Consider the following 72,089-nt stretch of genomic DNA (forward strand, 5'->3'; position numbering starts at 1 on the left):
CAGTTATCCAGTTATGGATCAGGATCCTATGGTGGTGGCACTGTACATACACAAGAGATCCTCCCTACCCCAAACAATTTACAATTTCAGAAAGATTATAATGAGAATAAGCTAGTAATAAAGTTTAAAGAAGCCAGACTCTACAGCGGTTACCTTGAGTCAAAGTAATAATAAAAATAATAATGGTGGAAAAATACAATACTACACAGAGCTTGGAAAACCTGGGGGTGGAGGGGAAGAATCCACTCAACAAGCAAGCTCTGCTGCTTTTACAGCCTTCGAGGCCATTACAGAAAAGCTCAAATTATTATTCTTCATTTACAATAATATTCCTGATGCAATTTCAATGCCACAAAAACAATTTTTCATAGAAAGATCCTAAAATTATTTCTCCTCTTTTGTCCATTCCCATCCCACATACAAAGACTCAGGTAACAGATTAGTTTGAAAATAGAATGCCTGAATTTGCTCTCTCAAACTGCTGTAAATCTGGAACAGCAACTGAAGTCACTGGAGAACAGGTTTTACACTACTTTAAGTGAGATCAGATACAGTCCCATGTATTCTAATGCTCTCTTTTTCTCCTCCCTTTCCTGCAATTCTAATTTAGGGACAAGGGCATAATGCAAAACCTGGCAGTTGAGCTCCATTCCTTTCCCCTCATCCATCCAAAATAAGGCATTAAAGCAGTTCTATATGAAATGTTAAGTGTTACTTGTTATTAACCTGCTTCTTTATTCAGTTACATAAGCCTAACTCTGTAGCACCAACCTGCTCGAATCAAAGAGCACAATGAACTCATGAAATATTTGAAAAATCAGCCCATTTTGTTGATCTTGTAATATATACCCACATTACATTCAGAGGGAAAGTAGGATTTCTAATTAAACAACATTATACAGATACAGTTAATCCACTTAAAAATCAAACCCAGGAAAGCTTGTTTCTCTATGGTAAGGAAAGCCTCTCTTTGAATTGGCAGAGCAAAGAGCAAAATGAAGCCAACTATGCTCCATAGTGCATAATACTCACCACACAAAGTGAACAGACCATGGAAGTTATGCGCAGGTCAAAGGCACCCTAGGCATAAAGTTACATTAAGCTTTTACACTATAAAGTAGAAACCATGGGCCAGCTCTAGCAGTGCAAAGGGGATAGAGCAGGCCTGTTCCAGGGAACACTCACCTCTAATGCACCTCCTCCTGACTGCTCTGGGAATTAGCTCCTTCCAGGTCCAATGCTCCCTTCTGTCACTCATTCACACACCCAGCAGCCTCTCTCTACAACTCAGGATACTTCTCTTCATGGCTTGTCCCTCCAGCCAGGTCACTTTGTGTTTTCACTGCTTCCAGGCTATCAAAGTCCCACAGAACAATTCATCCCAGGCAGTCTTCAAATCCATTGCCCGAGTGGCAAGTAGTGAAACCCAGGACCACTCTTAGCTTAGGGACTCTCTAATCCATGGTCAAGATGTGCAATGTGCCACCTTGCTGCCATTTTCTACGTTGCCTCTCTCAGACTTCTGCTCCTCCGCTCTTCTGGGTAAATGTTCCTCAGGGCCTGGATCCCCAGGATTTCTACTCTCCCCTCAGCTTTCCCTCTCTAATCCCCTAGGAGCAATTGCAAGCTTCCCCCAGTGCTGCTAACTTCCTGGCTTTATAGTAGCTCTGCCTGTTCCTTCTCAGCTAGGCTCATTAATCAGGGGGTTACTTAGGCCACTTAATTCCCTTCAGCTGTGGGCTGCTTAATTGCCCTGTCTCATCCTCATTAACTCTTTCCAGGCTAGTGTGTGGTGAGCACCCCACCACAATGCCCTAGTTCTAATAGGGAATCAGAGAATTTCCTTTGCAAAGGCTAATATCTGAGTAGCATGAAGCCAATACAGCTGGCTCTACTCCATACATTTCTGGCCACTGGCTGGCTTACTCTGTGTTCAGGAGTGGTATGGGTGCAAGAAGACTTGTGGTTGAAACACGCTTTCCAGTGACACTGGACAAGCATCCAGCTGGTGTAAGTTGGACCAGCCCTGACTCCCCTGAGGCTGCCTCAGAAGAGTGGCAAAGGGAAAGCTACCTAGGGTTCCTCCCTCTCAGGTGTGCCCACCTGAAGTTCTGGCTCACTGTCTTTAACAGGGTGTACTTGGAGAATCACATTATCTTTTCATACTAAGTAATATAGTTGACATGGAGAATAGTCAGGAAAAAATAAGATAAACATTGTGTGTGTATTTTCATTTTCCTTCGGCTACAGTCATTTCAAATAGTACCTGACCAAAATACAGACCTTGCATTTCTTCTTTTTCACCTAGAACCACCCATCCTTCTCTCCAAAACTTAAACATGCAGTTTTGGTTTTGATGATTGACCCCTAAGAAGCAATTTAAAGAGTTGTGTCATGTGTTTCTGTGGATCATTTCCAATCCCATGACAGCAGTCAGAATCAACTGGTTTTTTTTTCACCTAACATGGTGAAAAATGCAGTATGAAATGCAGTATAAAGAAATGCAGTATGCAATATGGCTTCAGTGATTAAGGAAGTCTTTAGTTACAACTAAATTCCACTAATTTTTGTGGACATTTTGCAAATCTACATAATTTTTATCTTTAGAGAAAGCTTGTAAATAAGATTCTTGTGCAACATAGTGTCTACCAGGAGTGTATGTATTCAAATACCACTTCAAAAGACAACACAAACAGTTGTTTCTGTTCATAACGCAATACTTCATCCTCCTTCCACTTAAAAACTTCCCTCTTTGCACAACAAACAACACACCCCTAGGTAGCCACCTCTTTAGCATGATTCTTTGCTCTAGTGTAAAAGACTGGGAAAGTACCAGGGCAGCAGAGTGGGTGTGAAGTGGGTGCAAAATGCTACCATTCTAAATTGCCATGTTATACCCAGTTTGTGCTGGGTACATAAGTGACCACATAAGGTGTAGGCCAATGATGAATTATGTCTCTAGTCTTCGAGACTCTCTCACACCCCCATCTTTTGAGAGTTTCTTTGCTATATCTTTGCTAATTTTTTTTTCAGATTTAAAAATTTTATTAAAGCTAATGTTAAAAAATATATATAATACATAGGTTGGGAAAAGAGTGTCTGTACATCTGGGTATAGTGCTTAGATTATCCACAAGTTTGGTTTTAAAGTCATAAGATACATGTAGTGCATAATCAGCAATAACCCAAATTTAGGTGAATGAATTTAAGAATACAGTTTAGAAATTTCAGAGTAGCAGCCGTGTTAGTCTGTATTCGCAAACAGAAAAGGAGTGCTTGTGGCACCTTAGAGACTAACCAATTTATTTGAGCATAAGCTTTCGTGAGCTACAGCTCACTTCATCAGATGCATAAAGTGGAAAATACAGAGAGGAGATTTATATACACACAGACCAATTTAGAAATTTAGCATCCATGCATTCGGGTACATTACTCATGAAAAAAGTTATACAAGGAGTTGGTGCTGGAAAGCAAAATATATCAACGAGTGAAGACTGTCCCTCAATAATTGAGAATTTAGGATAGGTTGTCCATTTAGAAAATACAATCCATGAGGAAAGTATTTCAGTTACTTTCCTGACTGAGCATCTCATTGGCACTCCAGCTCATCCCTCCTGGTATTGCCAATGTCTGGGGATGTGTTCTATGTAGATGTACCTTGACCACCTGATGGTCTCCAACACCATGAGTTGATGCATCAGCTCCTATATCATGGACTTCCCCAATCAGTTACAGTGCACACACATAAAATGGGAAATGACTGCCTAGGAAGGAGGACTGCAGAAAGGGATCTGGGGTTCCTAATGGATCACAAGTTAAATATGAATGAACAGTGTAACACTGTTACAAAAAAAAAGCAAACATGATTCTGGAATGTATTAGCAGGAGAGTTGTAAGCAACACACAAGAAGTAATTTTTCTGCTCTACTCTGTGCTGATTAGGCCTCTACTGGAGTATTGAGTCCAGTTGTGGGCACCACATTTCAGGAAAGATGTGGATAAATTGGAGAAACTACAGAGAAAAAGCAACAAGAATGATTAAAGGTCTAGAAAACATGACCTAGGAGGGAAGATTTTAAAAAACTCGGTTTAAGTCTGGAGAAAAGAAGACTGAGAGGGGACACAATAACAGTTTTCAAGTACATAAAAGGTTGTTACAAGGAGGAGGGAGGAAAATTGTTCTCCTTAGCCTCTGAAGATAGAATGAGAAGTAGTGGTCTTAAATTGTAGCAAGGGTGGTTTAGGTTGGATACTGGGAAAAACTTCCTTACTGTCAGGGTGGTTAAGCACTGAACTGAATTGCCTTGGGATGTTGCGGAATCTCAGTCATTAGAGATTAAGAACAGGTTGGACAAACACCTGTCAGGGACGGTCTAGATCAGTAGTTCTCAAACTTTTGTACTGGTGACCCCTTTCACATAGCAAGCCTCTGAGTGTGACCCCCACCCCTTATAAATTAAAAACACTTTTTAATATATTTAACGCCATTGTAAATGCTGGAGGCAAATCGGGGTTTGGGTGGAGGTTGACAGCTCCCTCCTCACTCCCCTGCCCCCGAAGAGCACCAGGACCCCCCCCCCCCCAGCATGTAATACCCTCACAACCCCATGAGGGGTCCCGACCCCCAATTTGAGAACCCCTAGTCAAGATAATACTTAGTCCAGCCGTGAGTAAAAGGGAACTGGACTGGATGACTTCTCCAGATCTTTTCCAGTCCTATAATTCTATGACTCTCAGTGGGTTGGGCTCCTCTCCACAGCCTTGGCAACTGCCTCACCTACTTCCACTGGTGCAGGTTCCTTGCACTGCTTTTCCTTGAGTACTGATTTTCCCCATGGGCGGCGGCGAGGGACACCTGGGCCGTGGTGGCCCCTTCCCTTCCCCGAGGTCTCCCCGCCCCCTGCCTGCTGCAGCTGCCGCCTGCCCTCCACCCGCCCCCAGGTCCCCGCTGCTCACCACGTCGCTTCTCTTCGGGGGCAGGGGAGTGAGTTCAGCGGGAAGCGCGGGGGTCTAGCGGGGAAGCGAGGCGGCTCAGCTGGGCACTGGGGTCGCCAGCTTGGCCGCGGGGGGCGGGGAGTCGCCGGCTTGTGCCCGGCACTTGGGCGGGGGCGCAGCAGCTCGGCCCGGCACTTGGACAGGGAGTAGCTTGGCCCGGCGCTGGGGCCGGCGCGGCGGCTCGACTCAGCCTGGCGCTGGGGCTGGCCCGGCCCAGCACTCCGGAGGGGGGAGGGGGCAGGAGCAACTCGGCTCGGCCCGCACTGGGGCCGGCACGGCCTGGCACAGCACTCTGCCCAGCCCTGGGGCTAGTGGGGCTGGCCCAGGGAGGCTGGGTTGGGGGTGGCGGGGCTCCTCTGGTCACAGGGGGGCCGCTCAGGCTCCTTCTGTTATGGGGGGCAGGGCCACAGGCAGAAGGGGCGGGGTCAGCAGGCTAGCCTCCCAAAGTGGGAATTCACCCACCCAATTTCCCCTTCTAGTGAGAATTCAGAAAAATCACCAAACTCATGAGGATGGATTTGCACCCTCCAGGAAGATGATTCTTCCTTTTTTCCTTCTCTCTGGGCTGCAAGCTTCCATCCTAATCCTTGTTACTGCCCCAGTTCTGCAAACCCATAAAACACAAAAATAAATAAAGAGAAATGCCAACATTTCTTTCTCATAGTGCCAACCTTCCTGTATAAGGCACCCATCGCTCCTTTACATATTAGAGTACTAAGTTTCCTTTATATTCCACACATTGTACACCTGGCCTTGACCTGATCAGTTTCCACATTTTGAGAAACTTTTTCTAATGACATACCTGCGGCTTTCAGACTTTACTTACGTATGAAGGTTTACATAATAAATAATTTTTTTAAAGTATTATTATTATTATCCTCTATAGGAAGCCAGTATAGGAGCTTAAATAACTTTTGTTACTTCCAAAGGTAATTAATGAGGTGATTTTAATATCAACAGCTCAGCACCAACATTTTCAAACGCTGTTTATGTTACAAAGCGACAAAAGCCATTTGTAACTTCTGCAGCTGACAGCTCCAAGATGGGCTCCATCCAGGAGAGATGTTTCCTCCAGTTAGGCCATTGTTTATCTTTTCCATGACGAAAGTAGGCCCTTTTGCACAGAGCTGTATGCTGTATATTTCCAACATGGAGTGTTTTATGTCTACTGGTTCCAGAGAACCTAGAAAATAAACACAAGAATACTTTCCTATGGAGTTAAGATGCATTTCTGCGGAATTAACTTCTGTACTTATAAAATGAGCTTCTACATGAAACATCTTTCCTGTAAATGCCCAGCACATTGTAGCATTCTCTTTCTAAACATGGAGAGATACTAAATGGCATAGCTGCTGTATAAACAGACTGTATATCAATGCAAGGAGAAGTTGATTACATTTAAATATGCTTTTGACAGCTACTATCCTAACAATTACACCATGTTGCACAGAGTTCAGGTCCTCTTCACAGTTTTGTTCCTCTAATAGTTTAAATTTCTACTTGGTGTAGGGTCAGACTGGTTTGAATAAAACAAGAACCCACCTGAAATGTCACTGCCTCAAACTTAAAACAAACAAAAATATTTAAGGTTTGACTTTTTAAAAAAAAAATTTATTACTACTATTAATTTTAATGCACTTTTATACTTCCTGGTTCAAGTCAAGACCAGAAATAGAAGTGCTGAGATACCATGAGAAAAGCTGTTCTCATGAAATTTCCAGCTGGACTGGAAGCAGGAAGTACCAAAAATATTGTGAGAGTCTCTTCTTGCAAGTTAGTTTTCCAGACGTAAGAGGTTTGGACATTTCAGATAATAAGATCATCTGAATTTGGGGAGCTGATTTGAAAAGCTTACTGGTGCTTATCCAAATCAAATATCTGAGTTTTATTAAGTTATATTGTTCATTTCCACTATACCTTTGTGGTGAGATGAATTAGCTTGGGAGTTAGGTAGACAGCACTAGAACATAGTTATGTGTTGCTCCATAAGGGGTCAATCCTGCAAGTTGCTGCGGCTCTGCTCCTGTAGAGCACTTAAAGACATGATTCACTTTAGGAATATGAGTATCTAAAGTACAATGAAAGCTGTGTTATCCGGCCCTGTACCAACCAGAAAGCTCTACAAACCGGCATTTCTAACCTTCATAGAAAGTCCGGAGGCAAGGTTAGGTGGCTCTGTGCACTGCCTCCACCCGCATGCACCGACCCTGCAGTTCCCTGCAGCCAATGGGAGCTGTAGAGCCAGCGCTTGGGGAGGGGTGGGAGCAGCACATAGAGCTGCCTGGCTGTGCCTCCGCCTAGGAACAGCAGGGACAGGTTGCCACTTGCTGGGAGCCACCCAAGTTAAGCATCCCCCAGATCCGGCACCCCGAAACTCCTCCCATGCCCCAACACTCCTGCCCCAAACCCTCTCCCGCATCCAAACTTCCTCCCAGAGCCAGTGCCCCAACCCCCAGCCCTGCACCCCCTCCTGCAGTCAAATTCCCTCTTAGTTAACCAGAATTTTTGACTTACCACACCCCTCATTCCCCCAACATGCTGGATTAAAAAGCTTTTACTGTACTTACAATATCTGAGTGTCTCACAGTCTCTTACCATGTTTATCTTCACAACTGCCCTGTGAGGTAGGGAAGTACTACTATTCCCATTCTACAAATGAAGAACTCAGAGGGTCTAACTAATTTACTCAAATCTATGGTGGAGCAGGGGAACTGAATCCCTGTGTCCCAAGCCCCAGGTTAGCTCCCTAACCACTGGACCATCCTACCTCTCAGCCATGCCAAGGAATTCAGACTACTCACGTGTGTAAAGTTAAGCACATACTTATGTGCTTTGCTGGACTGGAGCCAGAGTGCTCAGCATCTTGCAGAACCAGGGCCTTAATGTCACTACTTGGAGTAATATCCTGTTGATTGTTAGAGGGTACCGGAATAAAAGGACTCAGTTGTCACTCTGCCAAAATATTATATACTGTAATTAGGACAATGAGAATGGCAACTTTCCCACTTACTCCACCCTTTGCATTTCTGCCTTACCTTGCTGAACATGTGCTGCTTTGATAAACAGGTTTTGTAGGTTTGAAAGTTATATTATTGCTGCTAATGGGGATGGACTCTAATATTCCAGGAAGGAAGTTTTACTAAAACACTCTCTGGACACTGAAAGTCAGTGCATATTTCATATATTTCCTCTCTTTGATTACTGGGGATGCTACTGCAGTACTGGCTTTAAGGGAGGGGGTAATGGGCTCTGTCATGCATAAAATAGAAGTGGCAATAGTAAGGCAGACATTTTGCCAATGTTCACAGAAGTGGGTGACTCTACTGACTTATATTATTGTTACTTTATGGGAGCTTTCTCTGTGCCAGTACAAGAGATATGGCTAAGAATAGGACTCAAAACTAGTTAATGAAAAATTGCCCCTTGACCCAGAACTTTACCTGAACAAACACTTCAGAAATTTCCACAAATATTTGCTCAAATGAAAAGTTTGCTTTACCTTTGTTCATGATCCTTTCTGAATACTTCATCAAAGAAGTTTAGTGGCAAGAATACGAACTGAAACAACTAATATTAGATAATATTCATGGAAGGAGCTAGTGAACAGGAGCAGCTAATGGGAACTTTACAAGGGACTTCTCCAGGTGAAGGAGGAGCAATTACGTGACCCTTGCGGTAAGTTTGTTGTCTAGGGTGTGTGTGTGTTTGTGTTTGTTGTGGTATGCTTGCTATTGGACTGAAATATACCGTGTGGTCTGTTTGTTTGGGGGTTGCTGACCGTGTGGGTGCTGAGCCTAGCGGTCTTCTAGGCAAGGCTGAGAGCTTCTTAACGAGGCTTTGATCCCTAAGCCCTTTAGCACCCATCAACCCTTAACCAGGAGGCAAGGCTACTCAGGAAGACCAGGACTTTAAAAAGCCTGCTTCTAAAGGACCAGAGGAGCAGCTAACGGGAGTTTTGTGAGGGAGTTTACAGGGGCAACATCCACTTAACATTTCTTAAACTTCTTTAAACTTAAGCTAAAAAACATCCGCTGATAAAAACAAAACAACAACAAAGGAACCAGCTACAGGAGTAAAAAGAGAATGCAGGCAGAAGTCCAGCAACAGAGTGGGGGCTACCCAGTTTATTGCATTCAATGCAGCATGTATGATTACCTTCTCTGTGGGCAGGTGGCGTATGTGTGCATTCGGTGCAAGGAGCTCCTGGCCCTCAGAGTCTGCATACGAGCTTTGGAGGCCTGGGTGGCTGAGCTGGAGGAGCTAAGGGAGACAGGGAGGTACATAGATAAGACTTTTCGGGACTCAGTAGAATGGTCCCACCCCCAGTCTGACAGCCTCTGTGCTGTTGAGGAGGATGAAAGCCTCAGGGAAGGAGACCATCCAACTGGAGCAGAGGGAAATGATCCCATAGTTGGGACCCTCCTTCCAGATTATGTTGTGGTATCCTCACGCACTGAGGATCTCTCTCCAGGGGAGGGAACTCCAGTTATTAGGAAGAGACAGGTATTAGTAATGGGCGATTTGATCATTAGAAACCTAGATAGCTGGGTTTGTGATGATCAGGAGAACCTCATGGTGACTTGCCTGCCTGGTGTGAAGGTTGCAGATCTCTCGAGACATCTAAATAAGCTTATGTGTAGTGCTGGGGAGGAGACGGTGGTCATGGTACATGCAGGTACCAATGACATAGGGTAGGATAGGAGAGAGGCCCTGGAGGCCAAATTTAGGCTGTTAGGTAAGAGATTGAAGTCCAGGACCTCCATGGTAGCATTCTCTGAAATGCTTCCAGTTCCACACACAGGGCCAGTTAGACAGGCAGAACTGCAGGGTCTCAATGCGTGGATGAGACGATGGGGTAGGGAGGAGGGGTTTAGATTTATTAGGAACTGGGGAAACTTTTGGGAAAGGGGGAGCCTATACAGGAAGGATGGGCTCCACCTAAACCAAAATGGCACTTAAAATTAAAAAGATCATAGAGCAGTTTCTAAACTAAGGGCTGGGGGAAAGCAGACAGGTGCAGAGGAGCACGTGGTTCGGACATCCCTTCAGGGAGGATCTAAAAATGGAGATTCCCTATGTCCTAATAAGGAGAGGATGGAAGATGATAAAATATAGGTAGGATCTGATGACAAACAGTCAAATGAAAAAAAGTCCCATTCAATAACCTAATGTAATGGCAGGCAGCTAAAAAGTGACAATTTTTTAAAGTGCTTATATACCAATGCTAGAAGTCTAAATAATAAGATGGGTGAACTAGAGTGCCTCATATTAAATGAGGATATTGATATAATAGGCATCACAGAAACTTGGTGGAATGAGGATAATCAATGGGACACAGTAATACCAAGGTACAGAATATATCAGAAGGACAGAACAGGTTGTGCTAGTGGGGGAATGGCACTATATATGAAAGAAAGCGTAGAATTAAATGAAGTAAAAATCTTAAATGAACCAAACTGTACCACAGAATCTCTATGGATAGTAATTCCATGCTCGAATAATAAAAATATAACAGTAGGAATATATTACAGACTACCTGACCAGGATGGTGATAGTGACTGTGAAATGCTCAGGGAGATTAGAGAGGCTATATCACCTCAGGAAGGGATGCAAAGATAAAGTTTCTTGACACCTTAAGTGACTCTTTCTTGGAGCAGCTAGTCCTGGAACCCACCAGAGGAGAGGCAATTCTTGATTTAGTCCTAAGTGGAGCACAGAATCAGGTCCAAGACGTGCATATAGCTGGACCGCTTGGTAATAGTGACCATAATATAATTAAATTTAACATCCCTGTGGTGGGTAAAATACCACACAGTGGCCCAACACTGTAGCATTTAATTTCAGAAAGGGGAACTACACAAAAATTAGGAGGTTAGTTAAACAGAAATTAAAAGCTACAGCACCAAAAGTAAAATCCCTGCAAGCTGCATGGAAACTTTTAAAAGACACCATAATAGAGGCTCAATTTAAATGTGTACCCCAAAACATAGTAAGAGAACCAAAAAAGAGCCACCATGGCTAAACAACAAAGTAAAAGCAGTGAAAGACAAAAAGGAATTCTTTAAAAAGTGGAAGTTAAATCCTAGTGAGGAAAATAGAAAGGAGCATAAACTCTGGCAAATGGAACAGATGTGAGGAAACAGATTGACAGAGCGAGACAGTTACCCAGAAGTCACCTACAACAGGACAGGCCCAACAAGGAAAATAACAGAACACCACTGGCCATCATGTACAGCCCCCAGCTAAAACCTCTCCAGCACATCATCAACGATCTGCAACCTCTCCTGGAAAACGATCCCTCACTCTCACAGACCTTGGGAGGCAGGCCAGTCCTCGCTTACAGACAGCCCCCCAACCTGAAGCAAATATTCACCAGCAACTACACACTACACCACAGAAACACTAACCCAGGAACCAATCCCTGTAACAAACCTCGTTGCCTACTCTGTCCCCATATCTACTCTGGTGACACCATCAGAGGACCCAACCACATCAGCCACACCATCAGAGGCTCATTCACCAGCACATCTACTAATGTGATATGTGCCAGCAATGCCCCTCTGCCATATACACTGGCCAAACCAGACAGGCTCTACGTAAAAGAATAAATGGACACAAAATCAGACATCAGGAATGGTAACATACAAAAGCCAGTGGGAGAACACTTCAATCTCGCTGGACATTCCATAACAGATTTAAAAGCAGCCATACTTCAACAAAAAAACTTCAAAAACAGACTTCAGAGAGAAACTGCAGAGCTACAATTCATTTGCAAATTTAAAACTATTAATTTGGGCTTGAATAGGGACTGGGAGAGGCTGGCTCACTACAAAAGCAATTTTCCCTCTCTTGGTATTGACACCTCCTCATCAATTATTGGGAGTGGGCCATCTACCCTGATTGAATTGGCTCTGTCAACACCGATTCTCCACTTGTAAGGTAACTCCCTTCTCTTCATGTGTCAGTATATTTATGCCTGCATCTGTAATTTTCACTCCATGCATCTGAAGAAGTGGGTTTTTTACTCACAAATGCTTATGCCCAAATAAATCTATTAGTCTTTAAGGTGCCACTGGACTCCTCATTGCTTTTGTGGGTACAGACTAACACAGCTACCCCTCTGATACTCTGAAAAATGAAGTGTAAAAATATAATTAGGAAGGCCAAAAAAGAATTTGAAGAACAGCTAGCCAAAGACTCCAAAAGTAATAGCAAAAAAAATTTTAAGTATATCAGAAGCAGGAAGCCTGATAAACAACCAGTGGGGCCACTGGACGATCAAGATGATAAAGGAGCACTCAAGGACAATAAGGCCATTGCGGAGAAACTAAATTAATTCTTTGCACTGGTCTTCATGTTTGAGGAGGTGAGGGAGATTCCCAAACCTGAGCCATTCTTTTTAGATGACAAATCTGAGGAACTGTCCCAGATTGAGGTGTCATTAGAGGAGGGTTTGGAACAAATTGGTAAGTTAAATAGTAATAAGTCTCCAGGACCAGATGGCATTCACCCAAGAGTTCTGAAGGAACTCAAAAGTGAAATTGCAGGACTAACTGTTGTCTGTAACCTATCATTTAAACCAGCTTCTGTACCAAATGACTGGAGGATAGCTAATGTGATGCCAATTTTTAAAAAGGGCTCCAGCGGAGATCCTGGCAATTACAGGCCGGTAAGCCCGACTTCAGTACCGGACAAACTGGTTGAAACTACGTATAGTAAAGAACGAAATTGTCAGACACATAGATGAACATAATTTGTTGGGGAATAGTCAATATGTTTTTTTGTAAGGGGAAATCATGCCTCACCAATCTACTAGAATTCTTTGAGGGAGTCAACAAGCATGTGGACAAGAGTGGATATAGTGTATTTAGATTTTCAGAAAGCCTTTGACTAGGTCCCTAACCAAAGGCTCTTAAGCAAAGTAAGCAGTCATGGGATAAGAAAGAAGGTTCTCTCATGGATTAGTAACTGGTTAAAAAATAGGAAACAAAGGCTAGGAATAAATGGTCAGTTTTCAGAATGGAGAGAGGTAAATAGAGGTGTCCCCAGGGGTCTGTACTGGGCCCAGTCCTATTTAACATATTCGTAAATGATCTGGAAAAAGGGGTAAACAGTCAGGTGGTAAAATCTGCAGATGATACAAAACTACTCAAGATGGTTAAGTCCCAGGCAGATTGCAAAAAGCTACAAAAGGATCTCTCAAAACTGGGTGACTGGGCAACAAAATGGCAGATGAAATTCGATGTTGATAAATGCAAAGTAATGCACATTGGAAAACATAATCCCAACTATACATATAAAATGATGGGGTCTAAATTAGCTGTTACCACTCAAGAAAGAGATCTTGGAGTCATTGTGGATAATGCTCTGAAAACATCCACTCAATGTGCAGCGGCAGTCAAAAAAGCGAACAGAATGCTGGGAATAATTAAGAAAGGGATAGATAATAAGACAGAAAATATCATATTGCCTCTATATAAATCCATGATATGCCCCACATCTTGAATACTGTGTGAAGATGTGGTTGCCCCATCTCAAAAAAGATATATTGGACTTGGAAAAGGTTCAGAAAAGTGCAACAAAAAAGATTAGGGGTTGTAGAATGACTGCCGTATGTGGAGAGATTAATAAATCTGGGACTATTATATCTGGGATATGATAGAGATCAAGAAAATCATGACTGGTGTTGAGAAAGTAGATAAGGAAGTGTTGTTTACTCCTTCTCATAACACAAGAACTAGGGGTCACCAAATGAAATTAATAGGCAGCAGGTTTAAAACAAACAAAGGAAATATTTTTTCACACAATGCAAAGTCAACCTGTGGAACTCATTTCCAGGGGATGTTGTGAAGGCCAAGATTATAGCAGGGTTCAAAAAAGAACTAGATACATTTATGGAGGATAGGTCCATCAATGGCTATTAACCAGGATGGACAGTGATGGTGTCCCTAGCCTCTGTTTGCCAGAAGCGGGGAATGAGCGACAGGGGATGAATCACTTGATGATTACCTGTACTGTTCATTCCCTCTGGAGCACCTGGTATTGGCCACTGTCAGAAGACAGGATACTGGGCTAGATGGGCCTTTGGTCTGACCCAGTATGGCCATTCTTATGTTCTGATGTTAAGGCAAATATTTGACTTATAAATGTGAGCGTTTGCAATAAAAACTTTTAAAAGATGTACACTCATCCATCAGGGCACAGAAACAAGAACATGTGAGTTATATGTCCAGCCAAACTGCTTGTGAAAAAGCTACAAAACAATTATTTGCAAAACTTATTCAATAGATATTTTCAAAAAATACATTTGCAAAACATCAAATCTTACAGTTTGCCAACAAAAAACAAGCTAAATTCATTCAAAAATGTTTTCCTCTGAATTATTTGCTTAGTCTTATGCAGAAGTGTACAGAGAGCTACAGTCATTATTCACCAAGTCTAAGCATATTAGCCTAGTCTACCATGGCAAGGTTAACTTATTCCAGGGCCTACATATCCTGTCCTAGAAGTTAATATATTAACAGTGGCAGATAAGATGGTGACAAACAGAGTACATTATGACCTTTCATTTCAGATGTGGACCTTGCCACAGTTACTCATGCCTGATTACTTCCAAAGGGATTAGTGCAATGCACTCTCCTGAAGACCATTTGGAAACATCAGCTAATGCAGAATGTGACTGCCAAATTACTCAGCTTGGTCTCTGGCATGGAGCACATTACACCCATGCTCCATAACCTGCCTTGGCTTCCCCCTGCGAGTTTAGTTGACTCTGACATTGTCTCTTCATGCCGTTTGACAGATGTGTTTCAACTAGAAAGTGAGCAATTTACAGGTGGCTCTGTTGGATAGATCGGGAGTGAGATCCTATAGAATGATTCTCAAGCCAATGCACTCCCTTGTGGCTGGGTGTGGTGTAGCAGGCTCTCTTTCTTTGGCATCCTCCCCTGATAGTTGCTCTGGCCCTATGGCAGTCTGCTTTTTCTTGTGACTTGGATCTCCAGCCCTTTCCAAGGGCCTAGCATTAGGACTAGCCCTTCACCTTCAGTGTCCCCATGGTTTCTTTCCCAGAGTGAGGGAACTCTAACCCTCTTCCTTCTAGACCTGGTTTGCCAACATTGTATTTCAAAAATATGGAACAGACCGCAGTTGTCCTCATTCTTCACTGCCTCTGGGGACAAGTCTCTTCTCCTCACCCATACTTCCTGGGGGTTCTCTCTCTGCAGATCTGGGCGCTGCTTGCCAGACAGAGAGATGGCTTGGCCAAATTTGAGTAATGTTGGCAATTTGACATGGTGAGTGGGGTCACAATGTCACTCACATTTGGTCCAACCTCTGTCATACAAGATGGAGGGGTGGCCAGGACTGATGAGAGTGGCATTGTGGCCCCATCCACCAGGTCAAGGTGCCAACCAATAGCACTTTGCAAAGGGAAGTGCTGGAGCACCACTCCATCCTGGATTTCAGGTGCCAGAGCAGCACTTCAGGCTACTTCAGGCCCAGCAGAACTGAAATATGGGATAAAAGGCATCCTGTACTGATTTATTATGGAACAGGCAATTTGTTATTTACATAAGGGACATTCCTTATAACATGGGGCTGTTGGTGACCTTATCTGGGTCCTTCTCCTGGACCTCCACTGTAGCTTTTACTTCCTTTCTGAAGAAGGCCCCGCTCCTCCCAAGCTGGGTTTGATAACAAATCAAGCTTTACATAGATCCCAGCTGCAGCAGGGTGGGCTAGCTGAGCTCTCAGACTACTGGTAACCCTCACCTCCGTAAAAAGAAAAGGAGTACTTGTGGCACCTTAGAGACTAACCAATTCATTTGAGCATAAGCTTTCATGAGGTAAAGCTCACTTCATCGGATACAAGATCCATCGTCTACAGCCAACCTCTGCGATACAACCGCATTTGCTCCAACCCCTCAGACAGAGACAAACACCTACAAGACCTCTATCAAGCATTCTTACAACAACAATACCCACCTGCAGAAGTGAAGAAACAGATTGATAGAGCCAGAAGAGTTCCCAGAAGTCACCTACTACAGGACAGGCCTAACAAAGAAAATAACAGAATGCCACTAGCTGTCACCTTCAGCCCCCAGCTAAAACCCCTCCAACGCATTATCAAGGATCTACAACCTATCCTGAAGGATCACCCAACACTCTCACAAATCTTGGGAGACAGGCCAGTCCTTGCCTACAGACAGCCCCCCAACCTGAAGCAAATACTCACCAGCAACCACATACCACACAACAGAACCACTAACCCAGGAACCTATCCTTGCAACAAAGCCCATTGCCAACTGTGCCCACATATCTATTCAGGGGACACCATCACAGGGCCTAACAACATCAGCCACACTATCAGAGGCTCGTTCACCTGCACATCCACCAATGTGATATATGCCATCATGTGCCAGCAATGCCCCTCTGCCATGTACATTGGTCAAACTGGACAGTCTCTACGTAAAAGAATAAATGGACACAAATCAGATGTCAAGAATATAACATTCATAAACCAGTCGGAGAACACTTCAATCTCTCTGGTCACGCGATTACAGACATGAAAGTTGCGATATTACAACAAAAAACTTCAAATCCAGACTCCAGAGAGAAAGTGTTGAATTGGAATTCATTTGCAAATTGGATACAATTAACTTAGGCTTGAATAGAGACTGGGAGTGGCTAAGTAACCTATTTCCCCTTGTTTTATCCTACCCCCCACCCCCACACGTTCTTGTTAAACCCTGGATTTGTGCTGGAAATGGCCCACCTTGCTTATCATACACATTGTAAGGAGAAGGGGAGTGCTTGTGGCACCTTGGAGACTGGCCAGTTTGTTTGAGCGTGGGCTTTCGTGGGCTACGGCTCTCTTCATCGGATGCATCCGGTGAGGTGAGCTGTAGCTCACGGGAGCTTGTGCTCGAGTGGATTGGTTGGTCTCTGGGGTGCCACAAGTGCTCCTTTTCTTTTTGCGAATACAGACTAACACGGCTGTTATTGTAAGGAGAGTGGTCACTTTAGATAAGCTATTACCAGCAGGAGAGTGGGTTTGTGTGGGGGGGGGGGTGTGAGAAAACCTGGATTTGTGCTGGAAATGGCCCAACTTGATTATCATACACATTGTAAGGAGAGTGATCACTTTAGATAAGCTATTTACCAGCAGGAGAGTGGGGTAGGGGGAGGTATTTTTTCATGCTTTGTGTGTATAAAAACTTCTACACTTTCCACAGTATGCATCCGATGAAGTGAGCTGTAGCTCGTGCTTCCGATGAAGTCAGCTGTACCTCACGAAAGCTTATGCTCAAATAAATTGGTTAGTCTCTAAGGTGCCACTAGTACTCCTTTTCTTTTTGCGAATACAGACTAACACGGCTGTTACTCTGAAACCTCACCTCTGTGGCGTTTATACCCCATCACAGACCCTCTTGAACAGGAGCAGAGTAGAGCTAAGGGGGAGCAGGTATCAGATGGCTGCATTTGAAGAAGGTTGGGGGATGGCGCAGCATGTCTCCCATTTACAGTGGCTAGAGTTTATAGTCATAGGAAGGCAGGGTCATGATGCCCAGTAGGCACAGCTGTCACTTGCCATCTATAGCTTCCACATTCCACCTTGTAACAAGAACTTATGGCCAGACTGAAAATGTGCACTGAGAAAAGTAACAAACAACATTCCATGTCTTAAGTATCTTGCTGCTTTCTGCCTCTTGACTTTTTTCCATGCATGGTTCCTGGCCAGAAGTGTATTTAGGGCAAGGAAAGCTAAGAAGAAGGAATTGACCTAGAATGGAAGTCAAATACCCCTATTTAATTTTACAGTTGTTGACACAACTTGTTACATGTGTTTCCTGCCAGAATAAATGAGATCACATTCATCTGATTTTCAAATTACCATATCTATTGTTTCAGAAATACAGGGTGTAAATAATTGCAGTGCAATCTCCTATGTCTGGACCTCTCTCATCCGGAACCGTTATCAGGATTAGCATAAATTATGGTGCCATTTAATAATGAAATCACTGAACTCTGATTGTGCCAACTATTTAAACCTGTAATTACTGCTCATTAAACGTGGTTCATGTTATTTCCCTTTACAGATCCAAAGTTGTTGTCAAAAGTAAACCTGCAAAACTTCAGCAGAGAAGCAGCATGGAGAAAGTAACTTCTTCTATAATTGACCAGCTGAAGGGCATAGAAACATGGTGCCAGAAATTTCTTACCTATACATAATAAATACAAATTCCCACAGAAAGCTGTGAACATGAATACACTCTAGGAATAAGCTTCAGATGGTGTTTATGAAAGTACAGACTTTGAAAGGGGTAAGCCTCTCTGTATGTAATAACCCTATATTATCAACATTGAAGACAGAGATGTTTAACTCTAGGGCTAATGGTTATTGTATGCATGGTTGTATTTGACCAGGAAATTCTTGGAAGAAAACAATGGGACTTCATGGTGAATCATGTTTATAATTTCAAACAACAACATGAATTTCAGCTGTAAAGTTTTGGTCCATGTGGCAGAAGTGTGCTCTCATGCAAGGCAGTCTCTGGACACAGTGTTACAGTCCCATCAAAATTAGAATTGTATCTGCTATAAGAGCAAGAGGTTTCTACTGGTGGGAAAGGGAAGTCTCTTTACCATAACTCTGATTTGCATTAATTTACCCAATACAACTGTATTTGCACCCTAAGAAAGCACATCAAAGTAAGAGATGCTTTGGAAGCCATAATGAGCAAAAGTCTGCCACCAGACCCATTCTAGTCCTTTTAAAACACAGCCACTAAGATGATCTTACTTCACTTAGAACAGGTTATCCTCCCTCCAACCCCTCCACTCGCTCCTTGCCTTTAACAAACTCATGCTCCTGGTCTTCATCTTTAAGGTCTTCCACAACATTGTGTCTTCCTATCTATCCATTTGTGTCTGCTATATCACTCCTCTGCGCATTAAGCTGTTTTGCCTTCCCATTTGTTCCCTTCTTCCACACTATTTTCATGGTTTCTTCCATGCCACCTTTTATGCACAAAACACTCTCCCTGAACTGAGCCATGAGTGCAATGCCTTCTCCTTCAAATCCCTCTCAAGACCCACTTCTGTTATGACACCTATAAGAAGTTAGCCACCTAGCAATGACTAGAGACTAGGGAATTTGGGGGATAACTAGTATTTATTTTTAAAACATTTTAATTATACATTTTATCCCTTTCCTGCACTTTTTTGTACATTGCTCATCTTCTTAGATTGTTAGGTGCACAGGACACAGCCTACAAGCTATATGGGTAGACAGCATCTAGCACTTCGTGGGCATTACTCTAATACAATTAATAATCATTTGGATGACAGACTTCTAAATTCAATAAATTTAGTATATCTCCTCCTGACTTGGCTAGAGGGAGACATGTTGGCATATCTTCTCAGGGCTGGTTTTAGGAACGGGGGGATAGGCCGTCACCTTGGGCACCACATTAAAGGTGGCACAGGACAGAAGCAAAGAGGAAAGGACTAGCATAGTAATCTGTTACCGTCACAGATCCCTTTGTAAATAGTTACAGAGGGTAGTGGATTAGGATTAGTCTGTTTCCCTGCAGATCAAACAGTTTACAAGATGAGGGGGCTGCAAAGTGCTCTTCTATTCTAACACAGTTTATGTCTACGGCTTGACTGTAGAAAGAGAGAGAATGACATGACAAAAGACAGGAAAAGGAGCAAACGGACAGATGGGAGGAACAAAAAGGAGAGAGAGAAGAACTAAGAACTGGCTAAACACAGAAACAAAGCTAGGGACTGGGGACAACACAGAAAAAGATGCACCACAGAGTATCTAGAGGCAGCTATCCCAACACCTCCTCTGAAGCACCATTACAGCTAGTGCAAAGGATTCATTGGCATATTTGGGAGCAATTGAGATGAGAAATACCAAATCCCAACTAGACCTATAGTGCCAATTCATCCTGCTCCTGAGACTGTGGCACACCTATGCATAATTTAAGGCCACTATTGATCATCTCGTTAGACTTCCTGCATAACACAGGAGGCCATACAGTTTAGGCAGTAATTCCTTCTGGAAGAGCTAGCGCATATCTTTTAGAAAGACATCCAATCTTGATTTAAAGTTTTCAAGAGACAGAGAATCCACCAGAGACAGAGAATCTGTGAGTTCTTCCACTGGTTTGTTAGCGGCTTGATTTAAATCTTGTTTTCAGTATTGTGCATGTCCTACATGCACGTAGCAGCTTCGATTCTCAATTGCACCTCCTGTGTGGTGTAGCTTAGGAGCAGCAGCCTGGGAAGCGTGAGGAGCAAAGCCACCTTTGTGCTCTTCATATTTTGAGCCTGGATGGGGACATGCCCAGGTCCCAGCATAAATTAGAGGTGCCTTGGGGAAATAGGGGTGGATGTAGGGCTTCCTATTCCCTCTGAAGCTCAAGTGAAGATCTCTGTGGCTGGGGAATTTGCTCAGGTTGCAACCCTTTATGCCATGAGAGCAGCATAAAGGGGCCAGAATGTAGCCATGATTCAGGGCTAGAAAATCTAATCATTTGATGGGGGATTTAACTAGTTGGTTCCATTATGTACCAGCGTCTCACTAACAGCTGAGAGGCACATCAAGCACTACTCTGAGATTGTCATTTGATAGAAATTAGCTGAACTAATAGAACTGCTGACCCTGCGTTCTGAGGGAAAAAACCATAATGTGTTCACCCACAATGTGTGTGTTCCTCTTCCTTTTACATCCCACTGGGTTCATCATTCAGGAGAAAAGATCTGCAACATTTCTGTTTCTAAAACAAAAAGCTCTTTTGTGGGTAGGTTGGACAAACCCAGCAAAAGCTATTTTGTTGATAAATATTTATATGTAAAATAAACCAAAAAAAAAAGGAAAAACCAAATGAAGACACACCCCACCCTGTGTAAAAACCTCAGAACAATAATCTCTACTGACAACTTTAACCCTCTGAAGCACAACATTTAATGGAAATGGCAACTTAACTTGGACTTAAGAGGTGTGAGGCTCTGCCATAATACACTGCTAGCTTGAGTAGGCATAGCCAATGATTTAGTGCAAATGTGTTTTCAGAACTGCTAGTAAAACAAAAGCAGAGTGAAGATGTCCATACAACAGATTTATAGAGATGGACAAACCAATAAAGAGTCTAGACAGCACTGAAGTGTGCACTTCTCTCTTCTTCTGCCCGCTGTCTGTGAATGATGTTGAGCCAAGGAAGTGGATTAAACCCTGGCAATCAATCATTGACACACATTATTTACATATTTTCTTTTTTTATTATCTAATAATCTGCTTCAATTGTGTATATATAGCTAAGCCAGATCCTGTAACTTGGCTCTTCCTTCCAACTTTCTGACTACACCAGATCTTTAAGCCTTATTGTTTGCATTAGTGGAGGGTGGGGGGAATGTCAGTGGTATTGTTAGTTTTTAAAACTATCCCTTTCATTATTTGTCAAAATATTCTGCTGTTTGGCCTGTCCTTGTTCCTGACTGAATAGAATGATGGATATGTCAAATGAAAAAAACCCTAATATTCTTTTCACAAAGATTCTTAAATTTTGTTACAACTTTTGACATCTTTAAATGTCTCCCAGTTTATGAAAGCAATTGGTTTCCTTTAAAACCTAACAAGATAAACTGAAATTCTGTTCGAGTCATTTTTATGCCTTTCCTCCTTGACAGAAGGATTTTTCTTTCCCAGTTGACTGCAAGATTATATTTAGTGTTTTTACTCTGTTTTGTACAAATAGAAGTTGTGACGTGTTGTGACAAGAAGACAGACCTCATATTACCATATATTTATAATCTGCAGAAGAAAGGATAGTGTGTGAATAGGTTTATTAAAGCAGGCTATTAATGCATATGAAAGGAAAAGGCATCAACTAGTTCTACAATTATCTACTCACTACCCATTTGCTTACTCCACTGAACGTGTAGAGAACTAATCAATCAGAGATGGGAGCTCAGGGGAAAGGGAGAGTTTAGAATAGCAGCAGACTGTAAAATCATCCACTGGAGGACTAAAAGATTTATACAAGCTGGAAGAGCTATAAGAGCTCTGAAATGACCAAGTCATTTCGATATGGATTAATTGTTGCACTCGGGTCTCTTTAGAAGGTTTTGTTAAATCTTTGATTGAGTCATCTTAGCAACTCGAAAAAGAGCTCTGCTAGTCCCACCGTCCCAGAACCAGACTGATGGCCAGTAAAGCGGAACTGCACTAATACTAAGGACTGGTATTATATTTTTGGTGTGTTTTGGCATGCACGCACACCTAATCATGCTGACATCTCAGGCAAATTAATAGACAAAGTTCTAACGCAAACCTAAACAAATCCTTCTTCATTCCCTAGTTAGAAAATCAGCTATCTTGGACTCTTCCAGGACTAGAAGCAAGTGGTAGCCCATTGCATTGCCCTGCAGTGTTGAGACAGATCATAAATCTGTCACTTGTCCAGGACGGAGTATTACCCATCATGGGCCTCAGACCAATGAACTTTTTGTATGGAGGTAGATCCTCATTTTGCAGGGAAAGGGAACACTTTTGTTGCAAGCTAAGGTTTTTGTTTTGTTTTGGTCTATTTGATTATGGCTGTTTGCAGATTCTCAGAGGTTTGAAATAGAATAAATCTCAAGAGAGACATTAGTGGGCAGAGTAAAGATGAGGTAATCAAAGCTACATGCTAAGTACAGTTTATCACAGCTAAATTACAGATATCATTACCACTTAAAGCATGTGATGTGTGTGAATTCAGAGATATATACATATACATAGATGTGCATATGTATATATTTGATATTATATCACAGTCTGAGTGTTGTGTTTAAATATGACATGATGTAATGGTGCAAAAATAGGAGTCTAATCCTGTTGCAGTTACATTTTCATAAAATATTTGTTGTTTCATAATCCTCAAACAACAATAGCCCTGGCAACTGATGGCCTGTTTCCAAAAAGTTAATCCAGTAATATGGTCCTATCCTAAAGAAAAAAAAACCTGGAAAACTTACACCATGAAGATTGGTTTTATAAATGAAACAGATTTTATAAATGAAACAGGCAGGATTCTTAGAAGTCATTTCTCACTACAGCAAGAGGGTAAGATCTTTGTGGTATTTCCACATGTAAATTTTGAGTCTTAGCCTCACTGAGAGAGATAAATGTGGAATCAGACTCTAAAGCATTACATATTCTCTCTGTCTCTGTCCCTTTCTCTCTGTATATATTAATTTTATAGATCTTTTTATTGTCTGAACTCTACTGGTTGCGTGAGAAGCAGAACAATAGGCCAAGTGCTTCTATTTCACACATGCCACCTCTATAATTCAACAAAGAATAGTAAAAAAGATCTATAAACTTGTTATAAATCAGTGCCCTAAACTAAATTAACCATTGAAATAGATTATCATAAAAATAATGTCATAAAAAATATTCTTCACCTCTGTGGCTCAGGTGTGGGTGTGCGCACGTGTGCCAGCCGCAATGGCAGTGCTAGTGATGTGAGATGCTGGACTTGTGCTGCTACTGCTGTGGGGGCGAGAGGGAGGCAGGCAGGGCTGTGGGAAGGAGCTTTAATATCTCTACGTCTGGGAAAGTAACTCATAAACAGATCCACTAAAATATAATTACTCTACATAACTCACCTTTAGTAGCAGTGAGTCATCTTCTCTTTCTTATTAGCAGTCAAGCACTAGTCTTTTGGGCTGTATCTCTGTGCCACGTGAAGAAATGAACGATTAAGCAGATTGGGCTGCTCTAATGGACGCTACGGTTTAAGCAATACACAGCTTGTGCAAGGTGTCTTTGGGTTCTACCCTGCATTGCTTATCCACCGGAGAGAAAGCTCCTCGTTTGCACATTTGTAAAATAAATTCCTAGAAATAAGCAAATATAAATATTATAAGAAGATATAAAGAAAATGTAACATACAGAACAATCTTGGATTGGTAGGAGAGTGGGCTAAATGCCTAATAGGCCTTATCCATCTAATATCTTCCATTATTTCTAGAGGAGCAGGGAAGCAGCAGGACACTTAAAATACAGTACAGCTTCAGGGCTGCTCTAATTTACATTCTGACTGCAATGGCCCCCTAGTGGCTGTCGGCCAAGAATAGCTGAACTACCACATCCTTGGGCCACTCCCTCTCCTCTCTCCAGCATGCCCTCTACACCTCAAGCCAGTACTTTCAGAATCTAAATTTCATTTTAAAAGCATGTATTTTGACAAGGAGATTCATTCGGCATAGGTGAGCTGTGAAATCTTCCAGAAACTAAACTCAGCTGCTGAACTGTCAGGCCTGGGTGTCAATCATATGGCAAGAACTGAACCTTCTAATAGCTTTTTGCCTTTGGTAAAAAATGGAGATACAGAGAACCACCATGCATTGGCAGCCTGATCTGCATAAGACGGGCTAAAAACCTAACAATGATGTGGAATGCTGCCTTCTGCTGTTGCTGGTGGTATGGAGGGAGCAATGTAGAAAATAGCCACCTCCGTATAGGGTGACCAGATGTCCTGATTTTATAGGGACAGTCCCAATTTGGGGGGCTTTTTCTTATGATAGGCACCTATTACCTCCCCCCCACCCTGTCCCGATTTTTTAACATTCACTATCTGATCACCCTACCTTCGTAGGAATTTAAAAAAAGAAATCCAGGGGGAAAACAGCATATAAGGAGCTAGCTGGATGGGAGGTGGCTGTCAGCTGTAACAATCAGAGACAAAAATAGCCATTTGAGGCCACAGCTGGTTGTGTTTCCCAGATTTAAAGGGCTAGTTTTGGAGGGTATGCTAGGAAAAAACCACTCAGGGTAAATCAAACGAAGGAGTTTAGTGCTGGTTAAGGAGTCAGAAAGTAAGGAGCATGCAGAGAAAGGGGTCTGAATTCCTTACTTATAGTGGGTGAGGACTCTGCGTGCATTACAACCTCACATTTCTAGAATCAGAGCCTGGAATGCTGTGTTTTTCTTTTGTTTTCATTCAGAACATCGTGATGCTATAAGAAATATACAGATCCTTGTTGAATAAAGATTCCTTTGTTTGTGGTAAACCACATCTTCATCACAAAACAGCTGGGCATAACCCATTGTTAATGGGGTTGGGGATATATTAAACTGGGGTGGCGGGAAGCTGTAGCAGTTCTACAGAGGTTGTAACGTGCTTGGTGATACTATCAATAATAGAATTAATCGGGCAGTTTAAACTATACAGCAGTGATCTTTTGCATATATTGAAAAGCATTAAGACTCAAAGCATCCTCACTACTAGAGAAGGGGGACTGTATATTTTGCTTTTAAGTGTCTCAATCCAGTATATAAAATAAACTCACCTTTCAGGATAGATTCGTTGTTATGCCATTTCAAATAAGCATTGTTAACAGATACACTGACTTATTAATCCAGGTAATAACGACACCACATTTTATGTATATGGCTCCCATCTGCTGAAGCCTTCTAGGCAGCTCACAAAGGGCTTGATTTTCAGCCAGGCCTTAATATAGCTGCTTTTTATGCCAATGCAAATAACAGTCGTTCGAGGCTGTGAGCACAGGTCTAAATGCTAATTCCTGCACCCGCAATGCATTATTTTATTTACTCCTGCAACAAAGGCTCTCTTGAAAATTCAGGCTCACAAAATACATAAGGGATGAAACAGTGAAGGTTCCCCATTACAGTCGCTTAACATTATCAAATGACATTACACCCCTCCCCGAGGCTTGCCATGTAGGGGGAGGAATGGTCATCTTCAGCTCCTCCATCTCAATCTCATACCCCTGTCTCACTGTTTTTTTTCTTCACAACATACTGAAAATTCAACCCATCTTCTATGTCCCAATAGTTGTCACTGTGCCATCATTCTCTCCCATCTTGATTACTACAACCAGCTTCTCCATCAATCTATTTAGCTTAACAAAGAGAAGGTTAAGGGGTGACCTGATTACAGTCTATAAGTACCTACCTGGGGAACAAATATTTGATAATGGACTCTTTAATCTATCAGAAAAAAGAGCTAATACAATCCAATGGCCGGAAGTTGAAGCTAGACAAATTCAGACTGGAAAGTAGGCATCAGTTTTTAACAGAGGGTAATTAACCATTAGAACAAATTACCAAAGGGTCATAGTGGATTCATCTTCACTGGGAATTTTAAAATCCAGACTGGGTGTTTTTCTAAAAGATACGCTTTAGTTCAAGCAGGAATTATTTTGGGGAAGTTCTATGGCCTCTGTTGTGCAGTGGTCCCTTCTGGCCTTAGAATTTATGAGTCACGCAGCTACAGAACACTCAGCTCTGGTCCATCCATGCAGCTCCCATAGTTACCTTCCTTGCCTGTTGCTCCAGCTATGACAACTCCCCCTACTTGCATCCTTCAATTCACTCCTCTTCCAGCTCTATTTCAGAGGTAAGGCTATGGCTACAAGAGGCTTTTAGCGAGACAGCAGTGCCGCTAAAAGTCAGGCAGTGTAGCTGCTGTTTGTCAGCAGGAGAGCTGTCTCCTGCCGACAAAAAACTCCCACCCCCATGAGCAGCAGCGGCTTTGTCAGCAAGAGAGCGTGCCTGCCAACAAAGCGCTGTTCACACCGGTGCTTTTTGTCAGTAAAACTTTTGTCGTTTGGGGGTGTGTGTGTTTTTTTTAACACCCTGAATGACAAAAGTTTTGCCGACAAAGTGCCAGTGTAGACAAAGCCTAAATATCTTGCTCTCATTTACAAGCTTCTACACAACTCTGCTCCACCTATGCTGGCAATTCCTCTCTACTCCTCCTCCCACAGCCCCAGGCATCATTTGTATCCTTTTCCTATTCCATCTCCATGCCTTCATCTCTGCTGCCTCCTGCTCATGCATGCTCACTAACCAATCTACATGAAGTGCCATGCCTGCTCACCAACTCCCTACCTTCTACAAGCCTCACTTCTATTTCACTGCTCACAAGCGGTAAGTCATTAGCTTAATCTAATTCTGTCCTCCACACACATCTTGACAGCACACAGCACACACACAGAAGTTAGATAAAAATGTAAATACTCTTGCTGGAATGTGGCAACATAACACTGCTTCCTTTCTTAGAATTCAAAATGATAACACACAAGAACCCTAAAGCAGAGAGAGACACGAAACAGATTGCTCCCTAAAACAGAGAGGCACAACTCCCATCCTATCTCTGGTTTGCAGGGCTGGACCTTTATATGTTTATATTTATGGTCTGTGAATTGATTATTTATGGTCTGTGCATTGATTATGCACTGATAGGTACCATGCTAGTAAACAAACAACCACTCTCAATGAAACAATGATAAACTAGGATCATTGTCTTTGATCAAAGACAGAAGACTATGGTCTTTAAAAGATTTCTTTGCACTTTTATGCAGATTGGTTTTTTGCTGGCTGAAGCACAGCAAGAATAAAGAGTCTGAAAATCCTTAGAATGTATTTTTTGTGGCTCTTCAGAATTTTCAGTATTTGGCTGAGAATTAGAGCAGGAGGCGAGATGACTAAGCTGGGGGAGAGGAAGACTCTGCACCAATAGTCCAACAGCCCTGGCAGAAACCTACTGCTGAGCTCCCTGGCTTTCTCAAAAAGGCAGCGGGAGCAGACAGAGGAGCATGGCACTGCCCTCCTGGTGCTGAGAGCCCTAAAGTGCTGTTCTGTGCTTACAGGAATTTTAATTCACTCTGATCATACAAAGCCTCTGGCTCTTTTCCTAAATCCTATGAGAGCTCTTTTCCAAAGAGCCTTGCTTCAGTGGCTCAAATTTGGGGACAGCAGTTTTTGTCTCTAGTTTTGAAAGTGTAAGGCTCAATCCCACACAGGGGAGTAAAGAAACTTAATGGGTCCCTTTACTCCTCTGGTTGGGCCATCGGAGTCCAAAATCCCACACATTGTGACCTGGAGAACAACTGCTGTCAGACCACTACTCTCCCTCCCTCACAGGTGGGGAATAGATGGACTCATTACTACGCCCCTCCTGCCTTTGCAGCACACTGGCCTGGACAGCTGAGCCAGTGTGAGCTGCACTAAGAAATGGGCTGACATGGCTCACTTCCCCAATGGAGCAAGGGAGAAGCAGAATTGAACTGTGACTCCTAGTCACAATTTGGGTCCCTGCTTTTCCTGCTGGGGCAGTGCAACCATGTGCTGGCCCTTACTCAGGGTGGATTGCAGCTGCCACCCTCGCCCTTAGTGATATCTCTGGTTTTATGGAGATTCTTTTTAGGTTAACAGAGGAATGGGTGGAAGTGAGAATCATCTGTCATTTCATAAATGGGGCAGCTATCTTGGGTGCCATTTCTTGTTCACCTGGGGCCGGATCCTACCCCTGATGATAAAGCAGCCCCACACTCACAGATTTAACAGGGTTTGCTGTAGAGACAGGACAAAATGGAAAATTTGAGATCCAGATAATCAGCCTGCAGTTTTGGGTGTTTGGATCCAGTCTTTTCATCGTTATAAAGAGAGGGTCCATTTGCAAACTCTAGCTCTGGATTTGCATTTCTTACCCTCCTCCCATCTCAAAACTAAGAGGTGTTCAGTTCAATGTCTATTGTTTTCTTTTTAAAGAGCTAAAGCCTACATAATCTATCTGTCTCAACTTGGTTATATCCAGCTTCACCAGAGCCATTTGAAAATCAGTGATCTAACTCAACAGTACAAAACCCAACAATCTTAATTTAGATTTTTGTTTCTTTATTTTCACATCTGCTTTCCAAAATAAACCGATCAGTTTTTCACTGGTTTGTACATGAACTAAATATATCTGGCCTGAGTACGGAAGTGACTTAACTTAATGAGTTACATTTATTTAGGTTCTTCATTTTTATAGTAGTATAAAAATAGATTTTTATATTTCTAAACTACTAGTTATTACTGGCCTGATTTTTAGACTGCTGAGCAGTTGTAGCTCCAAGTTAAATCAGTCGATACTCAAAACTCTAAAAATCAGGCCATGAGAGACTTACTCATTGAAATGAATAAACTGTATTCTTGGTTAGAACCCACTAAAATAAGCATATTAGGAAACGTTTGTGTTATTTGAATACAAAACAACTACATTTTGATTGAGATACAGAATAAAATTAATGAAGATGACTCATCTAATAACTTTGCATTTAAATGGCAAGTTTCAGAATGAATGATCCCCAGGCATTTAGCAGAAGGGAGGAATAAACAAGTCATTGAATTTTTAGGCAGAATGTAATTACCCAAGTTGGATTCTGGCCAGGACACAGGGCTACCCACTCCTATTCTTACAAAAACTTCTACTACTAAAGAGACGGCAGCTGATATGGCAAAGGAACCTACCAATTGCTCATGCAACCCACATCTGTTTAATACTGAATGGGTTTGACTGCTACCAAATACATAAAGACAAACCACTGAACTGGAAGTTACCAGCTAATGACCTAGATGCAGAAACCCACCTGCTAATCTTCCACATCTTTTGGGAAGTTCCACATACAGCCCAGAAAACTCCCAGTTTCCACTTGAATACATTCTTCCCATTTTCCTGGGAGGGGTAAGATCAGAACTCTCTCCCATTGGGTACAATGGCCAGAAGCCAGAAGATCTTGGGACACATGCAGAGGAAAGGAGCCCCCTCAGATGAGACAGAGAACCAGGGAAGCTATGTAAATGTAGCTCTTTTAAGAGCCATGCTGCCACACTCCCTCTATACTACCTGCCAGGAGCTGCCCCAGAATCCCTTTTCAGAGGGAGGAGTTTTCAATTACAAATGAAAAGGTTCTGCTGGGCATTAAGTTACTTCTGGAACCCCACTGAGGAGTAGGGGAATATTTCCTGACCCCAGCTATAGAACCTAGTCCCTGTAGAAGGCTATCCATGGTGACAGGGGAGAGCATATGCACAGCCAGCATTCCTCCCACCCCTCAACCCTGACACTACTTTTAGATCCCCTTTTCTTTAAAAATCACTGCGTTTTCTATAAGTTGTGTGGGATTCAGGAACCATCTGAAAAAAGGACACCCCTGAGGACAATCTAGTACTTACTAGGCCCTGACTCAATAGAGCACTTAAGTATGTGCTAAAGTCTCAATGAAGTCAATGAAATTTAGGAATATGCTCAAGGGCTTTGCTCAATAGGGATGGGATTACTCATGTATTTAAAGTTAAGCACACATTTACGTGCTTTGCTGAATTGGGCCTAAGACTCAAAAAAGGACCGTTCCCTAGCAAGGAACTCTGCCCAGAGTCCACTGTTTCTTGCCTCTCTCCCTTAAATCTCTACTGAACTGTTACCAGACCAAGGCTATTCTAGAACCAAAAAGGCAAATTGATTCAACAAACACTAGATCAGGTGGCCGCTGCTAGACAATCTGCCACCAATCAGCAGTTTATGAAAGAGTAAAGAATCCAATAATAACTCAAAGTCGGGGAGGGAGAAACAGCCTGCAGTTATGCGGGGGAGGTCATAGTTAGGCAATTCTTTTGGTGAAATCATTTCTTATCAAATCTATTTTTAGCTGTTAAATTTGCCAGTCCTGCTGGACTCTGCTAGCAGGATATCCACAGGTGAGCCCTCTGCAGTACATACTATGGGTCAGAGGTGTGGGACTTTTGCATGGGAGGGGGAGATTTGAAGATAAGGGAGAGAAAGATATACCAAAACATTTTGTCCCATTTCCCCTTTTACCTCCCTACTTCTCAAGGTGGAGAGAGAGAGAGATCCTTATGCAATGACCATGGCACTGAATTCTGATGACACTCAGCCCATTCCCAGGCTATAAAACCTGATAAAAATATTCATCATTCTCTCCCAGTCACAGTATGATTTGTGGGTGGTTAGGAAGGGCTCAGGTTATACAACACATCTGGAAGGTACTTTTGTAGTTCCCCCACATGCAGCTGGCAGCCCTCTGATTTCTATACCCATCCATCTCAAATGAAAGGATTTGTCTATGTCATTTTCACTTACAGCTCAGAAATCCCTATGCAAAAATTGAACAAAACCAATCTGAGTTCAACTTTCCTAAAGAAGCACAAAAAGCTCTGACCAGTCTCAGTGTAAACCAAGTTTTTGCAGTTGGATTACAGCACCATCTACAGGCCTTTCCATGCTGCAAGCTTGTTCAGTTTATTCTCTTTTCGGTCCATACATATTCTTTGAGTCCAGCCGGATATTTAATGATTTAAACAATGACAGACTATATCTTTTACACAGTCTCGTTTAGAAGAAACTGAGCAAAATCCCTTTGGATATGGGTGGTAAATTTATTGGTTACACACTATATACATATCTGTATATATACTTACAGTACAGTTCTGTTTGTGATAGTTGAAAACAGAACTGAGAGATAATAGTAAGATACAGTGTGTGTGAAATGCCTTAGTTAAGATCTGAAAACTGAACAACAGATTCTTGACACAGTAGCACAACCTTAAAATGCTGCTTGCGTTGGTCCATATATATTACTATGTAGCAGCAGTAGCTGTGATTGGTCCATTAGCTCTCATTACACTTTTCTCAGGCAGACAGATAAATATAGATATCAAATATTCAGAATTTTCGATGACACAAATCACCTAGGTCAGCTTTGTCCATGGAGTCTCTTGTTTGATAAATGACTTATCAGAACAAAAGAAAATAAAGTGTTCGGATACATTCAAAAGACCCTGGGATATAGGCTGGTTGACTGTGCAATTTAACAATTAGACTTGTATTAAAATAACATCCATCTGTGCAGAAATGATCTGCTGTAACAGTACAAATGGATTTTTAAAAACACCCACCACTTTTCACCTTGAAGAACCTAAGGAATTTACAGGGCTGGATTCCATTCCAAAGTGTTCAATGGACATCATTTCATCACTTGAGAAATCCACTAGTGCTTGTGGGTGTGCATTGCTGCTCCAGGCCAGTCACACAGATTTTAGAGATATGCAGCAATCTGAATCTTAAGGGCAGGTCTTTACAGAACATGCTTTAGGGCACAGACATGGATTCTATGCAGGCTCTCTTCACCTGCTCAGTGCCAGGTGAGATCACTTAACAAGATTTTGTGCCTTCATCTGGACACCAAACTGCACCAGATCTTCAGCTCTTGCTGTAAATTACCAGGCAAACTAATCTGACACATGACTAGTCTCACCAACCCCAAGTATTCAAAAAATCATGTTGGCCCTCCATATCAATCATGAGATTGACTTAAAAGTCATAAGCGTAAAACTAATGGTTGTTCTTTGTTTGCTTTCTGATGTTTCAGATCTCTGTGAGGGCTGTCACATTTTCAAGCTTTTCTCTGCCACTAGGAGGTACAGAAACTTTTTATAAATGAAAACTGAGATTCAGATGTAATCACATTACTCCAGGAGCTTGGACTTTAGCAAAACATCAAATATCATGAACTGCATGATAATATCATGAGAGTTGGCAACACTGCACATCAGCATGTAAAACCTTTTGGATGGCTTTTTTTTTTTTTTTTTTAAATCTCTGCTGTGATGAGAATTTGAACTAAAATAATGTCCTGAATGCAGCCAAAAATGATTGAAGTCCATGTAAATGCCCTTTAAAACGAGGATACTTCATCATTCCAAAAGGTGTGTGTGACAGCTATGTACCTATGTAGAGCATTTGTTGTTTTAAATGCTATATATGTTATGGGGTTAGAAGCCATGAAGTTGCTGCATTACTGATGAGAAGCAGCATATGCCACACACACACACACTGCTTCAGAGTAATTGCACATATAAAAGTAGATTTCTTTTTTTAAAAGTCTTGCGTGCAGAGGAGAATCATTAATTTCACTTGAAGTGATTCCCAAACAGGATATGGAGCCTCTAACAGCTCTTTCAGTTGTGCCAATTGTATTGTGCAGGTGTTTAATCCAAGTGCTCAACTGCACGTAGGGAACACTCATTCCGCAAGTGCCGGGCGGAGTGAGAGCTGCATGCTAGTGTCACATAGCTGCAAGGGGTTGATTCCTCAAAATCAGCAGAAACCTTGGGAAGCTGCTAATTTTTGTAAACAAGAGCCTGGGTTTTATGGAGCAAAACGGAGCAGAAAACACTGAAATACACGAGAACCAAATCCCTTCTGCCAAAGCCTCTTATTACAGCAGCGAAGCACTAAAACCTGCCATAAACAAGTTGATTGCTCATTTCAGCCTCTCTGTGTCTGCAGTCAGGAAAAGCAGCAGCGGCCTCAACCTAAGTGGTGCTGTTGGGATAGGAAACATCTCTTGAAGGTCATTACCAATCTTATTTTTAGGCTTTCTTAGAACTTCCTCATTCACATAGGATAGAAAACAATATATACTTGCTTAGGATGAAAGCTGAGATAGGGTCACTGGAATTGTTGGTGTACACAATACAACTACACATGCTTGCTCTGCTTTATAAGGCAGTGATTGACATGAGGCTGTGGGAAGATTAGATGTTCTTAGGTGAAGTAAGGCTAGAGGTCCCAGTGTGGCTGCTAATGGACTTTTGATCTCAGTACATACCACTAGAAAGAGTTTGACAAAAGGACGGTCTCCTCTAAAAGCTGACATGGAACCAGGGAGAAGACTAAGGTTATGACTGTCTCTCACTTCCAGGAGGCTGTATTTGTGTGTGGTGAGGAGAGAGGTTATGCCTGCAGTGTCACTCCAGGACAAGGGGGAAGGAAGTATAGCAGAGTGGCAGCATGGACTGGCCCTACACAATGGAAGTGTGGTTAGTGAGGGGGCAATTGTGGATGATCCTTATGAGGCGGTATTAGCAGAGGTTGAGCCAGAACCGTTGATGTCATTGGCTTTATGGTTCCAATCCCTCTACACACAAGGCCCACTCCTAATTGCAGTCTCTCCAATCGGTAATTGAAGTTTAATTTATGTGCTTCACTGAACTGGGTCCAGCGGGCCTGACTGAAAATCCACTGAAGCACAGGTGCAGACTTTGTGATTTCCTGGGGGTGCTTGACCCCCACCCTACCCCTTTCCCCACCCCCGCTCCATCTCCTCCCTGCTTCTTCCCGCTCCCACCCCACTCCGCCTCCTCCCCTGAGTGCGCCCCGCCCCTGCTCCCCTCCTCTCCCCAGCACCTTCTGCACACTGCTGAACAGCTGATCACAGGTGGGTGGGAGGTGCTGGGGTGAAGGGGGAGGAGCTGGTTGGGGCCCACTGTCGGGTGGGAGGGGGACAGGCTGATCGGTGGGGTTGCCAGTGGGTGCTAAGCACCCACTATTTTTTTTTCCGTAGGTGCTCCAGCCCCAGAGCATCCACGGAGTCAGTGCCTATGCACTGAAGTCAATGGAAGTCTATTCACTTCCGTGGGTTTTGAATCAGGGACTGAGAGAGAACTTGCAAGGTAAGGCCCAAAGTAAAAATGTATCTTGAAATTGATCTATCAATTCTTTGGTGCTGTAAACAACAATGCTGCCCAGAGCACAACCAAGAGGAAAGTTGGGAGGGAACACAAGCCTCTCTCCCATAAGGTCTCAAGAGAATCTCTGAATTCCCATCTGCCTTTATGCAGAGGTAGCACTAACCTTTACTAGAAACTTATTTAAAATCTATAACATTAAACATTAATAAGCCAAAAAAGTCAACTCCTAAAGGTAGCTGAAATATATAAACAAAAACATTTAGTTCATATGATTCAGACTACCCAGAATGCTATGGGACAACTATGCAAATACAAAACCAGCCAGAGTGTTAAACGTTCATAGAAATGTAGGGCTGAAAGGGACCTCAAGAGGTTATCTAGTCCAGCCCCCTGTGCTGAGGCAGGGCCAAGTAAACCTAGATCATCCCTGACAGATGTTTGTCTAACCTGTTTTTTAAAACCTCCACTTCCACTTGAAATGCTAAACTAGACAGTAACTATTATATCTACCCAGGAAATTGGAAGGACCCCTATAGTAACAGAATTAGTGTCAAATTGTGACACTTGGCTAGTGGCTCACACATAGGACTGGTACGTGGCCTTAGGAGGGATTGTGCATCTCTCTCAGCTCGCTGGTGCACAGAGCAAGCACACAGGCTCCACGCTGAAGAGGAGCAGTTTGATGTATCTCTGTGGAGAATCACCTAAGAGGTAGTTTATCCTTCTAGACTTATTCTGTAGGTGCCAGTTTCTCCAGAAATTGTTCTACCAAAAGTAATGAGAGAGGCCAAAGAAAGATTATTATTTGAGCGCTGTACAGACCACAAAGGAAGATATAGATCCTGGCCAGAGGAGAAGTGTAAAAGGTTTTATAAAAATAAATAAATAAAACTCCCATTTAACAGAACAAGCAGACTTGCGCGTAAGTGTTTTACACAACTCCCACCTTCCCAGCCAACCCTCCCCCGTCCAAACTCACAATTACAATTACTGAAAAGGCATAAAATGATTTTAAATTCGCTTTATATCTTCATTGAACTGAAAAGAAACCTGCATGGGGCCAACATATTGAAAACAAACACCTCGTCTCATTCCAAGTCTGTTACTTTCAGCGGAACTAGCGATCCACTCCATGGAGTAATTTGATTGAGTCTTTCTTTTACAACATATGAATTGTAGAACAATTACTTGCACTGAAGGAAAGGTTAGCACTATAGGTGGAGGGGAGGGAGCTGGAAAGGAGCACGCAATCTCAGTCTGGGGTTTACCCATGACTGTAGCTGGCATAAAACAAACACATTTACTAATTAATTATTCCAAGATAATTAACAGACTGAGGGAGAAATGTGCAACAGTTGAATTCCTACTGTCAATGGAAATGACTACCAAGCTCAGCTTTGCCTACCCAACTCACAAAGGGCAACAAGGCGGAGAGAGAGGGGAGGGGAAACAAATCAAGGAAGAAAACACAGCATTTGTGAGTTGTTAATTATAAGGTGCTCACACTGGAGTAAGAACTTATTAGGAGATGAGACAATAGTCTTTGGAAACAAGTAGCTTTGTAAGAGAGCTAGAACCCACTGGGCCAGATACTGAGCTGCTGTAAATAGACAGAGCTACAGTGAAGTCAACATGAATTTGGTCTGCTGGGCATCTTTCATTTTTGTTGTAGACACAACATAGCTGGTGAAATGGCAGTTTTTGTTCAGCTGCAAAGTTGAATATACCCTGGTCAATGGCTGCAGAGCCTGGTCCTTGAAAAAGATGCATGTTTCAAACCAACAAAATGTGTTTGCAGAGTTTTACACTTACAACTTGGCGTGCAAAACAAAACAGGGTGGTTGCTGATGTAGAGAATCATAGTCCCATTCACATAAAGAGTGGCAGCTAACAGATACAGCCCTCTATAGGGAAGATATCCATGTGAGATTTGTAGCTTATCCACGTACAACAGGAATAAATAAATGGTGAAGAATCAGATATCAATCTTACTCTGCCTTTTTTTTTTTTTTTTACTTGCTCAAGGGAACATAATTCAAATGCTTCTGTGCAGAGTCATTATGTACAGAGCTAAGTTGATCTTCCACTTATTAAGGAATATTTAGCACCCTTACTCAGAAGCTCTTAGATCAATGGAGTCCACCAGTCTTGATCTCAGATTGCTCTTGCTAACAGTATGGTTACTGTAATGCTTGCCCTGATCTTCAAAGGAAAAAGGATATTAGAGTGGAAGCCTATGGTAATAAAATCTGATGCAATGAAACTATTTACTGTGAAATGTTCATATGTCGCCACCAAATCTTAGCCTGCACTTTCAATAAGAAACTCTAATTATGCAACAGTCACAAAGTGGCAGGAAGGTTGTTTAAAGATTATTTTTACAACACAACACACTGTGACTTTGCAACCACAAAGGAAGTGTGAGGGATATAAATATTACACAAAATACTCAGAGCAATTACGAATCACATATTCTGAACATTTTAATAGCAGCTTCTAAATAAATAAAAATTTATGCTATTTTTTTTAAATTAAGGAAATTATATAAAGCAAAAGAAAAGGCTTTACACCTGTACACATATAAGTCCCATGGAGAGGTCTGATCAATGAATGTAGGAGAGGGAGAAACAGCAGGACTAATAGAGAAAGAGTGAAAAATCTAAGCAAGTATAACAAGAAGGCATGTGTGTGCATGAAATTGGTGCCCACATGAATCACGATATTTGAATGAACCTGGCAATTTGTGACAGAGCAAAAAAACTATCTTGCCCGTAAACTTATGAGATATATCAAAGCAAAATGCAAATCTTATAACTCCCAAACCATTGCCCTGGCCCGTAGAACACACTGCCTACTGGTCAGTTCTGGGACTTTTGTCATTTGTTAAGCAACTACCATCAAATGCTGGAAAAGATGAAAGCTAAAACCAAAACCCCTTTAAAAAGCCCCAAAATAGTTAAAATATCTCTGCTGCAAAGCTGAGAAGAATAGGCTACCAAGTCCGCAGCCCCAAGAACCCCCAGCAGAGGGAGACGAGCATTCTGCCACAACCAAAGAGCCATTTTGTTTCTGAAGTCGTCACACACACACCACACGTGTAAGTACAATTCCAGCTACCAGCAATTATTTGTGAACAAAAATATACTTAACACTCTTGTTGTTATATCTATTTCCTATCTATTGTCGGTTTTTCTAAGGCACCTATCAGCATGGTATCTAACTAAGTGCCATTATATAGTTATATACCCTAGATTTTTACTGTTTTCGTGTATCTGGGAATGAATAGACAGGAGACAAGCTGGCTGTTAAATAGATAAAAGAAAAGGAGTACTTGTGGCACACCTTAGAGACTAACAAATTTATTTGAGCATAAGCTTTCGTGAGCTACAGCTCACTTCATCGGATGCATTCAGTGGAAAATACAGTGGGGAGATTTATATACATAGAGAACATGAAACACAGTGTGTTATCAAACACACTGTATCGAGAGTGATCACTTAAGATGAGCTATTACCAGCAGGAGAGGGGGGGGTGGGGGTGGGGAGGAACCTTTTGTAGTGATAATCAAGGTGGGCCATTTCCAGCAGTTGACAAGAACGCCTGAGGAACAGTGTGGGGTGAAGGGGGGGAATAAACATGGGGAAATAGTTTTACTTTGTGTAATGACTCATCCACTCCCAGTCTCTATTCAAGCCTAAATTAATTGTATCCAGTTTGCAAATTAATTCCAATTCAGCAATCTCTCGTTGGAGTCTGTTTTTGAAGTTGTTTTTATTGAAGAATTGCAACTTTTAGGTCTGTAATCGAGTGACCAGAGAGATTGAAGTGTTCTAAGACATCCATAAAAATGTTGGCATACTGTGGGGCCATGTGGGTACCCACAGCAGTGCCGCTGATCCCACTGAGGGTTACCAAAAGAAACTACACCATTTGCTCAAGAAACTCCCTGAAAAAGCACAAGAACAAATCCGCACAGACACACCCCTAGAACCCTGACCTGGGGTATTCTATCTGCTACCCAAGAGCCATAAACCTGGAAATCCTGGACACCCCATCATCTCAGGCATTGGCACCCTGACAGCAGGATTGTCTGGCTATGTAGACTCCCTCCTCAGGCCCTACGCTACCAGCACTCCCAGCTATCTTCGAGACACCACTGACTTCCTGCGGAAACTACAATCCATCCGTGATCTTCCTGAAAACACCATCCTGGCCACGATGGATGTAGAAGCCCTCTACACCAACATTCCACACAAAGATGGACTACAAGCCGTCAGGAACAGTATCCCCGACAATGTCACGGCAAACCTGGTGGCTGAACTTTGTGACTTTGTCCTCATCCATCACTATTTCACATCTGGGGACAATGTATACCTTCAAATCAGCGGCACTGCTATGGGTACCCACATGGCCCCACAGTATGCCAACATTTTTATGGCTGACTTAGAACAACACTTCCTCAGCTCTCGTCCCCTAATGCCCCTACTCTACTTGCACTACATTGATGACATCTTCATCATCTGGACCCATGGAAAAGAAGCCCTTGAGGAATTCCACCATGATTTCAACAATTTCCATCCTACCATCAACCTCAGCCTGGACCGGTCCACAAAAGAGATCCACTTCCTGGACACTATGGTGCTAATAAGCGATGGTCACATAAACACCACCCTATACCGGAAACCTACTGACCGCTATGCCTACCTACATGCCTCCAGCTTTCACACAGACCACACCACACGATCCATTGTCTACAGCCAAGCTCTACGATACAACCGCATTTGCTCCAACCCCTCAGACAGAGACAAACACCTACAAGATCTCTATCAAGCATTCTTACAACTACAATACCCACCTGCTGAAGAGAAGAAATAGATTGACAGAGCCAGAAGAGTACCCAGAAGTCACCTACTACAGGACAGGCCCAACCAAGAAAATAACAGAACGCCACTAGCCATCGCCTTCAGCCCCCAACTAAAACCTCTCCATCGCATCATCAAGGATCTACAACCTATCCTGAAGGACGACCCATCACTCTCATAGATCTTGGAAGACAGGCCAGTCCTTGCTTACGGACAGCCCCCCAACCTGAAGCAAATACTCACCAGCAACCACACACCACACAACAGAACCACTAACCCAGGAACCTAGCCTTGCAACAAAGCCCGTTGCCAACTGTGTCCACATATCTATTCAATGGACACCATCATAGGGCCTAATCACATCAGCCACACTATCAGAGGCTCCTTCACCTGCACATCTACCAATGTGATATATGCCATCATGTGCCAGCAATGCGCCTCTGCCATGTACATTGGCCAAACTGGACAGTCTCTACGTAAAAGAATAAATGGACACAAATCAGATGTCAAGAATTATAACATTCAAAAACCAGTTGGAGAACACTTCAATCTCTCTGGTCACTCGATTATAGACCTAAAAGTTGCAATTCTTTAACAAAAAAAACTTCAAAAACAGACTCCAACGAGAGACTGCTGAATTGGAATTAATTTGCAAACTGGATACAATTAACTTAGGCTTGAATAGAGACTGGGAGTAGATGAGTCATTACACAAAGTAAAACTATTTCCCCATGTTTATTCCCCCCTCCACCCCACACTGTTCCTCAGACGTTCTTGTCAACTGCTGGAAATGGCCCACCTTGATTATCACTACAAAAGGTCCCCCCACCCCTACCCCCCCCCCACCCCCCCGCTCTCCTGCTGGTAATAGCTCATCTTAAGCGATCACTCTCATTACAGTGTGAATGGTAACACCCATTGTTTCATGTTCTCTATGTATATAAATCTCCCCACTGTATTTTCCACTGAATGCAACTGATGAAGTGAGCTGTAGCTCACAAAAGCTTATGCTCAAATAAATTTGTTAGTCTCTAATGTGCCACAAGTACTCCTTTTCTTTTTGCGAATACAGACTAACAGGGCTGCTACTCTGAAACCTGTTAATTAGATAAGAGATTTAAATAATAGGAACCCTCCTGTATTTAACCCAGAGCTGTATTTACTATATTTTTCTTTATAATGTAGGAATTTGTAACAACCTATTATATTGACATAATAATCTCATGCAAAAATGATCATATGTCCCAGTTCTAGTGGGGCAGTCCCTGTTTATCACGTGATGTCCCAGGAGTTCAATTTGGAACACCTATAACATCGAAGTTTTTCATTTCATCAGTCAAAACATTTGTTTTTATAACTAAAATATGTTTGTTCAAGGTGTATTGCTATAGCCCATGGAACGTGCTCTGTGTTTAGCAGGAACACACAGCCCAGTGGAACGAGTGTTCTGTGTAATCAACAGCATTTGGAGTGAAGATACCATCACAGCTGTTCTTTTGCTCAGTAAAAGCTAGGGACACATACTCAGCGTTGCATGATAAATTCATGTAGAACACTAAGCATTGGGGAAATATACACATGTTGCTGTAAGTTAGAGGCTAGTAGTAGTGACATCATCTCATGCTATTTTAAAAATACACTTTTGGAACAGTATTTTTGACCCTAAAAATGTGGCTACAAAAAACAAGTCAGTTTTTCATTTTGAAAATATGTCCACCTTATTTATATAGCATTTTTCATCTGTAGATTGCACCTTGGATTCAGTCAATTATAGAAAAAAAATCCTTAAATTTAAAATACTTCTGGTAGCTGACCTATGTTTTACTACTTTCCCTAAAAGTAACAATAAGATTCTCAGATAAGTTTCTAACTATGGAAAACTATTTTGAATAGCATTTAATAATAATAATAAAAATGCTTTAATATTTGTACATAGGAATGAACTGAGACCCAAGAAACCTTTTTCCTACTCGGAGCTAATTTTCATACTGGGTCATGCAACAGATCCTAGCCTTTAGTCAAAAGACTGTAGGAACTACTAGGAAATGGATAGAAAATAAGACAGAAAATATCATAAGGCCAATGGTGCACCCACAGCTTGAATACTGTATCCAGTTCTGTTGCTCCATCTCAAAAAGGATATAGTGGAACTGGAAAAATATGAGGAGAGAGTACAAAAATTAGGGCAGTTCCGCTTAGAAAAGAGATGACAAGGGGGGATGTGATAGAGATCTATGAAACCATGAATGGTGTGGAGAAAGTGTTATTTACCCTTTCCCACAATACAAAAACTAGAGGTCACTTGATGAAATTGATAGGCAGCAGGTTTAGTACAAATAAGAGGAAGTACTGTTTCACACAATGCACAATTAACTTATGGAACTCATTGCCATGAGGTGTTGTGATTAACATTAAGATTTTGTCACGGTTATTTTTAGCAAAAGTCACGGACAGGTCATGAGCAATAAACCAAAATTCACAGGAGCCCATGACCTGTCCATGACTTTACTAAAAAAAATTGGGGGGCAGGGCCAGGGAGCAGGGGAAGGAATGACAGATGGAGTCCCATGGCGGTGGGGACTGACAGGCCGAGGCCACCCACCATGGTGGGGGGCAGAGCCTCGGCTCCAGCCACAGCAGGGGCATGCAGCCATGGAGAGGCGCGGTCACGGGGACGGTGGGGGTGCAGCCGCTGCTCCGGAGCTGGCTGCAGCTGTGGGACAGGGGCACACAGTCCCGACTCCAACCCCAGCCACAGGCACACAGCCCTGGCCGCAGCCAGAGGGGCGCACAACCCTGGGAAGCCGCCAAGGGGGTGCACAGCCCCTGCTGTAGTCCCCAGCGGAAGGTGGGGCAGGGACACACAGCCCTGGCTGCAGTCCCCATTGCAAGGCACAGGACAGGGCCGCACAGTCCTGGTTCGAGCGAGCCCCAGCTGCGGGGCAGGAGAGAATAGCCCCAGCTTCAGCTGTGACAGAGGTCTAGTAAAGTCACAAAATCCATGAGTGCCATGACCTCTGTGACTAAATCGTAGCCTTAGTTATGATGGCCAAAAGTATAACTGGGTTCAAAAAAAGAACTAGATAAATTCATGAAGATAGCCACCGATGGACCTATTAGCCAAGATGGTCAATGATGCAACCCCATGCTTAGGGTGACCCTAAACTTCTGACAGCCAGAAACCTGAAGGAGAAGAGGGGGGCATGGATTGCTCCAACTGCCCTATTCTGTACACACACCCTGAAGCTCTGATACTGGCCACTGTAGGAGACAGGATAATGGACTAGATCAATGGACCATTGTTCTGATCCAGAATGGCCGTTCTTATTGCACTCACTACACTAGTACATTGAATAGATAAGTAAACATAAGAACATAAGAACGGCCATACTGGGTCAGACCAAAGGTCCATCTGAGCCCAGTAGCCTGTCTTCTGACAGTGGCCAATGCCAGGTGCCCCAGAGGGAATAAACAGAACAGGTAATCATCAAGTACCTTGAAACTGTCTACTTTAACTACTTCAATAAACTCTTCCCATTAGATTACAAATTCATTGTGGGAGAACGTATTTATTTGATACATACATGAACACCATGGGCCTGATTTACAGAAGGTTCTGAGCACCTGTATCTCCCATTGACTTCAAACAGCACTCTAAGCACTCGGCACTTCTTTCAAATTAAGACTCCAACAGATCAGCCTGCTAGGAATTTTCAGGTAACAAAAATGAGAGAAAAACAGAAATGGATAAAGAAAGGGAAGTATTTGTATGAGTGTGTGAGAGTGTGGGTGCATTCATAATATTACTGGAATTCAGAATAATGAAAATGGCATTTAGCCTGACACAGACAGTCCATATTACTCAAGAGTTTTTCCCTAGGTTGGCAGCTAAGCCAAGCACTTATATTCTGATGTTTTTTCAGATATTCGTGTGTTGGACATTACCCCACAGCTACCAGAAATAGCACTACAACAGAGGGAGCAGTATATATCATTTGATTTGTTTGTAGAGCCCATAATAGTAGCCCTGTGACCATTAACTTTCTCTTTGTGATCATCTTTTTTTTTTTATATTATGGCTGAGACTATGCTTTATTTCTCTTTTGTGGCTTAGTAGGGGAGATAATATTTCAGAGTGCACTTTTTCTCTCTCTGTCTCATACACACACTTTTAACATGTCATCGCTGTTTTGGCAAAGTACAACTGAATGAAATTAAATTCATGTCCACTGTGGGTACAGGCAATCAAGGTGGTGGTACAGTTCCGTCAGGTGAAGTGTCACAAGAAAGTCCGAAAAGCTCAACATACTAGTTTGATATGACTACATTTGTGCATCAGTCTTTTAGCATACACCCCATCCCCTGTGTATCAAGTTTTTAGTTGGAGTTGTTTTGAATGATTTTCTTCCCATTGAAACTACAGACAGTCATGTCAGTTGCAAAGCAAAATGGCTGCCAGTCCTGTCAAGAAGTCAGAGATTCAGGCCTAGTCTACACCTAAAACTTAGATCAGCCTAGCTACGTCACTCAGGGCTGTGAAAAATTTCATGTCTTGAGCACCAAAGTTAAGTCAATCTACCCCTCATTTAGACAAGGCGAGGATGATGGAAGGATTCTTCCTTTGACCTAACTACTGCCTCTTGAAGAGGTGGATTAACTACATCAATAGAAGATACATTTCTGTCAATGTAGGAAGCATCTGCACTACAGCGTCACAGTTGAAGCAGCATTGCTGTGCAGCTGTAGCATAAATATACCCTCAGTAACAAAAGGTGGTAACTTCTGAGGCTGAGGAAAGTCTTTCTTAAAACAAAAAAGCTCTGCCTTTTGATGCCTCCTCTTCTGCTAAAATGAAGAGGGTATGAATGTCCCAACCACAATGGCAAGTAGGTAGCTTGCAGGCAGCAAATCCCCATCCAATTCATATGCCTCTAAGCTTATGCATACCAGGATTACAGCTATCCAAAGTTTTTGCAAGTCCGGCTGGTTCATCTTCCATCCCCATTCTTTGTTAACTATAAAATAATCCCTAAGAGGTCTTTTCTTAGTAGTCAGCTGCTAAATGAGAGTCTGACTATGATGTGAAGGGATGATACCAAGAATTATCTTGAACCCCCATCCCACCACTTGAGTAATCCATTTCTGTTTTCTTTTTTGATTGGACAGACCTGATGAGATGTAATAGAACAAACAGCATTACTTCTGTCAGTCTCCATTTTAATTTACTGAATGAAAATTATTAATAGTCTTCCTGGAGATATAAGGACATGGGACTATTGTGGGCAGAAATAACATCTGCAATTGGTGTTGACTTTTATTTTTCCCCTGGGTGCTCCACTCCGGCTCCACCCCGAGGTCCTACCCTGGCCCCTCAGGAAAGGGGTTCCACCCTCACTCTGCCTCTTCCCACCTACTGCGCCCCACTCCCTCCCCCAGGCTGTCTCCTCTCAGCCCCCTCACCCAAGATCTCCTGCTGCTGGCTCCTCTCCGCCCTCCCCTAAATGCCTCCCGCCAGCTGCCAAACAGCTGATTGGCAGCCAACCCTAGGGGCCCACCAAACAGTTGATTGGTGGCCAGCCCTTGAGCCGAACAGCTGTGGCTGCTGGGTGCTGAGCACCCCCTATTTTTTGCTGTGGGCACTTGAGTCCCGGAGCACCCATGGAGTTGGTGCTTATGTTGGTGCCACTTGTGTTGGACGCAGCTAGTGTTGGTAGCCATTAGTATTCTCAGGGATGGAGTGGTAATTTTAGAAGTGATTGTAGTGTGCTAGATGCATAGCATTTAGGAGAACTGGAAAGCTACAATCCACTGGAATCACTTTTGAAGTACAACTTATTTTGGGAAACTACTCTGAGTTTTGTGAAGAGGTGGTCTACATTTTTTGGCCAAACTCGCTTCAGTGTAAAAAAAATGCAGATTTGGCAACACAGAAAAGTTTTGTAAATCTGTGTCAGTTTTGCTGAATTGCTTTGGCTGAAAAAAAATATGAAAAAACAAAATATTTCATTTCAACATTTTTTAAATGAAACATTGATTTGTTGTGGTTCAAAATTTCTTTTTATTTTGACTATTTTATTATTTTATTGATAAAATATCAAAAACATTTAAAAAGATTGATAATGAAATGGTTCTGTTTTGTCAAAATGAAATGTTTAATTAAAAAAAAAAAATCCCCCCCCCTCCACTTTTCAGTTCTCAAAAAAATTTCAAAACATTTCATGCCAGACATTTTTTTAAAATGTTTGGAATTGCCAGGGAAGCTGGAAAAAAAAATCTGCTATTTGCACAGCTCTAGTGCTGTGTCCTAAACTTTGCTTGCATTCAGTGGACTATTTATGACGTAACACAGAAGGAACTATCCACCTTTAGCAAAAGATTCCAAAACTCACTCCTTTTATGTGAGGGGCATGGACAAGAGAGAGAGGAAGTAAGAACAGAAAACTTCTGAGTTGGTAGAAGGCTGATTCCTTGCTTCTAGAGTAGAAACAGAAAATAAAGTTTTTGAATTTGAGGCTACTACCTTGGGTGCCAAATGAAGCAGACACAGTTACAGGGAACTAGAATTTATGCCATTTAAAATGTTTTTGTTCCGTTTCACCCATCATATGCCAGTACTTACAACCTCTCAAAAGCAGACATGTTTCATAAAGCCATATAATGGTGGGGATATGTCTTTCCCATTCAATATCTGTCTACTGTTGTTCTCTTTGTTGAAGATGTAGTTGCTTCTGCTGTTTTTCACAATCTCATCCTGTCTGTATCTAAAAAGTTACTATAAATTTTCTTTTCCCCTGCAGTTTCTATATGTTAATAGTGCAGGTTCCCCGCTACTTGAGATTTATCATTAGTTCAAAAGGTCTATCTGTCATTGGCAGGATTTTCAAAACCACTCAACATGACCTAACTGTATTCCCCCATTGAATCAATGGTAAAACTCCCACTGACTTCAATGGGGGCAGAGTTAGGCCAACACTGAGTACTTCTGAACATCCCAACCTTAATGCACCATCCATCTAATGATCATCCTGACACTTTCCCTAATACCTTCTCACCCATTTTTATCTTTATATTTGTCTACTGTCATATAAGCGGTGCCTTCTACTTCAACATTCAACATGGCGTATTGGCAGAGCCATCCCTTGGGTACAGCAAATCGGGGCGACTGCCCCGGGCCCTGCACTTTTGGGGGCCCTGCCCTTCTATAAAATTGCGAGGAGGCAGGTGGGAAGGTGAGGTGGGAGGCGGGCGGGTGAGCGGGGTGAGGAGGCGAATGGGGATGTGGGTGGCAGGTGGGCAGGGGGCGAGGAGGAGCCCCTCTACCAGAACCTTCCCCTCCCTGCAGCACCTCCTGCCCCCAAGTGGGCCCTGCCGATCAGTGTCTCCCCCTCCCTCTCAGCGCCTACCAACTGCCGCGGATCCCATGTTTCACGGCATCAGGAGGCACTGGGGAAGAGGAGCGAGGATGCAGCACACTCGGGGGAAGGGAGAAACTGGGCAGGGAAGAGGCAGGGTGGGGGCAGGAAGAAGCAGGGTAGGGGTGGGGCCTTGGAGGAAGCGGTGGAGTGGGGGCAGGGCCTTGGCAGAGCCAGCGGGGGAGCAACCCCTGGCAGATTAGAAACTAGGCGCCTATGTCCCAGGCCCCACACACCTCTAAGGACAGCCCTGCATATTGGTCTAAATGCATGGACTTGTCTGATCAGACTCCTGAAATCCAAGTGGCTTCTGTCTGTTTCCCCTTCCTTCCCAGTCTGTTCTCTGAATGAGCTCCACAAAGTAACTTCACTTGCTTTGTCATATAAGATGTCCTGTCTGTGAAAAGACATTACTTTTAATCAGTTTACACTTTTCCATATATTTTGCCATTTCATCTCCATACACCTCTGGGATCTTGCCTGCCATTGGAGTCAGATTTACTACTCTATAATTTCCTATTACTGTAGTGCCTCCTTCAAAGACGGAGGTAATATTTCCTTCCTTCATATCCAATGACACCATTCCCTCTCTCTACAGGATTATTAAATTATGTTATTGACCCACTATTTTCTTTGGAGTCTCTCAGTATTTGGGATTAAGACCCAAAAACATTCCTACTTCTTCCCACTTGTCAAACAAGCCACAAATCCTGCAAACAAACATATGTTATATAATCCATAGATTATAAAGCCAGAAGGGACCAACATGATCAATTAATCTGACCCTCTACAAAATACAGGCCATAGGTCTTCTCTGAATTAATTTAGGAACTAGACACAAGAGCATATCTTTTAGAAAGAACATCCAATCTTGATTTTCAAATATCCAGTGATGGAGAATCCACCACAATGGTTGGTAAATTGCTCCATTGGTTAATTACTCTCAATGTTAAAAAATGTGCACCTTATTTTGAGTCTGGGGACTGACTGGCTAAGCGGCAGTTCTGCAGAAAAGGACCTGGGGATTACAGTGGAAGGCTAATGGCATATTGGGCTGCATTAGTAGGAGCATTGCCAGCAGATCGAGGGAAGTGATTATTCCCCTCTATTCAGCACTGGTGAGACTACATCTGGAATATTGCGTCCAGTTTTGGGCCTCTGCACTACAAAAAGAATGTGGACAAATTGGAGAGAGTCCAGCGGAGGGCAACAAAAATGATTAGGGGCTGGGGCACATGACTTATGAGGAGAAGCTGAGGGAACAGGGGTTATTTAGTCTGCAGAAGAGAAGAATGAGGGGGGATTTGATAGCTGCTTTCAACTACCTGAAGGGGGGTTCCAAAAGGATGGAACTCGGCTGTTCTCAGTGGTGGCAGATGACAGAACAAGCAGCAATGGTTTCAAGTTGCAGTGGGGGAGGTCTAGATTGGATATTAGGAAAAACTATTTCACTAGGAGGGTGATGAAGCACTAGAATGGGTTACCTAGGGAGATGGTGGAATCGCCATCCTTAGAAGTTTTTAACGTCAGGCTTGACAAAGCCCTGGCTGGGATGATTTAGTTGGGGATTGGTCCTGCTTTGAGCAGGGGGTTTGGACTAGATGACCTCCTGAGGTCTCTTCCAACTCTGATATTCTATGATTCTATGAATTCGTCTAGCTTCAAATTCTAGCCATTGGCTCATGTTATATCTTTGTCTGCCAGATTAAAGAGCCCTCCATTATCAAATTTCTGTTTGTAGTTACTTATAGACTATGATGAAGTCACCTCTTCAATTTCTCTTTGATAAGTTACATGGGCTGAGCTCCTCGAATCTTTCACTGTAAGTAGGGCCTGACCAAATTTATGGTCCATTTTGGTCAATTTCATGGTCATAGGACTTTTAAAATGTCAGATATTTAAATTTGACATGTCAGTGTTGTAACTGTAGGGGTCCTGACCCAAAAAGGAGTTGTATGGCAGTCCCAAGGTTATTGTAGGGGAGGTTGCGGTACTGATACTTACTTCTGTGCTGCTGCTGCTGCTGGCAGTGGTGCTGCCGGCAGAGCTGGGTGGCTGGAGAGCAGTGGCTGCTGGCCAGGAGCCCAGCTCTGAAGGCAGCGCCGCCACCAGCAGCAGCGCAGAAGGAAGGATGGCCTGGTATGGTATTGCCACCCTTACTTCTGTGCTGCTGCCTGCAGAGCTTGGCCCTCAGTCAGCAGCCGCCACTCTCCAGCCACCTTTTTGGATTTTGCCTTTAATTTTTCATTCTTTTGACTGATAGAGCCCAGCCTTGCCCAGCCCTCATTCACCACCAGGAAGCAACAACCTTCTCCCAAAATAAAACTCAAGCATCTCTTGGCACAATGTACATTCATTAATTTAGAATATCATTAAGTCCCTGATCCCGCACCACTAAAGTCAATGACAGTTTTTACCGTTGACTTAAATGGGTAAAGGACCAAACCCTAGCTCTGCATCATCAAACACCTATTTATGCATTATATAACACCCATGTTTAAAACTAATGAAAAGCAAACTTCCCAAGGTTGGGGTTTGAGGAAGACAAGCACCCAAACCCTTGGATTCTTAACCGAAGCTTATCCAAACATCTTAAGCGTGCAAATAGAAGAGGAGGTAGAAAAGAGAGTCGGGTTTAAGTTAGGGTGTGTCAGGATCCTGGGCAAAGGTAGGCAGAACTAGTGGCAGGAGCTTAGGGTTCCAGAACTGAAGCCAGGGGTCAGAGCCAGCATCAGGTTCAAGAGTCAAGCTGAGAGCCGAGTCAAAATCAGCACCAGGAGTTAATCTGAGGGCAGAGCCAATGTCAGGAATCAGGCCAACCGTCAATATCAGGATCAATATTGGGATTCCAGGGGTCAACCAGGAGTCACAATCCAAGTCAGAGGCAAGATCAATACCAGGAGCTCAGGAACGGCAAGGCACTTATAGCACCTACCTAGAAAGTCACATTGTTGCCTGGACACTCCCATGTATTCCCCATGGGACAAGGAGCTAATCAAGGATTGCTAAAACTACTGTCAGTCAGATCATTTGAGGTGGAACTTCCTAGGGTTTTCAACCTCTGTGGATTGTTGGTCACAGGACAGCACCAGCTTAGAGGAGATAGCATTGCAGGGCTCTTGGTTGCTTGGTCGCCCTGCAGGCCCAGGCGGTCCTTACAGGGTGAAGATTTGCTGGAAAAGGGGAGGGATTATTTTACAGTATTTTATTCAAACTAGTTTCCCCATCCCAGATACTATGGAGATACTCAGCTAGTACAATAATGAGCATGGTACACATGCACACACACACTCTTACCTACCTACCTTTTAAAAAACATTTCTAGCATTCATGACAGGAAGACTCAACAGTTAATGTATAACAAATTCTGCTCCCAAGATAGGGGACTATTTTGCTCATCACAAGAGTGTTGGAGCTTGGGTACCTCTTCTTTGTCAACAAAAAGTTACACCAAAGTAAAGCCCAAAGAAATAATAATCTGAATAGGAGACAGTTTACAAGTTCTGCCTTTAAAATATAAAATTTTTGGAGGGTAGAGGAAGTGCAAAGTTGACATTTGTACCTAACCTGTCTTCTCCTAAATTATCAGCACTAGGAAATGAATCGCACTCTTTGGAAAGTGGGAAGGCTGATACAGCCAGTAATAGGAGGCTTCCTCTGGCTGTCCTATCAGTGACCTCAGCCATACTATCATAACTCAGTCCTTTGCCATTTCTACATAGATTCCACTGCCGGTCCTTCCAAGGCATATCTAATGGCAATTATCAAGTGCAATTTTTCTGCAGTCGCAAATACTGTTTACTAAAGACTGAGACACCAAGCTTGGTGAGGATTTAAATTGGTTTAATCCATAAATAGTGCCAAACTGGAACACTGGAATGCCAGCCCCGATCAAGATCTGAACTTTCAGACTTGGGCCCATCTTATGTTTCAGCAGGGCGAAAAAAGCAAAGACATCATGCATAAAACCAGAGAAAATTCCTTTGTCCCCCAGTTTTTATTTCTAGAATAGAAAATCTAGTTTAGATTATCCAAATCCAAAATTGCATTAAAAGTATTAAAATTAACCATTAACTCCTGTTCATTGCAAATCCTGTGTTGAACTGCAGGACTTTATGCGAAGAGAGGGTTGTGTATGGGTTTTTTTGTGCAAGCTTTTTTTTTTTTTTTTTAAATTAAAGGTTGTTTTTACTGATAGGAAGCCTGGCTTTCACCTATCTTTTTCCTAAAAAACAACCAATTGTAACAGGTCTCACACAATCAACTACAATGGATCTGATCCTTAAAAATAACATTTGAGAAAGCAGGTGTCTTCCGGAGAGACTAGCCTTCCACAGATGGGCGAAACGATTAAGTATAACAGGAAGTGCTATCTTGCACTACAACAAAATGTAGTGACAGATTGATAATTGTACTATTCTCATGAGAAAAGCAAGGTCATTATTAAATTGATGGAAACAGTTGTTCATAAAAGCCATTTGTATAAACCTAAACCCTTTTTTACTGCTATGTTAAATTTACCACAAAACAAAGAACTGTCAGTTAAGATGTTGATCACTCTTTACCCCCCAACACTTCACCATGCACTGTAGAACATACATGTTTAGCCATGGATACATAGATTCAAATTTTTACATTTGTGTAGTCATCAAAACATTCCTCATACTCAAATTCCCTGCTAAACTCCCTTCATTTCAATTAGATTCATTACACAAAATCCCTGCATGCAGGCAGGCATTTACAGACATGGAACTAAATAATAAACCTCACCCAAAGCATCCTCAGTTATCCATCCATGGAAAATCCTTTGGAGCATTACAGAGGAAATTCCTTGCTACAGAGAAGAGAAAAACAGCAATCACTTTTCCATGCAGTTTCCAATGTTCTTTGTTCCCTGGTTTTGGGAAGGAGGGGGAAGAGACAAAATCCTTCCTGTTCAAATCATAACGTATTGGCTTTCTCCAGTATGTTCCCTATAGGTCAGCTACATCTTCTGAGCTTTGTCTAGGTTAATAGAGTATACTCTCACTCAACACCACCATGCTACATAGCCTGGGTAAGTTGGTTATTTACTATAGAGGGAGACAGGAGCAATCCCTGTATTTAGGTTGCTTAACAATTTCCATAATAAAGGATTTGTGTGAACTTTTCATTGAGACGTTCTCACATCACCATTGTTTACAGCAGACCTTTGATATGTGGTTTGAGGCACAACCTCAGGTTAGAGAAGTGCCTATTTTTGTCTCAAAATTCTGTTCAGGTTATGCTAAGAGATAAACTTTAGGAGTAGCTTTCTCTCTTCTCTGGCTTGCATTCTTTTTGGCAGTGTGGTAAAATAAGTAAATAAACACACAGGCCAGTCCCACTGCCAAAACAGTAGAAGCTATATGAGAGATATGGGGGCAAAGACAACCAGGCTATCCTCCCCACCCCAAGGTTCTATACATGGCTCAGTGGTCCATGCCACCATCTGATGGCAGCACATGAGGTAGAAACTTCCTCCAACTCCAGGAGGTTGGAGAAAGAGACAGATGGGCCAGAAGTAGGATCTCCCCCAAACATCTGGGAAAGTGTGTGTAGGGTGAGTGAGATGGGCTGGCCTAGGCTTCCCCCACCTTCTGTATATGATTAGGACCCAGCACTTGGACCCAGTGGTCCATCTCTTTTCTGGGGTATGAGCCATCTCCTCCTACTAGCTAAAATAGTTAGCTCGGTAGCTCGGATGGTATAATACCAAAGGCTATAATACTGAAGGCTGAGGGTTTAAACCTTGTAGATGATGTGCAAAGGAGAGATAGAGTTGTTTTTACATCTTTTAAAAAAACCTAGGAAATTAAATTTTTAAAAACCTACAATAAAAGGTGGTTTCAAAGTCAAGCACTCAAAAGTTTAGAAATACCAGAATCACAGTTACTTGTGCAACCTTAATTCTGCCCCCTTATACATATGCATTATGATGCAGTCTTTAATGACATTACCAGTTTCCCAAAGGACCCTTTGCCTCATTCAGTGCACAGAAGGCAGAATTAAGGTTGTATGTGCAACTGTAAATCTGACATTTCCAAGGTGTTTTGTATTTTATATTAGAGAAGATATACCATTCCCAATGTTAACAAATGAAAAATAATTGGGACCGCAATCAACGTCCTGAAAGGCTGAAAGTACTGGTGCTCTACAACAGATGGCTGAATGCAAACAAATTTTTCAGGGCTTTGTAGAGGGGAGAGAATTCCAGGCATAATATGATTAGGGTAGTATTCATTGCAGATAAGTAAATGCAAGGTCACAAATTTACCCAACCTGCCTTCGAGATTCCAAGTACTAATGTAACCAGATTCCTTTTTAGAAATTATACTCCACTCATTTATTGGTATGTGAATTTAGTGTCCACGAAGGTGCCAAACTGACAATTTAGGGAGCAATGTCTTTTATTTGTCTGCATAACAGAAACAGCACCAGCACAGGTAATCCAAGTTTCTCTTATGCCACCAGTGTGATATAATCTTAATCTAGAAAGAGCACACTTAGTGAGGAAATGGTAGTTCCTCCTCCATGATTATTCAGATTTTAGTGTCTCTGTTGAATTGTTTATAGGGGATCCAAAATATTCTTCTGGTCTTTGAGTTGAGACAGAGTGCCTGTCCATATACAATAAACTGGACTGAGACTACCAATTAGCCATTTTCTGAGGATCTCCAAATAACCTTAGAGCTGACTTTCAGTTACATCTTACCTGGGCTAGGTCTGAACAGGCAGCCTAAAGGTAAAAGGCTGAGTATAACATTATAAAGCCCCCTGAGCTATCCAGCCCCACAAAAATAGTACTTATTTTTTTAACAGAGATATACTGTAGACATAGATTAGGTAAGCACTGTAACAAAGTAATCTCAGTGTGGTCTATACCCAATAATTCATTCTTTCTGAATAGAAACACACCCCTCTCTGCTGACTAGATTTAGATTCAGTCACTAACCAGTTCACCCATGTCTAATGTTCACCAGTGCAAATAGCTGTTTTAGGGATCCTTCTCTGCTAAAACCAAATTTGAATCAATTTCCTGGGTAGCCTCACCGGGTCTTGAGGAACTAGGGTTCTATCTTTTTACTATCTGAGAAGAATACACTCCTTTAGTCCTAAGGAAACTCTAACCCTAACTTTATCATCCCATCTTTTTGCGTGCCTGGCATCTGTGTGAAGCACAATATGGGGAAATTGTATTTTCTACTGTGTTTTAAATAGATACTGATTAGGATAGTGTCTTTCATGGAAAAATATACTACTATGAAAATGAACTTTGTTTTAGTTAGACTGTACAAACATGTCTTTTAAAAGCAAACAAGATGAATTTTCCTTAAAATATTTCACCAGAACAGGAGTAACAGGTAGAAACAGCCTGACCTTGGAGTGTTACACTGTTATGTTCCCTGATATCCAGTCACAAAACAAATTATTTTATAGGCACCTGGCTCATTATGCCTTACAAATTAAATTGTCATTTATCTATATTCACCAAACAGTACCTATTCATCGCCTTCACTTAAAAACACATTGCCCTTCTTTCTAGCCTTGTTAATTTGCAGATGCTAATTAAATTTATACTCATAAAAGTATCTGTTTAGCATGCATGACTAGATCATCCTTCAATATCCATTATCCATTGTACATTCCAATATGTTTACCTACTGCTTTTTTGTTTTGCTTTGTTTTGATCTGTTTGCATCAGTTTAAAGGGCTTGCAAATTCAAGTCTCACATTTTGATTCCAGCTGAGCAGCTTTTTCAGTTTTAGTGCTTTGTAAGCAATTTTGTCTCAGATTATCCTGTAGAAGAATTACTTCCAGATAATAGCCCTTTAATATGTAACAGCAGGATGAGAAAGAATACTCTGAAAAGTAATATTTCAGCCTTCTTTATTGGGCCATTACACCAACAGAGAGGACCTTCCTCTCTCAAGATCTGCAGTAGATTATTTATTGTAAAAAACCTGACATAAAGACTGTTTTAACAGCATTTTATGAGATATCTAGTGCTGCTTAGTATAAACGGAACAACCCAAATGCTACTTAAAAAAGTACTCTGAAGGGCTCCATCCCCCTTGTAGTCTAGGGGTGAGTGTCTGAAAAGCTGTGAGGGAAAGCCATGTTTGATGTCCAGTCCTGCTTATACCCCAGGCTTGCAGAGCACTCAAGAACCAGCACATCCTTCTGCTGGAAATGACTAAGTACCTTCCAGGAGTGACCCCTCTCTGGCCAGTTAAGAAGCAACCTTCAGACTGCAATGCAGCCCAGTCCTTTCTGGAATGTAGGGCCTTGCAGGGCCTTAAAGTTTGGGTCTTAAAAAGAGGAGAACCTTAGAACTCCCTTAAAAAAAACCCACAGCAACCCAGTGCTTAATTTGTAATGAAAGAGATGCCAGGGCTCAAGCTGAGTTGTCGGAGAGCGGTGACTGCTGGGCGGGCACCCGGCTCTGAAGGCAGTGCCACTGCCAGCAGCAGCACAGAAGTAAAGGTGGCACAGGATTGTGTATTGCCACCCTGTCTTCTGTTGACAGCAGCTCTGCCTTCTGAGCAGGGCAGATGGAGAGTGGCGGCTGCTGGCCGAGAATCCAGAGTTGCCAGGGCTATGAACGGCCAAGCCTAGAAATGCCGGGGTTCAGCCCCAGCAAGCCCCAGCACAAATTAAGCACTGCAGCAACCCTCTTTACCTTCACCCACACATTGAAGTCAATGAAAGTTTCACCTTTGACTGTAATGGGAGCAGAATTAGGCCCAGAGTTTACAGGGTTTGTTGTATCCCAGTCTTTGCCATAGATTCCACAGAGATATTTGGCTCTTTGTCCCTTTATAAACATGATAGGATGTACAGTTGCAAAACTGAAATTTCCTCATCAATCGTGGTTTATTGCTGGGGGGCCAAAGGCAGGTAAGACAAGGATATCCTCTTCCCTGCCTCTAAACAGTTAACCATTTCCCAGCCTCAGAATGCATTTCTGTCTCTCTCCACTCTCTATTTTTCAGTGTTTTACATCATCTTTTACTAATGATAATACAACTCTATGTAACCTGATCTGCAGCACTGAAACGAGATACGGTTGAAAACCCCATGGGAAATTCTGATATTTCAACATTTCCCAAACCAGGATGAACAAAATTAAAACTCTGAAATTTTTCTCAGCATAGGAAGTTTTGAACATTTTCAGTTCAGAAACGTCAAAAAGTTTCATGTTTACACTTTTGAGCAAAACTAAACATTTTGAAATTCCCAACTCAAAACAGTTTGTTTTGTTGTGTTGAACTGCATCAAAATGTTTCACTTCAACTTGATTTGACACTGACCTGTTTTGCCTGAGCTGCTATGGTGTCTCATGGGAATTTAATATGAGTGCCTCAAACCCCCAAACTCTTAGGTGGGCTGGTCTTCTCTCTCGGACAACATCTCATGAAGCACTGAAGTCATGAGACTCGTATGATGTGCTAAAAGAAAAGAAGTACTTGTGGCACCTTAGAGACTAACAAATTTATTTGAGCATAAGCTTTCGTGAGCTACAGCCCACTTCATCGGATGCATGTGGTGGAAAATACAGTGGGGAGATTTTATATACACAGAGAACATGAAACAATGGGTGTTACCATACACACTGTAAGGAGAGTGATCAGGTAAGGTGAGCTATTACCAGCAAGAGAGAAAAAAAACCTTTTGTAGTGATAATCAATGTGGGCCATTTCCAGCAGTTGACAAGAACGTGTGAGGAACAGTGGGGGGAAGGGGAGAATAAACATTGGGAAATATTTTTACTTTGTGTAATGACACATCCACTCCCAGTCTTTATTCAAGCCTAATGGCCCACCTTGATTATCACTACAAAAGGTTTTTTCTCTCTCCTGCTGGTAATAGCTCACCTTACCTGATCACTCTCCTTACAGTGTGTATGGTAACACCCATTGTTTCATGTTCTCTATGTATATAAATCTCCCCACTGTATTTTCCACTGCATGCATCCGATGAAATGAGCTGTCGCTCACGAAAGCTTATGCTCAAATAAATTTGTTAGTCTCTAAGGTGCCACAAGTACTCCTTTTCTTTTTGCAGATAGAGACTAACACGACTGCTACTCTGAAACCTGTCAGTATGATGTGCTGTGGCAATTAAACCAGTGCATCATGGGAAATGTGGAAGGGAGAATGGCCCATAGAGGAAAATGGGGGACAAGACACCCAAATTACAATTCCTATGAAGCATTGCACCAGTGTAAGCAGACACAGATTAATGTTGGTTTTGTTGGATCATATTAAAGAAGTTCTGTATTAAAATCACAAATGAGTTTGATTCCCCATAGTTTAAATTCCAGGGTATTACTAATTAAGAGGTCTCTTGGTTTTTGGTACTGTTTCTCTCCCTCTCTGTGTGAAACTTGCAAGCTGCTAATTGTGTTAGTACATCCTAAGACAGAGTCTGTTCTCAAAGCAATTCTTTGTAACAACAACTACTCACACAGAGAGAGACTCAAAGCAATACTCTAACAACAGAAACAGCACCCAGAGACTCCCCACCCTTTTGTTGTATTCATCTCGCTTTGTTAACAATTGTGATTAAAATAGAGATAGAGGATGTATGTGGATGGATGCTTGGTGTGGATAATAACTGAATGATCAGGGAGGTGCCAGCCTAAGAATCCAGTGTCCATCGGCTGAAGAAGGCGTCAAGTTGAAATAACCAGAGGACCCCCAGAGGGCAGACTGGAATCCATCCAACAGCCTCAAGGATGGGAGAACCAAAGAACAAGATAACATCTGGCAGCACGGAGCCGTCAGGAATGTGCCATCTGCTGATTGATTCAGCAACAGCATGATGAAGCAATTCCCATAGACTGGCATAGGAAGAAATTCCTATAAAAATGGACTCTAGAAAGTGAGAACTTTGGGGTCTGATTCTGCAAACCAACTTCCAGGAGCATCAGATGAGCGTCTGACAAGCCCCTGCTCCCTCCTCATGTCCAGGCCACCTGGCCAGTGGCTTGGCATGAGCAACTACCTGAAAGGTGGATCCAAAGAGGATGGATCTAGACTATTCTCAGTGATAGCAGATGACAGGACAAGGAGTAATGGTCTCAAGTTGCAGTGTGGGAGGTTTAGGTTGGATATTAGGAAAAACTTTTTCACTAGGAGGGTGGTGAAACACTGGAATGCGTTACCTAGGGAGGTGGTGGAATCCCCTTCCTTAGAAGTTTTTAAGGTCAGGCTTGACAAAGCCCTGGCTGGGATGATTTAGTTGGGATTGGTCCTGCTCTGGGCAGGGGGTTGGACTAGATGGCCTCCAGAGGTCCCTTCCAACTCTGTTATTCTATGATTATATGATTCTAACTCTAAGGCTGGTAACTATGATAACAACCTTGCAGAACGTGTGTGTGTGTGTTTGTATGAATGAATGTGTGAATAAATATGAAATTGAATGGAATGTTAAAGCTATAACTAACTGCTTACTATGATTCTTTCGTATTCACAATAAATGTGGCATTTTGCCTTTTCCCCTTTAATAAGATCCTGCTGGTTTTTATTTTATTGGTATAATAGTTTGACAAATCAAAAGGTTTGATTTGGGCCAACCGAATGCAAAACAAAATATCTAGTATATATTTTTTCCACATACACAAAAATTTGATTTTGGAGAAACGGCATTTTCTGCAAATTAAGCCAAATTAAAATTCTTGACCAGTTCTAATTGAGACCTTTAGACCCACACCAGCAGTGCTTATTCAGGCAAAACGTCCAATGATTTAAATGAGTTGGGTCCTTTAACCCCACACCCAAGAACTACCAATATTATATCACTGTTAAGCAACTTAACTTGGAGAAATTAGAAAATTCATATATTCCAAGTAAGGCCATTTGGACAGATTTATTCAACTTCTAAAGGGGTTCCTATAGAAATGGCATAACATGGGAAAAGGAATTAGTGTTATTGGGGGCTAATTCTACTCACCAATGTAAAGGGGAGACACTCAATCCTTTAGCAGCAAAACATTTCCAAGTATCTGTACACCGTACAGTGCAAAGGCATTGCTGCTACAAAGGAGAATTAGACTGCAGGTTAGCTTACATACCAGAGGATCAATGTTTGGGGGGGTTTTTTGTTTTTGTTTTTTTGCATGGGCTCTGCAGTTATATTTCATTTGCTGTAACACAGAATCATTATCTGCATGTGGGTATAGAGGGGACAAGGTGGGAGCTTGGAAATCAAGGTCAAGGAAATAAGAAAAACTGACTCATTTATCCTATAGAACAGTTATTCTATTCTGCAATAAGTTGGGTTAACAAATAACGTAATAAAGATTGGCATGCTGCCAGGATAACTGAATTGATTCGTACACTGCACGGCACAAATCTCTTGATCTCCACATAAAGAATGGGAAATTATAGCCATAGTAGATACCTCATAGAAAAGCAAATAAAAATGAAATGAACATTTCTAGCAGTTTTGACCTTGCTTTTGGGAATACTTCTTTAAATTTGATTGTCCTGCCCACTTATTATTTCACTAGAAGGCACTATCAAGTCACAAAGCTGTGTTTTAGTATTCTCTTTGAGGAGGTAGAAAACTCTATACTCTTCCCCCCCCCCCCTTTTTTTTTTTTTTTTTTTTGGTTACTATACTCAGCAGAAAGGATCTTATCCAGGCTTTGATTTGATTTTCAAGATTTCTGGTGGGAAATTCTTACAGCAGGTATTTAAGCTTCCACTGGGGTTTATGGTGCTATTCTGTCTAATTATTTCTGGCATTTTGCCCATCAAATTGTGAGTTTCTTCAAAGTAATGAAATGACAGGAAGCCTCCTTTACAGCAATCATGGATGGTGTTTGAATTTTGTTGTCTTGGAAACAAGCTAGTTCTTGTCATTGAATATATTCATAAAATAATGGCTGAAACATCCCTGATAATAATGGGCTCTTTCTTTGTCAAGACTCATCTTCTTGGGATTTTGCTTCAAGAGTCTCTGTCAGAGAGTTTTTGTACATTTTTAAGTTAATTTCAACTTGCCTGTTCAAAATTACCATCATGGATGCCCACCTCCCCTCTTCAAATCATGCCTTTGCCCAGCTCCATATGTAGAAGGTGGTCCATAATGATAAGGATAACTCTGCTAACCACATTTTTTAAAAAGCCAGATATGCTTGGAATGGGACTCTCAGAAGAAGGCTAACTCTATCCTTCCTGCAGCTGAGCCTTAAAGGCACACATTATCCTCACAATATTTTTCAGAACTGACAGGTGGCTCTGGATCAGCATGGATAACTTTATATGTACTGTGCCTATTAGATAGAAGATATATTTTTAGTCAGCTGCCTACATAAATCCCAAGTGTCATGGCATTTATAGTTTCTGGCAGAGATCTTAATCAGTTTTACAACAGGTACCAAACTTTCCAAACAGATGGATACTGTCTGATAACTACAATCCAGAGACTAGGTAGGATGAAGTATGATTTTTTTCAGGGAGGTTATTCTAACTGGAAACCAGCTTTCTATGTCAGTCAATCCACCTTCGGATTGGTTTTTCCATACATAAAAAAGACCCTGCACCAAAGCACTGGTGGTTTCTGAATCATAAGAATTCATCTGCGAGCTGCATAGCATAAGACTTGCAAAGTCATACTCCTCCCTGATTATTTATTTGACTCTAGTCAAGAAGCACCCTGTGACACACCATAAAAGACTTCTGCGCTGCCAACATTTGCAAGAATCGCTTGGCTGATTATAGTAAATCTGTGGGATACCTGAGAAAATTAAAACCCTAAACTACTACTGGTGGGACTAGCTAGAATACATCTGCGGAGAGACTCCTACCATCATGTTTAGGCTTTTTTTTGTTCTTCTCAAATCATTATATGAGGATATTCAGTACTCAGACATCTAAAAGGGCCTTTTTTACACAGCCTGCGGAAGAGGCTTCTCTTCCTAAATTTTATTACAACATCTTTCCAACAAAGCTTTTTCAAATTAAAAGTAATATGCAGGAGACTTCTTTTTTAAAAGAGTGCCACTTCCGTGACCACTTAGACATTCAAGTTTGGCAGCTGTAGGTCTCTAAAAGTTACCTAAAAGAATTCTACAAGCCATTTGAGAGTACAGATTTTCACGTCACTGAAAGAAGTGAAAGCAGGGTGAACCACAAAGCAAGGCCAAGAACTCTCCTTTGTGACATGAGCAATGCAAATGTCAGCCATGTGACCAGCATGCCTGTATCCTTCTCTAGCCCACAGCCCGCTGGATAATCTTACACGGAAAAGTCTAGTGTCAACACTTTAATTGTCTGATGAGTCGAAGGGTTCCGTCTGGGCCCCTTGAAGAGAAAAGCCTTTGTTTTAACAAATGTCAAACAAGCAAAACTTTTTTTTTCAAACATGTAACAGGGTGGATCAATGGATTAAAAGATCAGCTGCTACAACATTCTGAATGATTGAAGAGTGCTGATAGTCGTTCAAGGTAAAACTCCCAGAAGATTATGAAGGCAAAAGAGAAGCAGCAAAAGAAAGGCACAAGTTCAGTCCTCTTTAAGACCAATCAGTTCTTTGCTCCTTCTTCCCAACCGGTCTGACATGTTATATAACAGTTTTAAACATGAAAGAACAGAGATGGATAGGTCTGAACCAAACCCTAGATTCTGCTAGAGCTTTCTTATGCACTCTTGTTGTTTGACATCTGAGTGTTGGGGGAAAGGCCACATCTGTGCCCAATTTTAAACTGGTGTCTAAGTGGATATAAAAACACACAGTCACAGAGACATATGATCCTAAACCTAAAGGGACAGACTGTGAACAGCTTTCTCCCCTGGATGAGCAGTTATGAGTACTCCCACTGACTTCAGTAAAAAGAGCTCACCATCTAGCCAAAAACAAGACGCCCTGCACCCTTTACATCTCTGTAATTCTTCAGACTCCTACAAGTCTGTGTTGGTGACATCAAGGGTCAGAGACTATGCTATCTTTGTCTTAACTCATGAAAGCAGGACCCTGATGACAAAATTTGCCCACCATTGCAGTTCAACTATCTGGTGAATCAAACACTGAGCTCAAAAAAGATAAGGCCAAAGGCCTAAAATATGCCTCAGAGGTATATATGGCAAACTAATCCATAGAGTGATAGAATATATCAGGCTGCCTGCCATAAAGATTTGAAAAGGAACAGCATCATCAGTGGTAACACTGTGTCTAGCCTTTAGAAATTTGAACTCGCAATGAAGCGGGTGGGGGGAGAGGATTCCAGTCTGTTCTTTGTAAGTCAATGATTATGAATCAGATATATAATGAAGCAGTAATAGGAATGATGACTAAGTAAAGTAGCTAATAAAGCTAATTTATGAGAGGTTGAAAATTTTAGTACTGTGCATTAAAGAAAGCATGATGTCTCAGCATACTGGAGATGATGTGAGTACTATATACCAAGTACCTGAAATGTTTGGAGATGATAATGCAATTAGATGTGCTGGGTTCCTGGATCTTGGATAAAGGGTTTTGTTCCTCAAGATGAACATAATGGCTTCTTTCCTATCGTATACACACTTGCAGGGAAATACATCCTACTAGGTGGCGCAGGGTGTATGCATATCTGTCTATGTGACATTTTACACAATTCAACGGGGAAAGAAAAAATAAACAGGGAATAATAAGGGGAATGTTTTTGCAATTACTGGTGTCTCAATTTACTATTACAAAACTCTGTCTAACCTTGACTGGAACAAATCTGATACTCTGCAATATGTATAGTGGGCAATAAACTATGCTACATATAACTTTTCAACATTGCATTTCCATTTTAACTGCTCAACTACACGAGTATTTCACTCATGCTGTAACTCAAATGATTACAGATTACTTAATGCAATTTGCTCTTTTTTTGCTTTCATGGAGTTTAGAAAATTAATAGACTTGAACAAGCTTGCCAGAAAGTTTGAAAGCAAAGACAAATTAAGGACTTCGGAGCCAAAACACAAACTCCTCAGCTTCTCCAACTACAGACTTCTGAGAAAGGAAATATATAATGTGATCTATTTGTTCACTGTGACCAGCAGGAAGTTCTGCCAGAATATTCTCAGTAGTTTGGCTTGTACTCATGTTTTTCCCCATACACAAAGTCAAAGACACAAAGCCAGGACACAACGTAAGCCAGGCTCACACTGTCATTGGCTTGACCACCTTTACTGAGGAAGACATACTTCTGATGATCATAAATATCAATTAGGCAGAGAAGCCTTTGCTGTTGAGATTGCCAGATAGGGAATTTGAATCGAATTGGCAGAACATTGTTCCACTCTGCCATGAAAGTAAAACACAAAATAACCTAACCCCTTGCCAACCAATGATAGCATGTTAGACTAAGGCCTTGGATTAAGGCCTTGCAGTATGAAGGCACCTCACTGCACAGCTACACCATGGATCAGCAATTAGCCCCGGCTTGTGAGAGCTACCAAGCTGAGGCAAAAAGAAAAGGAGGACTTGTGGCACCTTAGAGACTAACCAATTTATTTGAGCATAAGCTTTCGTGAGCTACAGATGCATCGGATGCATCCGATGAAGTGAGCTGTAGCTCACGAAAGCTTATGCTCAAATAAATTGGTTAGTCTCTAAGGTGCCACTAGTACTCCTTTTCTTTTTGCGAATACAGACTAACACGGCTGCTACTCTGCAAGCTGAGTCACTGTCAAAGAGAGCTCTCCATATTGCTCTGAAGCAACACTCCACCGCAGCTGAATAGTGTTTACAGCCTGTGGAGGAAGCAACATCCAGCTTTCCTTGTCAGAAGTAAGATTCCCATGATGTGAGGGCTTCAAAGAGTGGTCAGGTGGGATCCCTAAGGATCCCTTGCCTCCCAACTGCCCTCTCCCTAAGAGAACAGACTTTGAAGTTATATATCACTATCAAAAGTGATGTGGTCTTTTATTAAGACGTAATTCAAGGGCAAGAGTAATCATCTGAACGTACTAGCCAGATGGCTAATACTTCTGAACATACACGCATTTTATCACTTATAAATTTCTCCTAAACATATTTTTCTCTCTCTTGCTCAGAGCCTCCGCCCATGAAATTGAAAGATTCCTAGAAGAAATGCCTTTGTTGTATCAGCTTTGGAAATATGGATTACAGTATTCTCTGAAAAACATTGATTACTCTGAACTGTGACTCAGACATTGTTGCATTTCCAGGGTTATAAATTTTCTTTTAGCTAAACTAAGGCTGTAAGTCACAGTGACAGTTGTAATGTGTGTAATACTATCGTACCAGATTCTATTACATACATATTTTTGCTAGAGGTTTATGATGTTAAAAATATTTCTTCTTTTTTCAATACCTTTCTGTACCTGTTGTGTAAATATATTGGAACCTATAACACTGAAGTCAATTTCCAGATGAAATGTGCACAGGAACAGTAGTTTGTCCTTTTTTAAAAAAAGAACACTGCATACAAACTAATTATATTCAAGCACAATATTGAATTGTAATAAAAGATGAATGAGAGAAAGTGTGTGTCATTGTGAAGAATGGGGACGGTTACAGAAAGCTGAGACTGGGGAAGGATTTATCATGTGCACTGCTTCAGGCATTGTGTTGAAAGATCTGCAGACTTATTTGCAAGAGTGTTTTACGGGAAAATAGAGAAGTCTACAAAGGAAAGAATTACTATAGATTTTTATCTTTTATACAAGACAAAGATACAAAGATAACACAGGGCTTCATTTTTAAAGAAATCTATGAGAGAAATCCCAGTTGCAATACAGAAAAAAACCTTCAAACTCAGCTGAGAGACCATCAACTCCATAAATTCAGGGACTAGACATTTGTTAAAATACAGCTGATCCATAATTTTCAATGCAAACACAAAAGTGTGTTTTGGGTTACAAAACACACCACAATCTGAGACAACTAGAAAGCTTGCCAGTTTTGCTTGCAAAACCTCAATGTGCATATACATGGAAACAAACTTTTTGACTGATTGTTAGAATTCAGATCTAGTACAGCCATAACATAGCTGTGGAAGCTGGAAAAATAATGGCACTCTAGGTGTATTAGTAAGGAAATGAGCATGCTAACTGACCCACTTTGCTTCCAGAATTCCTACAGCTTGCACAAGTAGTGTTTCAAACCAAACAGGGTTTGGGATCTGTTGGGTAAAGAACAGTTGACACATTTTGCTCCATTATTGCTCCTTAGCATAATGCAGCAGCTTGGATAAAGTAACTAGTGGCTCATCCCAAATTGAAAATGCCATATTCAAGAACTATTTCCAGTGGATAGAAGCCTAATGTGGCCGCTTAGTGTGTCAACTACAAGGAGGCTTCCAGTTAGCTCAGCTGTTAGAGCCACTACTTTGTGTCCCATGATAGTGTGTATGTTGCACTCAGAGCTGGGGAAATAACAGATTTTTTTGGTTTGCTGGCAATTCTGAAAAACTGGGGTGGGGAGAGAGAATTATTTCAGGTCAACCTGAAAACAAATTTTCAATATTTTTGGCAAATTGAGGAGTCAAAATAATTCATTTGGGTCAAACAAAACATTTCCTTTTGACTGACCTTTTAAAAAGTTGTAATGGAAATTTCATAATGAAAATGTTGGTTCGAATAAAAAAAATTTCAAAAATATCAAAATGAATTGTTTTGATTTTTTTAGACTGGCTGGGTTTTCTCCCTGACCAAAACAATTTGGTGAAATTGACATGAATTTGCAACAAGTTTCAGCATCACTGCATTTTTCTCCAAAAATTTTTTGCTCAGCTCAGCTCTAGTTGCATGTCAAGAACTTTATCAGCTGCCTTAACCATGGTAATGCTCTGTACAGCTCTCAAAGCACCTCGCGGTAGTTACATCTGAATTAAGCTTCAAGACATATTTATCAAGCTCACGAGGGTATTATCCCTATTTTACAGGTGGAGAAACTGGACATAGAGTGGTTAAGTAACTTCCCCAAAGTCACTGGGTAAGTGAATTTCAGAACCAAAACTAGTATGACATTCACTTGGAATGTCTGATCACAGACAGCACTGATTTTTTAAACAAAAAGATGTTTATAAGCTAAACTATTTAGGACCTGAAAGGTGAAAATAAAAAGAGCTTATATTTGGGGGCGTAGAGAGTTTGTTTTGATAACCTTAAATTTGAGGTGGAAAGGGACAGGAAACTAGTGTTGTAGTCTCTCCCTTCTAGTAGCTGGAACCATTCTACGGCTTTCAGTTAGCTAATGAAGATTCTCCTTTGGCCCAATAGGAGGCACTATAAATTTGAGCCCCAGTGGTCAAATGGAATCCTCCTGGATCAGTGGTCCCCAACCTTTCTGTGAGAATAGCAATGGCAACGCTTCTCGGCGGCATTTCGGTGGCCAGTTCTCCGGCAGCCGCGTGGTGTCCTGTGGGCACACACAACTGCCCCGGCGGGCGCCATTGCACCCGCAGGCACCGCATTGGGGACCCCTGTCCTGGATGCATCTTATAAGTGAAGAGACATGGAATGAGACCATTCCTTCCTTCAGGATGAAATTTACTTCACCAGTCTTTCCGAAAGCCTAGTTATTCATTCCATGCAGTCAAAGTGGAGGAGGGGAAAAATTCACCATGAACAACTTGATGCCACTGCATGGGTCTCCAACACAACAGCTGCTTCTGTAGTCCCTACTCCAGCATACAGGCTACAGCAACTGCTGCAGCTCTCCATGCTGTGTGACTGGCCACTTGGACCAGTGGATCCATCTTAACACTCTCAGTCCACCCCATCGCTTCCATACATGTCTGCCTATGTGGGCTGACACGAAGATCCTTTGTGGGGAGGGGGGGTGGCAGACAGAGGATGCAGAGGCCCACAGAGCAGCTGCTCTAGATCCCCTGCACAGTCCGCAACACAGAATCTGAGTAGTACAAAAGGCGCTGGTCCTCTTACCAGCCCGTGTTCTCAAATGAAGTTTGAACCCATTCTGAAAATCAGTGAATCTCCTCAAACACAGATCTCTCTCTCTTTCCCTCTCTCCACCTCACACCCATATAAAGAATTATAGATGAAACTTTAAACCCACAAAAACCAGGAATAGTTAGAGTTAAGCTTGGGTGAAATCTTGGCTCCACTGTAGTCAGTGATAAAACTCCCATTGACTCCAGTGGGGTTAGGATTTCACACAATAATAATGATATGTACAAAGGGTCGAATTAAGTTATGTGCTATGATAATGTAAATATGGGTTTTCTATTAATAGGTATAGAAATAGTTTACTACAGTTAAGGAATGAACTAACAGATCATGCTGACAAATTCCCAGAATTATAGGCAATTATGGGGAATATAACTAGGACTCACATTTTATTCAAAATCCCCCAACAAAACCTGCAAATTAAAATAATTTTTCACATAGAAAGAGCTGCATTTGTATTGTTTAACAGTATCAATAGCCAACAATGTCTTTACTCATATAAACTACTATTAATTGTTACCAGTACAGGAATCTTTTTTTTAAAAAAGTCAATATTTATTAGAAATAACAAAAATGGTTCAAACAGCAATAGTAGTAAATATTTATATTATGGTCGCACTCAAAGGGCCCCATTTTGCTGAGAGCTGTATGAACTGAGAAGAGAATTCCTGCCTCAAATGGCTTATGGTCTACAGATAGAGAAAGAGAATCATATTATATTAGACAGCTTGTGAAATATTACCACACATCGTCAAATATGGCTCCTGGATTTCTCTGTCCTGGAAAGGAAAAAATAACCATTTTAAGTGTACAGGATAACGTCTATAGTGGCTTCCTAAAAATTTCACTTTAAACTAAAATTTTCCATGCTTAAATAAAATTCACCTCTGACCAGAAGTCAGTTAAGAATTTTAATAACATTTATTCAGTTATTTTTGAGTATGGAAAGGTAAAGAAATACTCCCCCACACACAAAATGTAAGCAATTTTTAGACACTTTCTTGCATACAACTCAGAAAGGGCTGAAGTTTATATATTGAAATTCACAAGTTAGCTAACAGGTTTAAAAATTCAACTTCAATGTTGCGTTAACATAGATATTTACATTTAGTAATCTGCTGAAGTCTATAGGGATGGGGTCCAACAAATCTCTTCAATTTCTCTTCACACACACACACGCTTTCATTACATCCTCTCCCCATTCTTCTGTAATACCAATTACAGTACAGATAATGGAGTCATGATCAGCCTATTCATAGAATCATAGAATCGAATCATAGAATATCACGGTTGGAAGGGACCTCAGGAGGTCATCTAGTCCAACCCCCTGCTCAAAGCAGGACCAATCCCCAACTAAATCATCCCAGCCAGGGCTTTGTCAAGCCTGACCTTAAAAACTTCTAAGGAAGGAGATTCCACCACCTCCCTTGGTAACGCATTCCAGTGTTTCACCACCCTCCTAGTGAAAAAGTTTTTCCTAATATCCAACCTAAAACTCCCCCATTGCAACTTGAGACCATTACTCCTTGTTCTGTCATCTGCTACCACTGAGAACAGTCTAGATCCATCCTCTTTGGAACCCCCTTTCAGGTAGTTGAAAGCAGCTATCAAATCCCCCCTCATTCTTCTCTTCCGCAGACTAAACAATCCCAGTTCTCTCAGCCTCTCCTCATAGGTCATGTGTTCCAGTCCCCTAATCATTTTTGTTGTCCTCTGCTGGACTCTTTCCAATTTTTCCACATCCTTCTTATAGTGTGGGGCCCAAAACTGGACACAGGACTCCAGATGAGGCCTCACCAATGTTGAATAGAGGGGAACGATCACGACCCTCGATCTGCTGGCAATGCCCCTACTTATACAGCCCAAAATGCCATTGGCCTTCTTGGCAACAAGGGCACACTGTTGACTCATATCCAGCTTCTCGTCCACTGTAACCCCTAGGTCCTTTTCTGCAGAACTGCTGCTGAGCCATTCGGTCCCTAGTCTGTAGCAGTGCATGGGATTCTTCCTTTCTAAGTGCAGGGCTCTGCACTTGTCCTTGTTGAACCTCATCAGATTTCTTTTAGCCCAATCCTCTAATTTGTCTAGGTCCCTCTGTATCCTATCCCTACCCTCCAGCATATCTACCTGTCCTCCCAGTTTTGTGTCATCTGCAAACTTGCTGAGGGTGCAATCCACACCATCCTCCAGATCATTTATGAAGATATTGAACAAAACCGGCCCAAGGACCGACCGTTGGGGCACTCCACTTGATACCGGCTGCCAACTAGAAATGGAGCTATTGATCACTATCCGTTGAGCCCGGCAATCTAGCCATCTTTCTATTCACCTTATAGTCCGTTCATCCAGCCCATACTTCTTTAACTTGCTGGCAAGAATACTGTGGGAGACCGTGTCAAAACCTTTGCTAAAGTCAAGGAACAACACGTCCACTGCTTTCCCCTCATCCACAGAGCCTATTCATCTCGGCACATAAGGCCCCAATTCTACAAACACCTAGGCACATGCTTAACTACGCATGTGTCTATAAATGTTTGCAGGATCAGTGCCTTATGTTGGCATCCATTCCCTTGTGTCTGCACATGGGAAGCTGAGGCAGAGAAAGATTAGGTGACTTGCTCATGGTCACACAGAAAGTTTGTGTCAGAGCCAGATCTTCCCAATTTCAGTCCAGTGCCTAAGCCATGAGAACATCCTTGTGCTGTTACTCAAGGTGCCAACATGGGGCAAGCCCCACAGTCGCCATTTAAATGTTGAGGCAAACTATAAATAGGAGGCTGCCACAAACTGGATTCCCCTCTGCCCCCTTCAGTGACTGGCTTTTGTGGATCCTGAAAGCCAGCTCTGGGAGTCTATCCCAATCAATAACTCTAAAAAGCTTTTAGAAACATTTCATTCTAACACACAGCATTAAGAAAAACAAAAGAAGAGTTATACCTACACTATATAAAAGAGTACAAAGAAATTCCACTGCACCAGACAAGAGAATGATTGTTAAGAGACCATAATCTAACAAGGTGTCTGCTATCAGCTGCTGCTGTACTAGTTGAATTCACTTTCCATGAACAGTGATGTTATTTGTTATAGTTTTCTGCAGGCAGTGATCAGCAGATACTCTATTATAAACATCTACAGAAGTGAAGTCAGTGTTGAAAAGCACTTCTAGCTCTGCCTCCTTGCTGCCGGCCATGTTCCTTAAGCATTGTTTTCTTTTATCAAAAGGGACGGTGATATCAAAATTGAAAGGAAATTGAAGCTGTGAAAATAACAGACACAGGATAAGAATTTTTAATTTTGCCTCATTTTCTTTGATGATGAAACCAGTGCTGAGTATTAAATAACAGCCTTGAAGTTGAATATCAAGTATATGTGAAAATTCTACTTCTTTCAGGTTTCAGAGTAACAGCCGTGTTAGTCTGTATTCGTAAAAAGAAAAGGAGTACTTGTGGCACCTTAGAGACTAACCAGTTTATTTGAGCATGAGCTTTCGTGAGCTACAGCTCACTTCATCGGATGCATAGCATATCGTGGAAACTGCAGAAGACATTATATACACACAGAGACCATGAAACAAAACTTCCTCCCACCCCACTCTCCTGCTGGTAACAGCTTATCTAAAGTGATCATCAAGTAGAGCCATTTCCAGCACAAATCCAGGTTTTCTCACCCTTCCCCCCCCCCCCCCCCAACACACACATACAAACTCACTCTCCTGCTGGTAATAGCCCATCCCTCTTTGAAACCTCTCTTTATAATGCGCATGATAATCAAGGTGGGTCATTTCCAGCACTAATCCAGGTTTTCTCACACCCCCCCCCACACACACACCCCTCCAAAAACCACACACACAAAGAAAATAACAGAATGCCACTAGCCGTCACCTTCAGCCCCCAACTAAAACCCCTCCAACGCATTATTAAGGATCTACAACCTATCCTGAAGGATGACCCAACACTCTCACAAATCTTGGGAGAAAGGCCAGTCCTTGCCTACAGACAGCACCCCAACCTGAAGCGAATACTCACCAACAACCACATACCACACAACAGAACCACTAACCCAGGAACCTATCCTTGCAACAAAGCCCGTTGCCAACTGTGCCCACATATCTATTCAGGGGACACCATCACAGGGCCTAACAACATCAGCCACACTATCAGAGGCTCGTTCACCTGCACATCCACCAATGTGATATATGCCATCATGTGCCAGCAATGCCCCTCTGCCATGTACATTGGTCAAACTGGACAGTCTCTACGTAAAAGAATAAATGGACACAAATCAGATGTCAAGAATTATAACATTCATAAACCAGTCGGAGAACACTTCAATCTCTCTGGTCACGCAATCACAGACATGAGGGTCGCTATCTTAAAGCAAAAAAACTTCAAATCCAGACTCCAGCGAGAAACTGCTGAATTGGAATTCATTTGCAAACTGGATACTATTAATTTGGGCTTGAATAGAGACTGGGAGTGGCTAAGTCATTATGCAAGGTAGCCTATCTCCCCTTGTTTTTTTCCTACAAACCCCCCCCCAAGACGTTCTGGTTAAACTTGGATTATTGCTGTGCACATTGTAAGATGAGCTATTGCCAGCAGGAGAGTGAGTTTGTGTGTGTGGTTTTTGGAGGGGGGTGTGGGGGGGGGTGAGAAAACCTGGATTAGTGCTGGAAATGACCCACCTTGATTATCATGCGCATTATAAAGAGAGGTTTCAAAGAGGGATGGGCTATTACCAGCAGGAGAGTGAGTTTGTATGTGTGTGTTGGGGGGGGGGAAGGGTGAGAAAACCTGGATTTGTGCTGGAAATGGCCCTACTTGATGATCACTTTAGATAAGCTGTTACCAGCAGGAGAGTGGGGTGGGAGGAAGTTTTGTTTCATGGTCTCTGTGTGTATATAATGTCTTCTGCAGTTTCCACGATATGCTATGCATCCAATGAAGTGAGCTGTAGCTCACGAAAGCTCATGCTCAAATAAACTGGTTAGTCTCTAAGGTGCCACAAGTACTCCTTTTCTTTCTACTTCTTTCAGAATCATGAGCCAGATGCCCCATTACTAACCACATTCAGAGGGGCATTCAGTGTGTAGCGAAAATTCTTCTTGCTTTTAAGGTCACTCAAAATCAGATGCCCAGCTCTTACAGCACTGTGCTCCCCCAATCACCAGGCTGTGACATCACAACTACAACTCGTCTATGGGGTTGTGGGGGTTTTTAGAATTTTTTGCATAGAAGACTGGGATTTCATCAAAAACAATTTTTTTCCAAAATTTTGCTCTTAAAAAAATTTTTTTTTAAAAAGCCAGGCGTTTCTCAAAAAGCCCCAAACTAAAAACTTTTGGTTTTAAACCAGAAATTATTTGGTTACCAAAAATCCTTCCCCGCCCTCATCCCAATTTTAAACCAAACATTTTTGGTCTAGGGGGAAAAAATGTCAACTTCTCAACAAAACCCCAAAATTTTCATGGGGAAAAAATTCCCAGACCATCAACAATCATCATTAGTAAGCAACTCCATTGAAGCACAAAACTGCCTCACGT

At 42.0% G+C, this 72,089-nt stretch overlaps 2 long non-coding RNA genes across 6 annotated transcripts; one reads left to right on the forward strand and one right to left on the reverse strand.

Moving 5' to 3' along the window:
- Positions 1 to 3,219: 3,219 nt before the first annotated feature.
- Positions 3,220 to 39,910, forward strand: LOC122466243. 5 transcript variants are annotated; one of them, XR_006291617.1, is made up of 3 exons: positions 3,252 to 3,271; positions 16,795 to 16,999; positions 39,896 to 39,910. It is a non-coding gene; the product is annotated as an uncharacterized LOC122466243 (long non-coding RNA). The 5 variants fall into 5 exon arrangements; XR_006291618.1 differs by lacking the exon at positions 39,896 to 39,910 and adding an exon at positions 34,572 to 34,605; XR_006291619.1 differs by lacking the exon at positions 39,896 to 39,910 and adding an exon at positions 32,964 to 32,973.
- On the reverse strand, positions 7,803 to 23,884 carry LOC122466244. The gene is made up of 3 exons (XR_006291620.1): positions 23,658 to 23,884; positions 9,150 to 9,254; positions 7,803 to 7,946 (listed from the first exon to the last, which is right to left on the reverse strand). It is a non-coding gene; the product is annotated as an uncharacterized LOC122466244 (long non-coding RNA).
- Positions 39,911 to 72,089: the final 32,179 nt, after the last annotated feature.

This window comes from Chelonia mydas, chromosome 6 (genome assembly GCF_015237465.2).
Source record: "Chelonia mydas isolate rCheMyd1 chromosome 6, rCheMyd1.pri.v2, whole genome shotgun sequence".
In the NCBI taxonomy this organism is placed as follows: Eukaryota; Metazoa; Chordata; order Testudines; family Cheloniidae; genus Chelonia; species Chelonia mydas.